At 37.9% G+C, this 72,089-nt stretch overlaps 3 protein-coding genes across 5 annotated transcripts; 1 reads left to right on the forward strand and 2 right to left on the reverse strand.

Moving 5' to 3' along the window:
• Positions 1 to 2,465: 2,465 nt before the first annotated feature.
• On the forward strand, positions 2,466 to 8,890 carry Hbs1 (translation elongation factor EF-1alpha (GTPase) HBS1). 2 transcript variants are annotated; one of them, XM_076789381.1, is made up of 9 exons: positions 2,466 to 2,737; positions 2,818 to 2,883; positions 3,067 to 3,363; positions 3,434 to 3,475; positions 5,549 to 6,104; positions 6,183 to 6,412; positions 7,186 to 7,381; positions 7,452 to 7,657; positions 8,181 to 8,890. In XM_076789381.1, exons 1-9 carry the CDS (start codon positions 2,695 to 2,697, stop codon positions 8,633 to 8,635), a joined length of 2,091 nt encoding a protein of 696 aa, XP_076645496.1. In that variant the 5' UTR covers positions 2,466 to 2,694; the 3' UTR covers positions 8,636 to 8,890. The 2 variants fall into 2 exon arrangements, with proteins under 2 accessions (XP_076645496.1, XP_076645497.1); XM_076789382.1 differs by having other exon boundaries at positions 5,564 to 6,104.
• Positions 8,877 to 9,996, reverse strand: LOC143354989 (selenoprotein K). Its single transcript, XM_076789423.1, has 4 exons — positions 9,742 to 9,996; positions 9,570 to 9,651; positions 9,406 to 9,480; positions 8,877 to 9,124 (listed from the first exon to the last, which is right to left on the reverse strand). Exons 1-4 carry the CDS (start codon positions 9,758 to 9,760, stop codon positions 9,031 to 9,033), a joined length of 270 nt encoding a protein of 89 aa, XP_076645538.1. The 5' UTR covers positions 9,761 to 9,996; the 3' UTR covers positions 8,877 to 9,030.
• Positions 9,997 to 23,316: 13,320 nt separating this feature from the next.
• Cyp4aa1 (Probable cytochrome P450 4aa1) lies at positions 23,317 to 45,118 on the reverse strand. Of its 2 annotated transcripts, none has more exons than XM_076789338.1 (7): positions 44,638 to 45,118; positions 41,437 to 41,605; positions 40,196 to 40,573; positions 36,758 to 36,830; positions 30,018 to 30,553; positions 28,411 to 28,590; positions 23,317 to 23,718 (listed from the first exon to the last, which is right to left on the reverse strand). In XM_076789338.1, exons 1-7 carry the CDS (start codon positions 44,650 to 44,652, stop codon positions 23,537 to 23,539), a joined length of 1,533 nt encoding a protein of 510 aa, XP_076645453.1. In that variant the 5' UTR covers positions 44,653 to 45,118; the 3' UTR covers positions 23,317 to 23,536. The 2 variants fall into 2 exon arrangements, with proteins under 2 accessions (XP_076645453.1, XP_076645452.1); XM_076789337.1 differs by lacking the exon at positions 44,638 to 45,118 and adding an exon at positions 43,879 to 44,188.
• Positions 45,119 to 72,089: the final 26,971 nt, after the last annotated feature.

Consider the following 72,089-nt stretch of genomic DNA (forward strand, 5'->3'; position numbering starts at 1 on the left):
AATGCACGATTCTCCGTCTGCTTACATTGTAGGCTGTTGGTCGGTCGCTGGTCTTTGAAGTTCCGAGCTCGCGGAGTCCCGAGATATCGGTGTGAAACAACTGCCAATCCAATTGCAAAACTTCATTGTTTTTCATGATATTTTTATGGGACTTGCGCCAACTAATTCGTGGCATTCTTCTGATTAAAATGACACTAAACACGGTACAAATTGGACTGTATTTAGCATTTTTATCCGTAGATTTATTCGAAGGCTTCGATAATTTTTGCTATAACTTTTGCCAGCTCGACGAATAAACGGCGACGACGGCCGACGAGGACCGACGAGCGCCGAATGTCGAAGACCCAGCGATTGCCAAACGGCACACAATGTAAGCGGATGGAGAATCGTGCATTATTGGCAATTTATGCTTGTATGTTTTTAATCAGAACAATATTGTTAAGACGAACGAGTTGTAGAGCTTGTTCCGATCGAAATGAGTCCAAACACGACATCATTTGGACTGTCTTTAATGAGACTGTAATTTTTATCGTAAAATTAGGTATCAGTGAAACTTGTTCGATTACACTCGAATTTGACCTCATTTTCATCAGGAAAATCCCCTCCATTCGCTCGTCACAATTTTATGAGGATATGTTGAAAAATCTAAAAGCTTAAACTTTCATTCGTGCGCGATTCTCCATCCGCTTACATTGTATGTCTTCTGTCGTCGCTGAGTCTTTGATGCTCGGCGCTCGGCAAAAGTTATTCGAAGATTTATTCAAAGCCTTCGAATAAAAGATCCAGATAAAAGAGGAAAAAATTATACAAAGTTCGAATAAATCCGCTTCGAATAAAAAAAATTATCTTTATTCGTCGGATAAATTCTCGTCGAAGAAAATTATTTATCTGATACTCGTCAAATAAAGATACTTTTTTTATTCGAACCTTGGAATAACGAATAGAGATAAAGTATCTTTTATTCGAATCGTTATTTAAATAATTTTCTATCTAAATAATGCCCAACTCTGGCCACAGGTGCCTTTTGGAAGGACAGCCCACCTGTTATCTAAACATTCTTTTAAAGTCCTTTTTTTACAGTCGCAGAGGAAGAAACGCTCTGTATTTTGGATTTCAAGTAATTGTAGAAACTTGTATGATTCTGTTATATATACTACTTTGACAAAATTAGAAAATAAAAATTATGTGGCGTGTGTAATGTCGTACAAAGCAGTTTCAGATGAATGATAATGTGTTCAGGAACTGTTACAGAAATATGTAAGATCACCCTGTCGATGAAGTATCGAATGCGGTTTATGACACGAGCGACTGGAATCCACCTCTTTTGAGGAGTTTAGTACACACTGCATGTCTAGCCTTCCTTTAATTAGTTTTGGAGGCAGGTCTCTGGATGTTGTGGATGCATTCGTTTGTATGGTCTGGCTTGCGACTCAAGCGTACCATAAAACTCCAGATGTGACACAGAACACAGGTAGGTGTGCTGGGCGCTACGTCACCAACGCACTAAAGGACTGAAACGAAGGAAACACTTTTATTTTTTCAATGATCGTCGCAAAAAATTGTTCTTCCTTGAATATGGATGGTACCATGGTATTGGGTTGTAAAGGGGTGTTAAACAGAGCTGCAATGGAGCCCATAAAAAATTAGTAGAACGGTGAAATAAAGAGTAAACTAGAATGTTTTCGAGTACAATTATTTAAAAATAGTTATAATGTGTTTTTAAAGTCATCTAGTAAAAATCTTATGGTGCTGAGGTGGAAAAAATATTTATTCATGAAAGAAAATTTTTTTTAATTAATAATAACAGTAGCTAAATATATGAAAAAATTTAAGATAGTGTTGATGACAATAGCTCATTATTAGATTAATATTCAAGTTGGTCGCTTTTAAACTTCGATATGAGATCTGTATTTGTTCGAATTTTTCCGTATTTTCCATTTTTTACAACTAAAGTTTGCAACTACAAACTTGGAAAAAAAATAAAATACGTATCATTACAATTAATATTATTCTTAATTTATATTAATTAGAGATTTTGTACACAAGATTTACATGTTAGTTACATATTTCATATACAACAATTAAGCTGTACGTTCTAATCCTGGTTAAAAAAATAATGTGCGTTCAGTTTTATGCTAAAAGACTGACCGGTTCTGTGCCATGCTAAAAGACTGACCGGTTCTGTTCCAGGAAAGACTGACCGGTTCTGTGCCATGCTAAGGCTGAGCAGATGTCAGCACTATATCGGGAACGCCGAAAACCCGGGCGTGAGCACTCTCATTCCTCTCTGTTTATACAATCCCCGACATGAGATTTAAAATTCTATTTCCACAGTATTAGCAGATCCTATCCTCTCTGCTATGGTCGCGTGGTCTCTCAACAATAGTTTATAAAATTTCGTCCGCAGCGCCATCGACGATTGAGTGCGCTGCGCTGCAATCTATAATATGCGTCTATGCTTGTTTGTGACATAGAGAATAGTATATTCTTCTCGCTCTTGTGAAGAGGTAAGACCAGACTATTTATTTGGGTGATTAAAAAATAGTTGATAATTTTGACAATTAGTGATTGCTAACGTATTTGTCGGAGTTTATCCTTGCTGTAACATGAGAGGTTATACGTAATAAATTGTAAAAAGAAACTAAACTGGAAGTACATATACCTTTCTTGCTGGATTTTACACAAGTTTGAACTATGTCCCGTCATCGAGATGTACGGTGTATGAATTATTCGGAAGGTACATATAACGTAAATCTTTATTTCATTTGACTTTATATTTTTTTTTTATTTTCTAAGATTACGTATTTCTTTTCACAGAATATGAAGGTTACGATGATGTTTATGGACATTCTGTCGAAGATGACTACTGTGTCTCTCCCAGTGGTGGGTTTTGTTTAATACATAGGTTATTTCAATTTTTGTAACAGTAATTTTTGGCATGCAGTCTCTTCAATGCATATGCTTATGTACTGTTTTGATTAGTTATGTTTGAGATCGTTATTTTGAAATATTATATCTAATTGTCATGCATGAATGTTTCCAAACATCTTACAATATCAATTACAGCGGAACAATTTTTATTTGATCGGAGCAAACAACAGAATATTGCATCTTTTATTATGGAACCAGACATAGTGGAAGATAACGAAGATGACGAAGAAACAGCGCATTCCAATGAAAAAGATATAGTTCTTACAGAATTAGACAAAGTTAAGCTTGTTTCTTGTATGGAATCTATTAAGAATATTATAGGTGATACGGTACCTGATTCCAAGATAAAGAAAACAATCATTCAAACAAATTTTGATGTGGAAACAGCATTGGATTCCATTTTAAAAGAATCTTCTCCAAAAACTGTTAAACGTATGTAAATTATACATATAACTGTCTTATTTAAATAACTCAATATTATATTGCATTATTAAATTTTTAGAACAATCTGCAATTGCTAAGGATACTGCAGAACATTACCCAGGTATGTTATATATTCATATTATTTAATAGTTCAAAATATGAAATCAAAATTTAATATAATGCCTAAAGTTATTGTACAATGATAAACAACATAATATTTTTGTTTCTTGACCTGTATTTTTTTCTGTTTTATGTGCTGCTTTTAAATCAATCGGTAAGGTAAGATGCTACATTTGTTAATCTGCCATCTAGTTCATTCAATATACCTAAATTTTCATTCCAAAAGCAAAACAATATTGAAAATACTACCGCAAATGCAACTATTACACATAGTTTACAAAGTTTGAAGAATTTGAATCTTAATGATTCTCCATTAACATTTTCTTCTTTATCTGATTTAATAACAAATCATACTAAATTATCGTCGCATACTACAAAGGAGTGTCAATCCAATTCGAATACAGTATCATTTAATTCTTTAGCAGATTTAACAGCACACCATTTACAAAAGTCGAATAACATTTGTGACAACACAAATTCTAATGAAAAAGTATTGTCTAGTACAAATTTTGTGATACCTAAATTATCAATTAAAAAGGACAAAAGTAACGATTTAAATAGTATAAAATTAGATTTACCTGCTGTTCAAGTAAATGCAAATATAGAATCAGATTTAATGAATGATAAAAAGCAAGAACATTCTATGGATTTGCTTGAAAGGAGCATATCTGACGTACTTGCTTTTTCAAAAGACTACAGCAATAATTACAATAAATTATATAATTTAGAGACAGAAGAAGATTTATTGATAAATGTAAGTGATACTCGAACGCCGTCACCAGATATTTGGTTGGTAGATTTGAGTTCGGCTTTGAAAGAAGCAACATCTTCAGTTTCAAAAGAATGTAACCTCATAAAACCAAAAATTTCGGAAAATGTTGACACTGTCCTCCCTCATTTGAAATTACATACTTACAGTAAAAATAATGAAATTCCATATGTACTTCTTCCTACAACTTTAAATTTAAGTTGTTTAGATAATACTAGGCTTACGTACACAAAAAGAAGTGTTTCATTATTTGGTAGAACATTATGCAGAACGTGGAAATCAAGAAAACCTATTCTTAAATCGCACGAACAGCATCATACCGTAAAACGATTCGATTTTTCAGTTCCATACAGTCGTAATTAACGAATTTATTAATACCGAGCTTAGCTACAGATGGGAAAAACTTTGAAAATTATGTAATGGAAATTGATGATTGTAGAATTGTAGAATGAAAATTTGAATACGTTATTTGATTGAAATAAAATAATTCTACATAGTAATGTCCTTTGATCAATATAAATTTTGTCACCCACAACTTCGTAAAGTCCAAAATATGTGATATCATTTAAAAATGTCGAGCTAACTGTGACGTTTCATGGAAAAAATAATTTTTTATTATCACATTGAATTTTTAATTATTAAAATATGTCCCATCTGTTGTTATACTTCATGTATATAACCACTATTTTGACACAGAATATCAAAATCTTCATTTAATTGCTCATTTTTTGACGATTAAGTGAAATGAATAGCTGTTGTATTATTATTGAGTATTGTATAATTAGTATACAAGAAGAAGATCAATGGGTCTACAAGAAAGAAGTACCTTGAAAAGTATGTTTAAAGAGATCGACAAAATCAAAATAAAGAGATTGGTTCAAGCATTGTCAATTGTATAGTTATGAAAAAGGTTTACTGTAGGAGGATTAAATTAGGTAGAAAATGATCATGATATAAAATGCGACAGTTGAATATAGTTTTTGGGAATGTAGGTTTTACAAATGCAATTGTAAATTATATACATCAAATGGGCTTATAGAAACACATACGTTGTAACTCTACGAAAGCATCGGAACAGGCTTAAATAATTAATTAATAAATGACTTCTGTAATTATATTTACTATTAAACATTAATTTTACGTAAATATAGTTTTGAAAGTTTTAAAATGGAATCTTTACAAATGATTACTTTAAATATATATTTTACATATATTTTAACATATAATTTCATACGAATCCTTATACATATTTTTCTTACATTTAATCCTATGACAATGAGTCAATTACAATAAATTTTATGAAAGGTAAAAAATTACCAGCCAAATCTACACCGCGAGCTACAACTCCTTCCAATGTGAAAATTATCCCCGCTGGAAAACGACCTGTGGTAAAGGGCTTCGATTTAAGCGGAGCAGAAAATACAGATCATTTAAATACTCGGATTGACAGTCCTCGTTCTCAAAGCCCGTTTGCCGATAACAGTCCGGAAATTAGGAGGAAAGAGTATATACCAAAGGAGAAGAAAGTCATTTCTTCAAGTTCAGATAGTCCACGTAGTCATTCTCCCATATTAGGACATCCCATATTAGCATCTGATTTGGATTCTAAAGCAAAAACCAGCGAAGAAAAGGTTGACGCTTTAAAAGTATATCAAAGTAAAAGAGGTGACAGCAAAGAACAACTACATCTAGTAGTTGTCGGACACGTAGATGCAGGTAAAAGTACATTACTAGGACGACTTTTATGCGACTTAGGACAAGTCCCGTCAAGGTTAATTCACAAGTATCAGCAAGAAAGCAAGAAGATAGGAAAGCAGTCATTTGCTTATGCATGGGTATTAGATGAAACGGGAGAAGAACGGTGATTATAATTTCTATAACAACGAGATTATCCTTTAAATTACGTCGTATACTGATTTATTATGTACGTATTTTTTAGAGAACGTGGAATAACAATGGATATTGGTCATTCTAAATTTGAGACAGAAACAAAGTCTGTTACTTTGTTAGATGCACCTGGGCATAAAGATTTTATACCAAATATGATTATTGGTGCTACTCAAGCAGATGTAGCTTTATTGGTAGTAGATGCTACAAGAGGAGAATTCGAAACTGGTTTCGATAGTGGAGGTCAAACTAGGGAGCATGCATTATTATTACGTTCACTAGGTATCATAATTTATTTCCATATTTATATTCTCTACACTTAGGTTCTATCGTAGTTGAACATTATTCTAATAAATTCTTATTCGAATAAAAAATGAAATTTTATTCGTTATTCGACTACAGTTCTTCAATCGTTATTTGTGTATATTATATTATATTATAATAGAAAGATAACAAATACAGTGAATTCTCGATATATGTCAGCAACACGGGTCTTGATTTCGTTTATCCTCCAGGAGTACTATTCATGTCACTATTCTTTGATCCGCGCCAAACGTAGAAAAGGACAGCGATGCTCGCCGTCGAGGAGTGTAAACATATTTGTCCTATATTTGATATGTCAAAGTCACAACTACAAATGCTGTCCACGAGATCCTACTATTCTTTGATGCAGTGTCGAACAAAGAAAAAGACAACGAAGCTCGAGTGGTCTCGGTCACCACGGACTGTAAACACAACACGGATCGAGTATATCGGTGTGAGATCAGGGAACCACTACTAATCCAATAACAAAATTTCTTTATTTTTCATTATCTTTTTATGGGACTTTTACCAACATATTCGTGACATTTTTCTAATGAAAATGATACCAAATATGATGTAATTCCGATGATATTTACTTGTGTGTGGGATAATTCCACGATATTTATCATCCAGGCTTCGGCGACATATATCGAGAAAACACTGTAAATCAATTTATTCATTATTTGCGAATAACTAATGAACGAACTCCCAATTCTGGGTTCTATATATCTATAAACAACTGATCTGTTTAGGTGTATCACAGTTGGCGGTAGTGGTAAACAAATTAGACACAGTAAATTGGTCGCAAGAAAGATTTAATGAAATAGTTGATAAAATGAGCATATTCTTGAAGCAAGCTGGATTTAAAGATAATGTAGTCTTTGTTCCATGCAGTGGTTTGTCTGGTGAAAATATTATAACAAAACCTAAGGAAGCTTTATCTAATTGGTATGTTTATTTCTGACAAAGTTTAAGCTATTAAAAAGAATAGATAAATTAATATCTTTTACTTATACAGGTATCAGGGACCTACATTAATCAGTGTTATTGACAATTTCAAATGTCCTGAACGTCCGATAAGTAAGCCATTTCGGTTATCGGTTAATGATATATTTAAAGGTACTGGATCTGGATTCTGTGTTTCTGGGCATGTAGAAACAGGTATGGTGTCTGTAGGTGACAAAATTTTAGTGCTACCAGGAAACGAAATGGCAGTGGTCAAAGGTATGTTAACACTGCCTATCAAATTTTAACTTCTTCTATATTCTGTGTTCTAACATTCAACTGGTAATTTTTATAAATGAAAGTGTTATAACAAGCAAGTGTTACATAAAAAAGAAAAAAGATACCTGACGGCTGTTTTGTATGCCATCAATTTTTGTGTAGATGTGTTTAAATGCTTATAATGTTATAAGAATATATTTCATTTCATGTACATAGAAGCGCTTATAGAATTGTGTTTTGCAAGAAACAATTTTGTTTATCTTTTCCAATAAAGTACCTACAACAAACTGTTGAAATTGAAAATTACATTTCTCAGAAAGGTTGATAAAGAAAAATCGTTTACAGATTCATACGCAGCATGCAAAAATTTATATAATAGTAATTAAGAATCACCAATTAAATGTTAGAACATATAATGAAAACAGCGAATTTATGGGTGTCTTATTGAATAATGTAATTATTTTTTTTTCTATACTTGTCATCTATATCAAAATTATCGCAAAATTATTAACTTAAATTCCAGGTTTACAAGTTGATGAGGAATCCACATCAAACGTGTTCGCTGGAGATCATGTTGTTTTAACGTTATCGGGTCTTGAACAACAAAATGTTGGAATTGGAGATATTCTTTGTAATCCACAGAATCATGTCCCCGTAACAACGTGTTTCCAGGCGCATGTTGTGGTATTTGCAGTTAAGATCCCAATCGTAAAAGGTCTTCCAGTGGTGATGCATCAACAATCGTTAGTGCAACCAGCTGTGATTTCAAAGTTAGTGGCTCAACTGCATAGAACTACTGGTGAAATCACAAAAAAGAAACCTCGTTGTTTACCAAAAAATTCAAGTGCTATTATCGAAATTACAACGCAAAATCCGGTCTGCGTGGAATTATATAAAGATATCAAGCAGCTGGGTAGAGTAATGTTACGCGTAGAAGGAACAACTATTGCCACTGGACTTATTACAAAACTTAAGTAGCCATAATAAAATAATTGCTTTGTATATTGAAACATCTAGAGCCGTGCATGCATGGCAGCTGTTATAATTACATATTGTTGCTGTTATATGAAATTTAATATAATAATCATGTTTTTGTTAATTCATGTAAACATGTATGTACATACGTGTTCATTTGCTACAATATACTTACTTTTTTTTCTAGCCTGTGTGTAATTTGTAACATTTTTAATGTAAAAATCAATTAATCTGTTCAATAAAATTGGTCTTCAAAAATGTATGATTTATTTATTTATTACATAGACTTGTCTAGAAAATGATATTTTTAACATGTAATTAGAACAGTAATTATAATGCTTATACAAATGTTTAAATAAATCAATGCTTGCATTGTAAGTAGTTCTTTAGCACATATTTTATCCTGCGCAACTCCTACATCCACCAAATGGAATGGGCATGCTACCTCCTGTGTTAGGTCTTCCCAATCTACGTGATGATGGTGGCTGCGGCCTATATACAATATACATACTCTTAATATTAATTTGATCAAAAGTGCATCATAAAAATATGGAAGGAAATGATTAATGTTATTTAAACTATAATCTGTTTTTCGAAAAAAGTAAATAGTTATCTACTGTACTCGCCTTAACGACATGTCATGCAACTGGAGCAAGGCGGATTTTATCATGACAATTAGATGTCATTAACTTTATTTCAGGTTTTTTCTTTCAAAAAACAGAATATATAGTGTACTATTGTAAGTTCTAGAGACAAATTATAGAAAATCTTACCCAGATCCAGGTCTGTAATTTCGTGAATAATCACTTCCATATTTATTCAAATCAGGGTTAACCATTGTTTTGAAACTGTAATAAATATACTTATTTAGTATTATTTGTACCTTTAAAATTATAATACATATAATAAACGTATAAGAATAAAAATAATTACTCACAATAGAATAACCATATAAATTATTCCAGTGAAGAAACTCAATACTTTCTTCAGCATTGGTGTACTTTGTAAAACTTCTCCATCTAAAAATTATTTAAGGATAAATGTACGTAAACAAACATTATGCGAAATATTCGTTACGTGTATATGAACATTGAGGTTAAAAGTTTTACCTTTTGATACATAAACCATGATTCAAGATTTTCGATAGAAAAACGTTTTCAATAGAGAGTTGTAATCAGATACAACTAAAATTTTAGCTTAATTACGTAAACAATATTTCGGTATGTTTCACAGGTGATCTTACGCTTTTTGACAGAATCAATAGCACATCATATATCATGCGCAGTTTACTTATGTACATATACACACTTATGTATACCACGTATGTAGGTATGTATTTTAGTGTGGTATATAAGTATACAACAGAATCTATTATAGATGCATAACTATAGCATATAAAAACTCGCATAGAGTCGAAACTCCAATATAAATTTATAACAAATACAATCACTATTTGCCCCGATAATTATAAAAGTGACCTATGTCACAATTCTAAAAAAATTCAACTTTTCACTTATTTTGTATTAAATCGATTGATTTCACTATGTTATGGAAAATATTGTTTAAAATTTTCATAAATTGTATTGTAATTGAAGCATTGATATATACAGGGTGTCCCACATAAATGGGAACACCTAAATATCTTTCGTATTTACAGTCCTATCAGAAAACTTCAGAGGACAAAGTGACACTATTGCAGGGGGCAATATAATGGTGAAGAAAAAAATTGTTTATGTCGTGTTTTTTAATGAAATTTCAAGGTCACCGATGTTTTTTTAAATGGAATAGTATATTTTTTTACGATAGCATGATAGACAATAAAAACCACCTTTTTGACTTTGAAATGACGTTGAGCCAGAATAATCATGTTGAAGCGGATGAAATGTGAAAGTTTAAAACTTACGTTTTTGAGCAAAGATTGCGCGTTGTTTACGTCGGGTTGACCTTTACATATCATAATAAATGTTCGAAATGTTGACCATCCTCATTTATGCAATGTTGCACAATGAAGCACATGCTGCAGTAATCCTTTGCCGCATATCCTCTGGCGTTGTGGGTTTATCTTTGTACACAATACATTTTATCTTGCCCCATAGATAAATGTCCAATGGTGTCAGATCCGGAGAACGGGTTGGCCATGGAATTGGTCCTCGTTGCCCAATCCAGCGTCCAGGATATTTCGTATTTAGCACCGTTCTAGCAACTTTAGAATAATGCGCTGGACAATCATCATGTTCAAACCACATGCGCTCCCGATTGAATAACGTAATTTCTTCTAAAAGGCCCGACAAATCCTGGCGTAAAAATGCAGCATACTTTATACCAGTAAGAGTTCCTTGTATAAAGTACGGGCCTATTATTTTACTGCATAAAATGCACAACGCACATACGCTGTTTACTATGAAAACTATTTCGAACATTTATTATGATATGTAAAGGTCAACCCGACGTAAACAACGCGCAATCTGTGCTGAAACACGTAAGTTTTAAACTTCCACATTTCATCCGCTTCAACATGATTATTCTTGCTCAAGGTCAAAAAGGTGGTATCCACTAAATTCAGTTTTTTATTGTCTATCATGCTATCGTAAAAAAATATACTATTCCATTTAAAAAAACATCGGTGACCTTGAAATTTCATTAAAAAACACGACATAAACAATTTTTTTCTTCACCATTATATTGCCCCCTGCAATAGTGTCACTATCACTGCAATAGTGACTGTAAATACGAAAGATATTTAGGTGTTCCCATTTATGTGGGACACCCTGTATACAGAGAGGAATGAGAGTGCTCACGCCCGGGGTTTCGGCGTTCCCACTTTCGTGACATCGCCGCTTTAGCATGGCACAAAACCGGGAACAGAACCTTTCCTGGAACAGAACCGGGCCACCGACGAGATATTTAGAAAGACTGCCAGCCTTACGGGAGAATGTGTCGTTCGAAAAATACTGTAGGGATATTGACGCTGCCGCGCCATTCCCCTAGGCACGCGCCTAGAGAATATGCTCCGACGAGGTTGGCACTGCCAACCTCGGGCAAAGCAGGCGAGAGAACCGCCTATGTACTCTCTCGCTGCCTGACTCTCGATCGAGACAGACGTCTCGATCCTACGCGCTCGAAGCGGAGTCGAATAAAGTTGTTTCGTTTGTTGCGTCGCAGTGTGGTGGAATAGGGATTTTGGTTGTGGGTTCGAGTGCCCGTGGAGCGCTGAAGCGCTCTGCTCGTGGAAGTTAAGAAATAAACTTTGTACACAGAGTTTAAAGGCGAAAAACTGTTGTAGATTTTATTAGAAGTACTTGGAGATGTAACTCCCTCAGTTCTACAATGAGTTCTGTCTCATCCTGGAGCTTCGAATCCTTTTTCTAGCTTCTTCCTTCTCGTCTCGCTTCCTTAGCCAATAGGAAAATTGGGATCTTCTGGCTAGGCTTTGATTCGTCGGATCACTCGTCTTCCGGTTGCTGCTTGATGGTGATTGGTAGTGGATGGATCTTAATAGCGCACGCACGGGAGTGGGGTACGCATGAGGGTGAAGCCCCGCCAAAACAAGGGACGTGGGGCCATGTGGGACCGAATAAGAGAGAGGTCCGAGGGAGTTCCAAGAGGTCCTTGACTGAGAATTTATGACCTCTTGTCCTTAACTGATTCCGGACTTCGACTATCCCTAATTTATGTAGAATTGGAGAAGCTACTCTAAGAGGCTGCGTGACTTTCTCTAAATTCCGCAATTAGTCTCGCCGACTCGAATTTCGTCAAGGATCTCTATGGGACTCTCCCGGTCTTTCTTTGCCTACTCTAAACTATCGCGCCCAAATAAAATACGTATGTATGAAATACGCGATTACATCTTATATTTAAATTTGCCTCTCCGCGCCATTAATCGATACTATATATATCTAGCTATGTTCGCGTGGTCAACTGGCCACGCTACACGTTACATACACGTGTTAAACCTACAATACTGTAGGGATATTGGTGCTGCCGCGCCATTCCCCTAGGCACGCGCCTAGAGAATATGCTCCGACGAGGTTGGCACTCTCAACCTCGGGCAATGCAGGCGAGAGAACCGCCTAATGTACTCTCTCGCTGCCGGACTCTCGATCGAGACAGACGTCTCGATCCTACGCTCTCGAAGTGAAGTCGAATAAAGTTGTTCTGTTACATACACGAGTTTATCACTATCGATAAAAAGTCTCCCAGCGGTTCTGTGCAGAGTAGGCTGCATCTTGGTTCCGCATTTATCCGCGGGACCCTTAAACCTACAACTGGTGACCCCGACGTGATCTGGAAATCAAAAACCACGCTGCACGTGCCCGGAAACAGGTGCACGTTTTCACGGAGACCACCAGGAAGAGATTGCCGGTTCCAGGCGGCGAGCTATCCGCTCGCTGCACGAGGTCGAACACTGCACATCGGATGCCATCCTGGACGTCTACAGAGGACGAGCTTGCTGGAGTTCCGCTGATTGCGTGAAGCCACCGACCACCGGCGCCTTGACGAGCATCACATTGCAGCCAGTCTATCGACGAGCCCAACCATGCGTGCGCCGACAGGTATCGTTCCGATTATGCGAAATTTCGCCTCATTATTGTAAACGATCGTGATCGCCGCGCGGTACCTCGTGGCGAGAATAATCTACGAAGCCATTTTCGTATGCCTGTTGATTCGACCGTTTCGCGACCTTCGCGTTGTTGTGTTTATGCCGTGTCGATTCCCCCGTCGACTCGCGTGACCGCTACGACACCGGGTAGTTCATGTTTACCGCGTCGCGCCGTGCCCTTGCGAAACTGCGTACGTCTGCGCAGAGCGCGCGTTACGAATAATTTGCTGCCGGTCCAAACACACGCGTGTTCGCGAAATCGCGCAAAATGACTACCCCCGCGCAGCTCACTCAGGATGAACTCCTTCATGCGCTGTTACAGGGTCGCGTCGATTCATACCGGCAACCAAAAGTGCCCGATTTCTTCAAAGAAGATCCGGCACTTTGGTTCGCCCAAGTCGAGTCATCCTTCCGCGGCAAGGATTCATAATCAAGCAACAATGGTCGTACACACGCGCACACACATGCGCCGCGTCACACACACGCGTTCGCCACGAACACGCGCACACATACGCGCCGCGCCCACGCACACGCGTCACACACACGCGTCTGCCGCGACACGAGCACGCGCCGCGCACACACATGCGCTGCGTCACACACACGCGTCCGCACGCGCCGCGCACACACATGCGCCGCGTCACACACACGCGTCCGCACGCGCCGCGCACACACATGCGCCGCGTCACACACACGCGTTCGCCGCGAACACGCGCACACATACGCGCCGCGCCCACGAACACGCGTCACACACACGCGTCTGCCGCGACACGCGCACGCGCCGCGCACATGTCAAAATGGCAAAAGAATGGTTTAGATCAACCCCGATCGAAATTCTTGCGCCACCACCCCGTGCAAACCGCGCGTTATCTCCGCGAGGTCCTGGAAACATTTTCCCAGCGCACCCCCGTCGCGAGCCAGCGCACCGCGCTGCGTACCTTATCGCGTACTTAGTCATAACTTGTACATAGTCCTCGCGTATCTTAGCTGTAAGAAACGTTAAGAAATTGTAAGCGTGCGCAACTACGTCGCATTCGCTGCAGGCACTCTCAAGAAATCGCTTGAACGTCCATACACGGGACCGCATAAAGTCTTAAAACGCGTCAACGACAGAGTCATCGAAATCGAGGTCAATTGTAAACCGCGTTCGGTATCTGTTGAAAATGTAAAACCCGCGTACGCAGTTCGCGAATCGAACTTAGAAGCTGCCGGCGACCCTGCAGCCGTTTCGGGAAGCAGCACGATCCGCACGTATGCAAATAAAAAGCGTGTTACGTTCGCTGCCGAAGCGAGTAAAATTACAAAAAGAAAATTGTAAGTGCATGCAGTATGTATTACACTTCTCCTTGTTAAAACAGCGGTTAATTTAAATGTCGTATACACTCGGGGGGGAGTGTGTAGGGATATTGGCGCTGCCGCGCCATTCCCCTAGGCACGCGCCTAGAGAATATGCTCCGACGAGGTTGGCACTCTCAACCTCGGGCAATGCAGGCGAGAGAACCGCCTATGTACTCTCTCGCTGCCGGACTCTCGATCGAGACAGACGTCTCGATCCTACGCTCTCGAAGTGAAGTCGAATAAAGTTGTTCTGTTACATACACGAGTTTATCACTATCGATAAAAAGTCTCCCAGCGGTTCTGTGCAGAGTAGGCTGCATCTTGGTTCCGCATTTATCCGCGGGACCCTTAAACCTACATGGAAAGTGCACCCAGCTCCCCATACTGGACGAAAATGTTACTATTTAGCTTCTTCTAGTGGCCGTTATAGCGGTACTATCGATTGTTCAAGGCCACCTGGGAAAACTGTCCCTTACGTTGCTTCTACTACGCACGCGCTACACACAAGCGTACCTCTATTCTGTCCGTGTGAGATGCCAGCTCGACTGTTCGACGCGTTCCGCCGAATTCACGTTACCGAAGTTTCGAGCGCCTGAGCCGCAATCGATTCCCGGTTCGGCGAGGAGCACATTTTGCTACAACTTTTAAACTAAAAAAGATATCAATGCGAAATTTGGACTAGAAATTTTTTTTAAAGATCGGGTTTAATGGCGTATACTAAAATATGTTCTATATTTTTTACATAATTTTTTTTTTGTTGATTTTTAAGACTAATCCAGATAAGATGGTCAAAAGCAGAGTTGGGCATTATTTCGATAAAAAATTATTTAAATAACGATTCGAATAAAAGATACTCTATCTTTATTCGTTATTCGAAGGTTCGAATAAGAAAAGTATATTTATTCGACGAGTATCGGATAAATAATTTTATTCGACGAGAATTTATCCGACGAATAAAGATAATTTTTTTTATTCGAAGCGGATTTATTCGAACTTCGAATAATTTTTTCATCTTTTATCTGTATCTTTTATTCGAAGGCTTCGAATAAATCTTCGAATAACTTTTGCCGAGCGCCGAGCTTCAAAGACCCAGCGACGACAGACGACATACATTGTAAGCGGATGGAGAATCACGCACGTATAAAAGTTTAAACTTTTAGATTTTTCAACATATCCTCAAAAAATTGTGACGAGCGAATGGAGGGGATTTTCCTGATGAAAATGAGATCAAATTCGAGTGTAATCGAACAAGTTTCACTGATACGTAATGGTACGATAAAAATTACAATCTCATTAAAGACAGTCCAAATGATGTCGTGTTTGGACTCATTTTGATCGGGACAAGCTCTACAACTCATTCGTCTTAACAATATTGTTCTGATTAAAAACATAAAAGCATAAATTGCCAATAATGCACGATTCTCCATCCGCTTACATTGTATGCCGTTTGGCAGCCGCTGGGTCTTCGACGTTCGGCGCTCGTCGGTCCTCGTCGGCCTTCGTCGCCGTTTATTCGTCGAGCTGGCAAAAGTTATCCGAAGATTTATTCGAAGCCTTCGAATAAATCTACGGATAAAAATGCTAAATACAGTCCAATTTGTACCGTGTTTAGTGTCATTTTAATCAGAAGAATGCCACGAATTAGTTGGCGCAAGTCCCATAAAAAAATCATGAAAAACAATGAAGTTTTGCAATTGGATTGGTAGTTGTTTCACACCGATATCTCGCGACTCTTCGAGCTCGGAACTTCAAAGACCATCGACCGACCAACAGCCTACAATGTAAGCAGATGGAGAATCGAGCATTATTGGCAATTTATGCTTGTATGTTTTTAATCAGAATAATATTGTTAATACGAATGAGCTGCGGAGCTTGTCCCGATCAAAATGAGTCCAAACACGACATCATTTGGACTATCTTCAATAAGATTGTAATTTTTATCGTAACATTACGTATCAATAAAATTGTTCGATTACACTCGAATTTGGACTCATTTTCATCAGGAAAAGCCCCTCAATTCACTCGTCGCAATTTTATGGTGGTATATTGAAAAATCTAAAAGTTAAACTTGCATTCGTACGCGATTCTCCATCTGCTTACATTGTATGCCGTTTGTCAGTCGCTGGGTCTTTGAAGTTCGGCTCTCGTCGGACCTCGTTGCTGTTTATTCGAAGCCTTCGAATAAACGATACAGATAAAAGATGAAAACATTGTTCCAAGTTCGAATAAATCCGCTTCGAATAAAAAAAATTATCTTTATTCATCGGATAAATTCTCGTCGAATAAAATTATTTATTCGACAAAGATACTTTTTTTATTCGAACCTTCGAATAACGAATAAAGTTAAAGTATCTTTTATTCGAATCGTTATTTAAATAATTTGTTATCTAAATAGTGCCCAACTATGTCTGGAAGTAGCGCATTCGATTCCCGGTTCGGCGAGGCGCATATTTTGCTATAACTTTTGAACTAAAAAAGATATCAAAGTGAAATTTAAACTGAAAAAATTAAAAAGAATCGGGTTTAATGGTATGCACTGAAATATATTTTGTATTTTTAAATAATTCTTTTTGTTTTTTAAATTTAATTACCCTTAAAAAATGTTCAAAACTAGTTATTATAAATATTGTTGTTCAATCTTTTATCAATCCCAAATAATTAAATTTATTAGAATATATATGCTGCAAATGAAAAGCAATAATCACGAGACGCTCATGCTCCTACAGGCCTCTCTGGCGGACAACATGCTGCCGAATATTGCTAATCATTTCTCGATGATGGAAAAGTAGGACTGCTGAGGAACTTTCCCGCCTAGATTGAACTTTTATCTAGCTCTTTTCACTATGGAAAAGTCCCGTCTCTGCATTATTGGGAAATATTTCCAGGCATCCCGGACCCTTGCGATCCGCGTAGGCACACGTACGCGCCGACCAGGCGGTGTGTGAGTGTGCCGCGGCACGGCTATTCGAATGAAGCTACGACAGCGCCATCCACGCTGTCGCGCCGCGCATGCTCCTATAGGCCTCTGTTTTACCGATACAGTAACTGCTGACGATGAGAGAGATCGGGAACAGAGTACAGCGCTCGTAACGAAAAATGCCGGAACTATATTTTGATAAAATGTCCAATTTTCCTCAATGATGCAATGTTTGTGGGTTCCCGCAATCATTTGATTAATACGTAAGCATACAACGTGATTGGCGTTGCATTGAGATCCTATATGTTCCCGCTAGGCGGGAAAGGTCCTACGAACTCCATACGAGCTCTAAATCTCTCGATATTTACGATAATGTCACTCGACAACACACGAAATCAGCATGCTGCAGATATTGCAAATTACGGCAAAAAACGCAAAAGTAGGACTTCTGAGGACCTTTGCCACCTAGATTGAACCTTTATCTAACGCTTTTGACTACAAAACAGTATTATCTTTGCATTATTAAGAAATGAGAGCGGGACTCCCGTACCCTTGCAAATTCGTGTACTGTGTGCGGAACTAGGGAGGGGATGCGCGCCGGGGCCACCGCCTTAAGCTGTACGTTCTAATCCTGGTTAAAAAGTAATGTGCGTTCGGTTTTATGCTAAAAGACGGCTCGGTTCTGTTCCAGGAAAGACGGCCCGGTTCTGTGCCATGCTAAAGCTGAGCAGATGTCAGCACTATATCGGGAATGTGAGGATTTTATGAGTGCGCTGGATGGCAAATACGGAGTGGCGATGAAATCACCAGGCCAACATTGGTATACCGACGGTCCTCCACGGAACGTGGGGACTGGGGATATGGAATCTCGTAACTAACGAGTAACCAGGGTCACCAGTGGACAGAAGCCACACGTTCTCTAACGAGAACGTTAGAAATATGAATGTCCAAGATAGACACGCCATGTGGACGCGGCAAGGATAGATGAGGTTATATACGCGCGGCCCACACCGCGCGAATATCTCGAACGACGGAGAACAATCGTAACAAAAGTATTTATTGAGAAGGACGAGCGGAGTAATCGCGAGCTCGAATACGAGTCGCGATAATGAACACAAAGATACCGCCACAGTTGAACAGGACTATACGCAGTACCGTCACAATAATTCGACACGTGTTAACGCCGTGAGAACTGTTCGTAGAGAGAGCGATTCCAAGCAATTCGACGGCAAACGCGACTCTTGCCGCGAACGCGAAATCGGCGCAGGCGCACAAGCGCACAACACACGCACCACTGTGCCGCCGCCCCACAGGAATGTGGGGCCAGCGGCACTAATGCGCATGTGCCATGTAGCATGCCCTAGTGCGCCTGCGTTAACCGCACGTTCGCGGCGAGAAGCGCCTCGCCGTCGATTCTTTCTTCTTGGAGAAAATCGTCGCATCGTGTTTCTGTAAACTTTGACTCTGCGGTGTAGTACCGCTCAACCGTGCCGGCTCCGTTTGTAATCGTCGCGACTCGTCCTCGAGTATCGCGAGCTCTCCTTCCGAGCTTGTTTAATAAATCTTGTTATTTCGGTCGCTACCCGATGTGTGTATTATTCGTGAGGAGTGGGCCTCACGCGTTTAACCTAATTCATCTTTGTCGCGGCCACGTGGCGCGTCCATCTTGAACGCAGTTATTTCGAGCGTTCTCGCCAGAGAACGTGTGGCTTCTGGCCACTGGTGACCCCAATCTCTCGTTCGTTACGAGATCTACGTTCCTAGTCCCTACATCCGTGGAGGACCGTCGGAATACGCCAATACGTACATCGTACGAAATCCCCACAGGAATGCCGAAAACTCGTGCACTCTCCTATCCTCTCTGGCTAAACCTTGGCTTAGTTATAGAGGGCAGATCAGTCGCACTAAAACCTTGCTCTACGAGCACATATCGGGAAAAATCAGAGTAAACCTTATTGTAGGAGGAAGAATAGAATTTTATTTAAACTTCTAAATTATATAATTTTAAGTTGCATGTATTTTCAATCATTTAACTCCGTTTTCTCTTCTACAGTAAGATTTACTCTTGGAACAAGGTTAGGTTCACTCTAGTGCAACCAAGCTGCCCTCTATAAAGAAGCCAACAAGCCTCTCGATTTGACATGGAATTCTGCCTGTAAACTTTGCACTCAAATACCAAGTCCAACCAGATGGATCAGAATTTGTAGACAAATTTTTGTGGCAAATTCATAGCAAATTGCGTACTGGGTATGTACGTTGGGGTGAAACTATAGCATCAAGGGAATCTGAAGAAGTTGCGTCATATTGTATAAAGCATATTGTAAAAAATTTTGCTACTCATGAGCAAGTAATTGCGTATAGTGCTTCTTTTTCTGGACAAAATCGAAATATTAAAATGGCATGTGGATGAGAATTATTCAGTTCCCGAATAACAATATTCAGACCATTGTTCATCAATTCTTCTTTACCGAATGATTGTGATTTTGGTTTAACTGAAATGGAAATAAGAAACAATAATTATCTTTACACCCCGGAGGATTTTTATAAATTAACAGAACAATGCCGTAGAAGCAAGAAATTTACTGTAGAAAGAATGATGCAGGATGATTTTTTTGACACAAGGATTGTAATATTCGACAAGAAGAAGAAAGAAGAATGCTGTGGGAGAATCTATTTCTTGGCTAAAAATACGATGAATAAGATTTTTAAAAAACATGGAATATAACACAGATGTTCTATGAGACATCTTTCGGTGATAACGCGACATTCCACATTTTGGATTTTTCATCTAAGAAGGAAAGGCTATAAATATATGGAAACGAAACAGATACGAAGGAAAAATACAAAAATATGATGGATTTACTGCCATAGATCCCACCGATTTATCAACATCATTTTAATACACTCAAAACAAACGGAACTGAATGTCAATCAGAAGTTGAATCTTTCATTATCGAAGAAGAAAAATAATATTTCGAAATTAATTAAAATTAATTATATTTGTAATTCGTTTCCCTAAATAAAATTTACAATTTCCTCTTCGTAATAGGTCACTTCTCAGATAAATCATTTATTCTGAAAAAGGAGGTTCTGAAAAACACATGTATCCATATAAGTTTTTCTTGAAGTTTTACAACTACAGATAAGTTCCATACTACATATAACGACACATGTTTGATTGAATATTTTGCCTTCTAAAGGAAAAATATTTTTTAATCAATCCAAACGTAAAAATCTAAATATCTCGAGACAAAGAAGAGACTTATTGTTAGACCGCTTTTATAATTACTGGAACATTTATCAACTTGTTAACTTAATTAAATAGGACTACCGTGTAACTTTCAAAGAAAGTTTAAGATAAGTTAAATTATTACAGGTTGCATTATTAAGACTTTAATAGTTTCATATGAAAACCGTTTTATGTAATGAAAAAAATTTAATGAGGTATGTAAATTAGTAGTTTAATAACAATTTTCTAAAATATTTATAAAAGTTTTTCATCAGTTACTGTCGAAATACATATTTTGTGTACAGGATGAGGCATCTAACTTGATTACCTCGAATAACGTCTAAATTATGCGTTGTACAAAAAAATTATTTCTAACATGATGTGGTGTACATGACTTCTTTATAAGTGAAGGCGTTTAGGAAATTTGTTGAACTGTATATTTTGTATACACTAGTCGATGCAGTCTTTTATTCTCTATAAAAACGTATTAACCCATATGTATCGAGAAATAATCAGTTTAGCAGGTAGTTTAATATTTCAGAAGTTATTCGAGGTATGTGTCCTACTCTGTGTATTGTTAAACATGTCTTGAAACTCATGATTATATTGAGACTTTACCAGTTTACATTTTGTGAAAAAATGTCTACTATTATGTGGTTGCTGCGCATAATTCTACGTGAAATTACGTTTCCTATTAGTGTAATAAGTTATGTCCGTTCAAGGACGTTTTGTACGTAATAATTACGTTAGATATGGAAGTCATTTGCAGAATAATTTTTCCATGATTAGAGAGCACAATGACGACGCTCAATGCTATTGAATGTATTATGTCATTGCTTATGACTTATGATTTATAACTCACGATTGAAACTTTATTCTTATTTGGGAGTAATTATGAAAAAACTAATATTTTTCTAGGAAAATATTCATTTAAAACGAATATGTTTATATGAATATTAAAAAAAATGTTAATCAACAATTTGTAAGACTCACAACTTACATGAATGTTAATGAACATTTTGTGTTAATGCATGATAAGTGAATAATGTTACTAGGAGACAAAAGATCTTTATTCAAAATAGATATTTTCTGTATCCGTTCCAAGAAAATTAAGCTAAATACAAGCTTCTGTCTACTTTAATCATTTTGGTTGATTGGAAGTAGCATATTCATACTTTTAAATCTTTTAATCTGTTTACCGATTTTACCGATGCATTTTTGGCATAAATGCATGAAACCTGCAGTCTATAGAACTTCTCCTGTAACTGAACGTTCCTTTCTTTTTTAATTATGTTTTATTTATAGTTGGTTAATAGTCAACATTTTTTAATGAAATTGAGGTGTAGTTTTCTATAGTACATTTCAAAGAATACCTAAAATAATTGTTGAGCAATAAAAAACCAAGTAATTGTTTTCAATCGAATGCTATTTAATTAAATGTAAATGGTGTGGTCAAGAGAAAAGAAGTTTATATAATTATGATAAAACATTAACGCGTTGTGTGTATATGCTCGTATTATCTAAAAATGTTAACCACAAACATTCCGAAAAAAACTTTTGGGTCAATCAATGTATCAAAAAGTTTATTTTTTTATTTTTTTCTCTCTACTTGATTTTTACAAGGTGTAGCTTAAAAGCAGCCTTTGTTTCTGAAAGTGACACAAAAATTTATTCAGTGAATTTATTGAAATTTTGCAAAAAATCTGAAACCAGTCATTTTGATTGTTCATTAATTTTAACGTTAAATACATACAATATACTTCCAATCTAATAATATAACGGAAAAATGTTTGATAAATATAAATATTTTATTTATATCTTCTTACATTTCATGTTTTCTGTAACGTGTTTAGTATAGTAGATTTATTTAATACGAAATGGGTCAGACATGACCCAAAATAGCGTTAACTCGTGTTGAAGAAAACCTTAAACTTCAGTGCAGATGCCACAACGACAGAAATTCTGTCTATGTCATTCATACTACTTCATGATGAACAAAGTATGTAGTTAAAGCGACAGGTTGTCAGCATGATTGCGTAAGCAGACTACTTGACACGGTAAGATCAAACACGTTCGATCACTATTCGATAATTTACGCAAGCCTTAAGTGCATCCCTTCATGGCCAATGCGGTTAAGTAAATATGTAACATGATGGACAAGCATATTTAATCATCTATAGACCACATGAAAGAATTTCCGAAATTAGACGTAACCATGAATCACCGTGGGCACACCTTTTACTCTTGACCTTGGTTCATTCTGAACGATGCCAGTAACATTAATTATTTATGAAGTGACCCTCATTAATTCATAATAGTTCCAGCTTTCGATTTCATGTGAAAAACATTCTAATTAACATTCTAACATTTTCTAATCGATCTTTTTAATGTGACACTTTTATTTAGTATTTTTATTAACGCCTTAATTAAAACACATATGACATTACATTTATCTGAGTCCATAACTAACGAATAATTATGCATTTCTTATTATATAGTGAAAACACTCAGTTTGTAATTACTATGCAATTTTGTACTTTACTAAAATACATATGCTCCCTCACATTCATAGTTTAAAATTCAGTTCACATAAATAGCATCTCGGTTACAAAATGTTTGTCTGACTTTATTATTAATTGTAAATGAAGAACTGTCAAAGGACATATTGTATCGTATTGTTCAGTAGTCGATACATACTGAAAATTTTAAAATACAGTTTACTTAATAAAAGATTAAATAACTATACAATTCACTGGTCGGTCTTATACAAATAAAACTACAAAGGAAATATTACAAGCTAGAAGTCAGGAAGCGTTGGATTAATTAACTAGACGTCTTTAATTTCTGATCGCGTGCCACAACTTTTACCCAGAGTCCGCCTTGCGCTCTGATCGTCATTCGAAATTTCGGCTTCACTTCCTCTTTGCCAGGGACGGATTGTAACCGGCACTTTCGAAGGACTGCGCTGATCATGGACTTCATTTCCAGCATTGCAAATTTGTAGCCTGAAAAATATATATTACAAATTACAATACAATTCTAATAATTAGACTACAAAGTATGTATTATGTGCTGGTACTACAGTCAGCCACATAATTCATGACACACACTTTACGTCAGAATAATTTTTTTATAAATCGTCCAAACGACTTCAGTTTTTTTCCCAAGCTAGAAGGATTAGTAAATAACAAGAAGGATTAATAAATTTGGAAAAATTGCATTTAAACTTATGGAAAAAGTAGTAAAAGTTGCTTTCCGCTTGTAACGAAAATTTAAAAAAAGTGTTTTTTATTGGTTTACGAGTTATAGACGATTAAAAAAAATTTCGCCGAATTATTCTATTACTCGGCGATTTCGATTATTTTTAATCATTTATAATTCATAAACCAATTGTCCAATTCCGATGAAACTTTCAGCATGCGTATAACTGATATGAATCTACAAAACACATTCATAAAATTTTCGTTACAGACGCAAATAGAAAAATTGTAAAAACCAATTTTTACTATTTTTTTCCGTAATTCTGACTGAATTCAATTTTTTCAAAATTGTCAGTACATATTATCTAGCGAACTACCCAATCCTTCTAGCTTGACAGAAAAACTGAAGTCGTTTGGTTCATATATAAAAATGTTATTCAATTATGTGACTGACGAACAAAATAGTAGGTAATTGTGCGTAAAAGGTTCCTCCTCACCGATTTTGATAAAATTTAAATATGTTGTAAAACCCAACATTCTGAACAATTTTTTCTTATACATGTAATTGCCGCTCAGCCTTAGTTTCTGGGATATTCGCGAAAAACTGCAGTTTCTACTAAATTGAATTTTGCCTATACGTGCACGTCTGTGGAGCTCGTTTGTGTCACCATGGTGCGACCACTCGTCTCCTCTTTCTAAATGTACATATACCGTGTAAACTTTTTATAACAAATGATGAATCAGTCAAATGCCTCTTATTCACAGATTTGGATGAAATTGAAGTATGTTGTCAAGGTCATCGTTCAAAACAACTGTTCTCTATAAATGTAATCGGCGCGGTGGTCTCTTTTAGTTTTCGAGATATTCGCAAAAAACCGTCAGATTCACTACTGCGAATTCTGCCTATTTTGAATGACTGAATTTGTTCTTTAGGGTGGGGGAGGGGCAGAGCACCTCCCCGAAAAACCCAACACAAACTCACACTGAAATTTAGTTTAATGAAAACAAAGAACAACAAAGAGTTTTGAACATTTTTCGATTCAAATTTAAATGAATTTCAAAGTTAGTTTGTGTTGGTTTTTCGGAGAGGGGGAGCAGGCGGAGGGGCGGAGCCCCTTCCCCGCCCTAAAGATCATCAATTTTTATGATGTCGTTGTTGGATTAAATCTGGTCGAAAACTACTGAAAAGTATAAAAGTCTATAAGTTTTAGTAAAGTTAAAATTCAGCCCGCGTAATGTTTTATATTCAAGAAACCAAGTCTTCATTATCATTTGTTGTTAAAAGTTCACACTGTGTATAGATCGTTTGACAAAAACAGGGAGGAAGAACCTTTTATGCACAATTACCAAATATTGATCTGGCTGTTTGCTTTAGTTTGCCATCTATTGATCTTGCTGTTTGCTATACTAAATACTTTAGTATACTGTTTGTATACTAAAACAAGTTAAATATTTGAAAGTAAATGTAAATATTTGCTGAATCACTTGTACAAGAAAGTAGAAGCTCTGTATGCAATAAAGCTAAGCGTTTTTAGAAATACTTAGTTATTATCCACGATAATGTTGATAATATTATTTCAACGACAATAAATTCGGAAAGTTGCAAATATTTTAATATTGAAATAAGTGAAATACTCGAATGTAAATATTTGAAAGTTTACTCGTTCAAAAATGTAGAATCAATGTATGAAGAATACAACCGGGCGTTTCTAGAAATGTTTAGCTCTGGTTTAGTAATACACACACAGTCTTTACTTTATCTCCACTGTCGCGGGGTATAGCCTGTGAAGGACCCCAAAGCTCGAATAGCCTCGGTCGCAGAGGAGTGTAAACATAATACGAGTCAAGTGTATCGAGGCCATTCGAGGATCGCTGTCCTTTTCTACGTTCGGCAGTACAGGTAACCCTCCTATAACACGGTAGATAGGTTCCTAAGAAAATGCTGTGTTGTATGAGACCCAGAGCCAGTACAAAAAGGGGGGTTACGTACAGGTAGCGAAACCGTGTTATAAGATGCCGTGTTATAGGAGGGTTACCTGTATATCAAAGAATAGTATCTTCCAGCCGACAATTGTCCCTGGCCAGACCCGTGTTTCGGACATACTGGGTGAGTCTCGTAACGTGACGATCTCAAATAACTCATAAGTTATTTGTTGTACGAAAATGTTTCGCACAGTAGTTGCATGGTTTTCTGGGGGACATACAGTACTCTAATCTGTTTTTTATTACTTTGCTTATTTGTCGATATATGAGGGTCACCTTCAGTTTTTTAAATGGAATATCTAATATTTTTTTCAAATTCGGATAAATTATGAAATTCTGCGTAAAAAAGTATTATCCAAAGTGGGTCTTAAAATGAATAATTACTGAGATACTTTTAACACAAAAATTTCAAGCGGTGTTCAAAGTGCTGTCCATTACAGTCAGTGCACTTGCCTAATCGAATTATCAGTGAGTGAAGAACTTCTTCCAGTGTTTCTGTAGTTATTTCAGCACATGCACTAATAATACGTCCCAGCATATCTTTGGCCGTTGTTGGTGGCTCGCGATAAACTTCATGTTTTAATGTTCCTCGAAGGAAATAATCGAGCGACATTAAATCTGGCGAGCGAGGTGGCCAATCGATGTTACTCCTACGTCCGATCCTACGATTAGGAAATATTCTACTTAATACTTGCCGCGATTGCCGAGCATAATGTGCTGGGCAACCGTCATGTTGGTACAACATTATTTGACGTATTAAACACGGTACATTTTCTAATAGACCCGGCAGTGTTTCCGACAAGAATGTGGTGTATGTTATCCTATTAGTGATCTTTCAATGAAGTACGGTCCAATGATCTGGTGACCAATTATGCCGCACCAAACATTCATATTCCACCGGCGTTGGTGGTTAACTTCACGAATCCAATGTGAATTCTCCGTTGCCCAATAAAGCATATTTCTTGTATTAACATCTCCACAATTTGTGAATATGGCTTCGTCAGTCCATAAAATAGTCTGTACAAATGTACCATTTGAATCTTGCATTTTTGGTGCAAAAACCACTCACAGAACTGTACGCGTTTTTCAAAGTCTTGTCCATGTAGCTTTTGATGTACTGACAGGTGATACGGATGAAAGTTCTCCGGATGAAGAATACGCACAACATCCCTTTGACTAATGCCCATACCACCCAAAATCTGCCGTGTACTGATTTGCGGATTATGGGTAATAGCTGCTAAGAGTGCGTGTCCATTTGAGAATGAAACTGTCGCGAGTTACTTCCGAGAGTCAAATTCGTCAGTGTTTTATTTTGCACGAAAGGAATAGCACTCTCCGATAGCCTTTGAGAGTGTTATCGAAGCGTACAATTCGTTTCGTGTAAAATAAAACACTGACGAATTTGACTCTCGAAAGTAACTCGCGACAGTTTTACTCTCAAATGGACACGCACACTAAGGTAGAAATACGACATCCATCATTATTTACAATTTTACGATAAATTTTACGTTTCTGTACGTTAAAATTTCCATGTTCTTTGAGTTTTTTACTAAGCCTTAAAAAGGTAGAATGCGATGGCTGGTTTCGATCAGGATACTCGAAGGGCAACAAACGCTAAGCTCGTTTTCGACGTGACTGTAAAAGAACAAATTGTTTCGATAGTTCGGTGCAACAAACGGTCATATCATGAGACTTTGGAGACTGTTTGTTGCCCAGAAGATCAAAAACTCCAAGTGGGTAGTCATGTCTAAATCGAGCTGATCGTTTGTTGCTCTGAGCTCTTCACTTAGTGTAATACAACATTTTAGCTCTTATAGCATTTTCTTCACATGCACCATAAACAACTATCATATCGTATTTTTCACTGTTATTGAACATCGTAATAATAAATGTAGCACCTTCCTCAATACGACTTTAACGTTTACTAAGACACTAAATAGGCATTTCATATCGCTGATTTCTACTATCTAACCGGGAACATGTTTACAAACATGGCTTGCCGTTGAAAAGAAAGTTGTGTTACGAATCACGTTGACTCGGCGTGTTTCCTAATAGAAAATTAGTAATTTGAAAATATCTCAGTAATTATTCATTTTAAGTCCCACTTTGTATAATACTTTTTTTATGCAGAATTTCATAATTTATCCGAATTTAAGAAAAAATATTAGACGTTCCATTTAAAAAATTGAAGGTGACCTTTGTATCTCGATAAAAAGTAAAGTAATAAAAAACAGATTACAGCACTGTATGTCCCCCAGAAAACCACGCAACTTTTGTTGGAAACATTTTTTCGTACAACAAATAACTCACAAGTTATTTGAGATCGTCACGTTACGAGACACTCTGTATAGCGGGTAGACACTGTATTATATATATTTCTACTTTAATGTGCAGATACATTTCATTCCATATGAGCTGAATATTTTCGATCACTATCAGTGAAATTAAATGTACGACAAAAATCTGCAAATTTAATATTAATATATAAAAAAGATTTGTGAAAAGTAACTTTACCGATGCAATTTCTGGGTCCAGCGCTGAAAGGCAAGTAAGCGTACGGGTGCCTTTTTTCTAAATTCTCTAAGCTAAACCGTTCAGGTTTAAACGCTTCAGGATCCGAAAAATGGTGTGGCAATCGATGTGTACTATACGGCGACATAATCACACTGCAGCCTGCTGGTATCACGTATTTTCCTAAATATTACCAATAATTATTATTCTATTGGTTTACATATGTTATTCAGGATTACAAGAAATCAACTATTTTTACGAAATCAGTATTTAGTGATTATTCAAATTAATTTCTTTATTATTTAAATTATAGAATAGAATTAATAGAATTGTGACTACGAACATTGTAGGGTCTACGATGCTAGATCCTATGAAAAAAATGTATTAATCATCAGTATTTTATTAAACTACACTAGTAATTAAGAAGTGTAGGTATGACTTGGGAAGTTGAAAACTAAATTAACTACAAATTTATACGTTATTATTAACGTTAAACATTTATAACGATGCATAAAACATGGTATTTTGTCAGTCGTTTAAAGATGCTGTTAACAATTGAAAGATTAATACATTCGAAACGAAACGTTGCTACGTTGGTGTATAAATCAGATGAATTTTATCGAATGTTGTTAACAATTAATTTTTCAGAATCCTTTCACCAGCTCGAAGATCGTCGTTTATGTGATAATACCACAAAGAAATGACTGGATTACGTTACTGGGGGTGATTACCCTAGTAGCATTTATGGTTGCTCCCAACGATATCCAACAGTTGGGAGTTAGTTAATTATTACATTCTAAAATTATTTGTTTTCTTATTTATGAATTTACTCGCAATTTGTTCGCGCAATGGTTGGCCCACTAAAGTTTTATTGTGTGCAGCTTATCTAGTAGCGCAGATCATAGCATCTACACCTAACCTCTACGCTTCTCTATATATACGATGCTACACAACAGGCTACGCTACTTCTTTGCGTATCAACTTACTACACAGGCGGTCCCCGGGTTCAAGTCCGACATGGGTGTGAAGTTATTTTAATTTTTTTTCAATTTTTACCGTGGAAATATATTGTTTATATGTTATTTACGATATGCTGTACGAACAACCGTAAGAGAGAAGATCAAAATAATATGTTAGCGAACCCAGTTAGCCGTTCGTATCATAGTGACATAGATCAGATCTGGACAAGCTGCGGCTCTCTCTGTAGCAGTGTCGCCAGATGAGGAGAGAAAACACGAATTGAAGGGGAAAAGTTACCCTCTCTCTCTGCCAGTACCGGAGTATGCACGACAGAGACGACACGAATAGAGTGAGGGAAGAAGTCTTGATCAGGCGATACTGAGCGGGAGTCGTGAAGCAACAGCGGGGAAGAAGTTGCCCGGGGCTAACGTAGACCAAAGAAGGGTGATAATTCTAATTGTTGACCAACCAATACTGCAACAAAGGCTTATGAAAGTGTCAGTAATAACTACTACTAGGGTAGTTGGTTTACGAGTGAATTCGGTATAGTCGTTGAAGGATCTACTAAAAAGTCCTTAATTATAAAACTTCAAAAAATTATGAAACAATGCTGGTAGATAATGCGATGAAATAAAATATTCGGAACGCACCTATTTTCACGTCTTCGCCAAGTATCCGTGCTATAATTGGCACACTTGGATACAGTCTAAGGGATTCCTTGATACACATTTCCAGGCACTTCATTTCCTTAAGATCCTTCATCGTTGGCATCCTCAGGTCGCAGCCAAAAATGTCGTCTTGCTCCTCGATGCATTTCTCCTGCCATTCTGGATGATTTGCTAAAAGGAACATCGTCATTGCCGTTGCGGTGCCGACAGAGTCCTGTCCAGCCAACATGAACGTGCAACATTCTTCGACGATGTCCTCGTCATTGAAACAAGGATTCCTCTCGTTCATCTCCACCATATATTCTAGCAAAGAAATCCTCTTAGTTTTCTTCGATTCGTCGTTAAATTCGGCCTCCTTGCTTCGCATTCGTCCGCGCATGTTCTTCATCATTCTGTAGCATGTGTCGAAGAGATCTTTCCGTTGCTGCTCTTCCTGCCTGCCGTATTTCGTTAATCGGTAAATGCACTCGATCAACAACCATGGCCTCACCAGACGATACAGGAACATGATTTGTCCCCTGAGAAAGAAACACACCCGCTTACAATACTACAAGGCGTTCGACTACAAGTGGGAGAAAATTTAAGTGGTGGGTCTCTAAGGCAATATAAGACGAAAATGAAGAATAAAAAAATTGCGATTTCGACTTCATTTTTTACTTATTATTAATTAAAAATCCGCCTAAAATGCGGCAACCGGACAAACAGAGCAATACGTTGCTTACAACATAAAAGCGCGCAACAGTCACGTATCAAAGGGGGTCATCGCACGTACCCAATGGTTAGCCTTCGACGTCACACATTTTAACCAATAATTCGGTTAGAACCGAAAATGCGTGTGGAATGATCCAATCGAACGGTTTACACCCGCATTCCTGCCAAATTCCACGCGGAGTACCTGTCACCTGATACGTGACTGTAGTGGGTTGCCGCATTTCAGGCGGGTTTTTAATTGTTAATAACTAAAAAATGAAACCGAAATCACAATTTTTTGCTCTTCATCTTCGTCTTATATTGTTATGGAGGACCACCCTTTAAATTTTCTCCCACTTGTAGTCGAATACCCTGTATAAGACCAATGTACTACAGTTTTCTTTCGCTATAAATCAACGGCGAATGAGGGTACCTACACGGCTTCACTTTGTTGCCGAGGGAGTCGGGAGTGGAGAATGTACCAGAAGTAAAGACAAATAACAAAAGGATAGAATATGACGTACTCTCTCGTTATGGCACTATGCGGTGTCGAGCAGACAACTTCAAAAGAAGGAGAGGGGATAAAGATTTTTTTGTTGCGAAAAAACATCGGAAGAAAACTGTATGTACGTGTAAAACCATTCAAATCCATGTTATGGAAAAGAATTTTTGGTAACTATTTAGAAAAGGATCCCCTTCACTGATTTCGATGACTTTGAAATAGGTTTTAACAAGAAGTGCAGTTGTATGTTTTGCATTTAATCTAACCCAGACCTAACTCCAACTTAAAATGAAAACAACACACGTAAAAAAGATTTTTGCCAATATCTAAAAAATTAAAGCCGAGCGGCGGTGACATTGTATAGGGTGAAGTTGTTCAGAATGATGAACTTGACAACATATTTGAAGGTCATCAAAATCGGTGAGAAGAACCCTTTTTTAGATAATTACCGAATTTTGTATTTCTTTGTAAACAGTGTTATTATTTTCATCAAAAGACGTTCTTTATCGCTAGACTGTAATTTGCAAATTGTTTTTGAAAATTATAACAATAAAATTAATAAAAGTGGAAACACCTGTTAGCCACGACAAAACTAGAAAACAGTTAACGTTCTTTGTAAAATTTGAATACATATGAACCGTTTAATGCACAAATGGCGCAAGTCAAAATAGTTGATCATTGAATAATGAGGAATTAAGTAAAAGTTCTATTAAACACAAACTAATATCGAAGGATGTTACGGTATTGTTGTGCAAGCCACGCTAAGGTTATATTGCCATTATCTTATTTACAGATGATTAAACCTTGAAGATGTGCTGTTGAATCAAACAGATAAATAATGACTTGCACCACTTTTGCATTTTGTATTTTAATTTTAGTGCTCGTTGGTAGCATTTACTGTTACTGAAAATGGTTTCTGCTCTTTTTCTTAAAATTCTGTATGTGAATAATACTATTGTAAAAAGATTCTCTGAAAGGGTGTAGTCGGATAAGGAGGTCAAATGTGCCTCCAAATTAAATTGAATTTGCAATAGGCCGTTCGATAGCTTATTCAAATAAAATACTTTGTACCAATTTTCATCCCTATATGTCAACACGAGGGGGAGTAATGGGGTGATAAAGAAAATCAGATTTTTCCGTAATTTCTCTTATCCTCTTCAATTGAAAATTCTAAAAAATAGGCATATTTTAGCTATTAGAATACACATCTATGAATCTTTTCAGAATTGAAACCGAAACTGAAATTGAACCGAAATTGAAACCGCTTTGAAACCGAATTTAAAAAATAAAAAACTTTTGAAATGCCTATTTCTTGTAGCAGGTATGAGATACTAAGTTTGTATTTTTACAGTTTTAGCATATCGGTATGGTTGTTAACATATAATTTTTTCAGATTGTTCAAAGTGGGGGCACATAGTTAAAAAAATCGAAAGCCGCTATTTTTTACCTTTCCCATGTCCGCACAGGATAATACGTACAGACAATACAATTTCTTTTTAAGTTGACAACAATTACTGTCTTTTATGATAGCGAGTCCGTTATTTTGGAAAACCTTATCGCACTCGTTTGTAGCATTTAAAAACATATTACAATTTTTTAAAAATGATTTGAAGCTTTTACTATCGGCTAGAATGTTAATAAAATAATGCATGTTCAATATTTAACAACAACTGATATCAGCTTGTCTTATCTAGTTTTGTAATTGTTAGAAATATGAGTTGCAATGCAATGTTGAAAAACGTCTTCTGATTAGAAGTAAACGAATATTATCCGAGTACCCGGGTATCTCACGAATAGACTGCGGATCTTTATGCAAAATAAAAATTGTTTGGATCAATTGCAAGAAGCAGAAGACATATTACGATTATTTATTTTCATTAAAGATCTTATTTAAAATAATATATCGAAATTCTTAGACTCTTTTAATTTCTTTATTGTTTTAAATTGCACCCACTCATTTTTGCCATAAATGCATAAAATCCCTAGTCTACTCATGAGATACCCGAGTATATGAAATAGTTTTTATAATTATTACTTGAAATAATTGATAGTAGATTTTCTTAATGTTTACACAGCAATTTGTGTTTCATTTGTATTTTTCTACAAAAATAACCATATTTCATTTTTAAATAATTAATCATTTCATATTTATTATTGCATACAAAAATATGAATTAACCATCAATCAAATGAATGAATTAACTCGAATAAAGCATACGGGACGGCGCACAGTAGTGCCAAGGCGGCAAAAAATCCATTTTATAAATTTTCGATTTTTATAAAAAAAATTATTTTTGTATAGCCTAATAGTTCGTGCATAATGTGCCAAAGTCCGATTTTAAAAAAAATTTTTTTTACGGAGAGATACGCATGGTAAATAACCATTTCTTCGCTCCTGGGAATTCATCAGTTTTCAGTGCGATAGTTATGTAATTACTCCGCCCATAATTGAATTCTTAAGGGTCTATAAGTCATATGGGTTATTGCAAATGGCTTCAACTATTAACTGGCAAAAAAATTTGTCAAAAAAAGTTGTTTAACATTAAGTAATATGGACTAACCTGAAACCTCTTAGCGTTACGCTCATTTTTTATTTATGGAGGAATACAAAAAATCCTTTGAAAAGTTTCGATTTGGAACTAATCGTCTTGGCAAGTTGTAATATTGATCTAGCTTTGTGCAAAAAATCATGAGATACTTCGAGATGCTTTCGCCGCAATTTAAGTTTAAATATCAACTTTCGGAATTTCCAAGAATGAATCTCACGGAACTCACGATTATTTGATGTTTCAGGTGAAATTTTTAAGAAATACATATCAGATAATAAAAAAAATGTGACATTCATACATATAAAAAAATATTTAATAACAATTTTTTATGTTAAATAAACAAAGTTTTCGTTTACTGGACCACTGTCGCAAAAATGCAACAGGTATTTTTTGGTAGTGCTCCAATGAACGCTATAAAAATAATTGATGTAAGATAAAAAAAAATTGTTATTAAATATTTTTTTAGACATAAAAAATTAATAAATCATATGCACTTCACATTTTTCTTTATTAATTAGAAATATTCCTAAAAAATTTCGCCTGGAACATCAAATAATCCTAACTTCCTCACGATTCACTCTTGGAAATTCTGAAAGTTGATATTTAAACTTAAATTGTGACGAAAGGGTCTCATGATTTTTTGCACAAAGTTAGATCAATATTACACCTTGCCAAAACGATTAGTTCCAGACCAAAATCTATTAAAGGATTTGTTGTATGGTTCCATAAATAAAAAATGGGCGGAAAACAGAGGTTTTCGATTAGCCCATATTACTTAATGTTAACAACTTTTTAAAAAAAATTTTTTTGCCAAATAAGCGTTGTACCTGTAGCAATGTCTCTACAAATTTTCAAACAAATTCGTTGGATATTTTCGTTTTTACATATTTTTTTCCGTTTTTTGACCATTTGGCACCACTGTGCGGCGGCTCAGTAAATAATAGCTCTTGTAACTATTTAGATGTGATACCCGGGTATCCGGGTACCCGAGTTCTCTACCCGGGTATCTCATGGATACTCGGGTAGTCGGGTATCTCACATACCCGGGTAAAGGTACTAGCTCTACTTCTGATATAAACACTAAGTAACAGATTAGTACACAGGTCGAAGAAATTCTTCCGTATAATATAGGTTTGTATAGTTTTGTATAGTATCTACCTTGGCAAAAAGTGTTCGATCAAACAAATCGAGAATTTATCATTATAGTTATTTATATATTTCACGTAGAAAATACTTTCCTTAACGATGGAAGCAGACGATATAATAAAACTCGACATATACAGGGTGTCCCAAAACTGTTGTACTTCCTTGGGAGGGGTGTTTCCTGAGGTCATTTCAAGTAATTTTTTCCTTCACGAAAAAAAGCCGTGGATATTTTCCGCGGCTTTGATAAGGAGTTATTAACGAAAAACACGGACCAATCAGAACGCGGATACAGCGACGGATCCCAAGTCGGCCAATAGCAACGCTACGTTCAGCGGGACCTGTCGCCGAGTCGGAGTCCATTCGTTATAGCTGCGCTTTAATTAGTCTGTGTTTTTCGTTAATAACTCCTCAACCAAGCCGCGGAAAACATTTTCGTAACGGAGAAAGTTACTTCAAATGGCGCCAGGAATTGCTCCTTCCAAGGAAATACAACATTTTTGGGACACCTTGTATAATGATTACCTTAGTACTACCCCGTGAACGAATTCCTTATTATCTGTAACATTTAGTCATAAATATTGTAGAATAGGAGCCTGTTATTTCTATTAAACAATTGTATTTTCATATCAGTATATTGTTTTGTGCAGCCTAAATTAAACTTAAAGAATTTGGTAGGACTGATTTAATTATTATATAATAAGCAATATTCTAAAAAATATCTTTATTATATTTTCATGTATATTACTCGTTCAAAAGATACCTCCACTATACTTCTTTGTATATTACTTATGTATTTCTTGAATAATATATTATAATATTTACATCGGAGCTAAATTAAGCATAGCGCCGAAAAGTTTGTCACATGTTACTACTGCACGATTTCCTAAACCGTCCCATTGGTCTAATCAAATTTTAAGAAACTGAAAGTCTCTTTTTCCCGATGCGTGATGTAACGAGTTCATAGTTAATGAATGAATGGAATGTGCAAAAGGCAGTGAAAGCTTATCGTAATGTAGTATTGGGTCGTAACATAAATTCGTTCGGTTATCTTCTATGGCTTTTCGTCATTTGTTAACCAAGCAGAGAATTACAATCAATGAATTTTTCCCTACTATTTTTCCTGCGTAATATACGCTCAAATGCTAAGTTAGTGTCAGGAGCATCAAGACTTGGGGTCCATCTAAATTTTAATTATTTAGTTACTAATTATTTATGTAAAGTTCTTAAAGAAGTAGGTTCAAAACTATATAAAAGAAAATTGATACACAAGAATTTGAATGGATCTTGTATTGGATGATTTCAATAAAAAGTTTGTTAAACGTTACATCGGTACCTTAAAACCGCAAGAGAACAGGAGAACATTTCAAAATAAAAATTGTCTGTATCAATTGCGAGAAATAACAACCATATAATAAGTTTGTTCTTTCTCTAATAATTTTAATAGATTAAAAACAATGTATTGACATTCTCAAATTTTTTAAATATCATTATTAAAAAAATAATTAAATTATTAAAAAAAATTGGTATTTTATAATTAACAAATGAAATGAATAATGAATTGTTATTTAAAAAAATAATTAATTCAAATTAATTTTAGAATAATAATACTATTAATATTATTATTAAAATAATAATACTATTAATATTTTTATTAATAATTCTATATAATTCCTATTATTTTAATTTTCGAGTTTATTAATGTAATTCTTCCAACAGAATCCAATCCACATTCGATCGAATATTCTTTGCCAGGATAGTAGCATTGTCGCGGAGCGTATGCTGCAGCGACAAATACTTAGCGATGATCATGATCTACAAACACATTTGGATTCTCACTTTCTGAAGGGAAGATCATCCGTGGCTGCATCACACGAATCTCGGCTCGCTCGTTTTATTCCCAGAACTGTCTCTGCAAAGAATTATTGACATTCTCAATCCCTGGTGCGCGATGTCATTAGTATCATTATGCCTAAATGTTTTTCGCTGTTCTTGAGCAAACGTACTTACGGATTTCGATCGAAACACGCGATACTTGTACATATACAGGGCGAGTCTCGTAACATGGCGACTTCGAATAACTCGTAAGTTATTTGTTGTCCGAACAAATTTTTCAAATAAATCTTGCATCAAAATTAAAATTCAATTCTCTTGAAAACAATTAATATTATTATGATTATTATGATTATTATTATTTCTTTTTGTTCCAAAATGTTCTCATACTACATTGTTTATTCTTACACATTATGAAAATAAAATCTGTGCTTTTATTTCCTATTTATTCATACCGTCATTAGTTAGTTAATGGTCATCGTTGGAACTTTCTAAATCAAATTCCACAATTTTGTAATAAATGAGTGCCAGCGGTATGCGGTGCCAGCTATTTTTTCTTGCGATTTTTCGCAGGATATATTTACGAAAATTTTTAGCCAACATTACGGAGGAGTTTTGAGGAGAATTTTAGAAAAGTTTGATCGAAGTATTTAGAAAGAACCAGTTCAAATTATTAATACAATTTTACAAAAATGAAAATTAAGAAAGAGATCGAGCTTTTCCATTGAAAGATGAAGTATTATTGTTTGCATAATATAAAAAGAAGTTGCAATTTTTAAATTGACATCGATCCAATCTTTCTATTATGTTGTAAACACACTGCAGATGTTATGTATTAATGATAAAAAGGAGTAGATCAAATGCAAAACAATAAAAACATTTAAAGAATTTATAAAACTGCTGCGTAAGAGACCCAATTCCTGTTGGGGTGTCAATTACTGTGCCTACATTAATTGTACATATTTTTAAAGCATAATGAATATTAAAAAAGAGATATATAACATATATATTAACTGATTGTAATGAAAAAATTTTAATATCTCTTTTTTAATATTTATTATGCTTTGAAAAATAAGTATAATTAATATAAGCACAGTAATTGGTACCCCCACAGTAATTGAGTTCCTTACCACAGTTGTCGTGATTTGTTTATATTTGTTTCAATTATATCAAGGCTCTCCAAACAAGTTTGCGAGATTTCTGAAAACCGGCAAAAGCAAACAGTTTTCTCATTTTGGTCGTATAGTGAACGCACTATGGTAAATTTTTATTCATATGCTAATTGACATTGAAAACGAGACATCCGTGGAATCTCATGGAACAGTTAGTTCGTATCGGAGGCTGAAAACCTCAGTGGATTATGGAGTCTCCGCGACGAATAAACAAGCTTGGCATGTGCCTATAATAACAAAGTAAGGGACCGTCTGTGTATTATTGAGATGTTAATGAAATCGCATAATCAGGATATTATCGGCGTGTATACAGTATACGTATGTAAAGAAGACGTTTCGACGTTTCAAATTTCGGCTAGTATAATAGGTCTCGTGGTTTACGCAATTTTAAAACGATTAAAATATTGTTACATCCGATGCTAAATTGTATACGCACATGTACTCAAATATATATGCGTTCACGTAAAATGTAAGTTGAATGCAAATTTATTAATGATATTTATTTTTAGATTGGTAAACATATTAAACACCTCTGTGTAAAGTAGTCATAATAATTCACCAATTTCGACGAATTAAGTGACAAAAATGTTGACATTCTTACGCATACACTGAGTGCATTTACATGCAACTCAATAACTCACATGAATAACTCACGGACAACTTTTAAAAATTGCTCGTGTCTACTGCTACTGAATAATTAATTCGCAAATAGCGAATGAACGTAATTTAAATTGTTTTACTTCATTCCTTACGTTCGAGAAACGAAGTACAATGAATAAAACAATTTTTAAAAAATGATTAACAATTCTTCATGGTTAGAAAACCATGTCTATACATTTTGATATTAAAACAATTAATCCGACTTAATTATAGCGCTCATGTTTATACAACGAAAAATAAGCAACCATATTTTTTAGTGTTGTGTTTCTCGTTACTTAAAATTTCATCATTTTATTATTATTAAATCATTTGTTATTATTGGATCATTTCATTATTATTAGACTCCGAATATTGATGCAAAATAAACATTTTTTGCACTACTTTCAAGAATCAGGAGCCAAACAGTTTGTTTCTTCTTTTAACAATTTTAGTAACTTGAAACTGATATATCAACATTTTTTAAATTTGGTAATCCTTCTACTGTTTTATATTTCACCTTCTGATTTTTCTCACAAATGCATAAAGTCCGCAGGCTAATTATTATACACACTTATAGAATGTTTCATTAGATTAGTCGCGTCGAGATAAATTCGGAATACTTTCGGACAGTCTCATAAATGAGATATCGGTAAGGCAAATATAAACAAAAGGAATTGTTCATAAAGTAACTCACTATATAAGCGACCAATCAGTGAGCAAGTGGGAGAATGTCAGCCATCAACCGCAAATAAATCTCCCGCAAAAATCATTGCGTGGTTTGACTACAGACGGATGCAAATTTACGACCTAGCCAAGAAATTTCGAAATTCTGATAAACAGTAGCAGGTAACTTTTTTTTAACGTGGTGGTAATCACTAATTATGGATTTTCCGTCTTCTCTGGGAAGAGAGACGGGGATATGTAGGGCTCCCCCGTAGGTATACAGTGAATTTTCGATATATCAGTAACACGGATCTTGATGACGTTTACCGTCCAGGAGATACTTTTCTTTGATCCGCGCCGAACGTAGAAAAGGACAGCGATGCTCGCCGCCGAAGCCTCGGTCGCCGAGGAGTGTAAACATATTCGTCCTATACTCTACATGTCAAGGTCACAGCGACAAAACCCGTCCAGGAGATCCTACTATTCTTTGATGCAGTGCCGAACGTAGAAAAGGACAGCGAAGCTCGAGCGGTCTCGGTCGCTGAGGAGCGTAAACATAATACGGGTCGGGTGTATTGGTGTGAGACCACTACTAATCCAATAACAAAACTTCTTTTTTTTCATTATTTTTTTATAGCACTTTCATCAACATTTTCGTGGCATTTTTCTAATGAAAATGATACCAAATATGATATAATTCCGATGACATTTACTTGTGTAATGAACGATGATTGTTATTTCCCATTAGAATTATATTAACGGAAAATTAGTGTAAATATGATCCAAATGATATCAAAGTCTTTCCAAGTTTTGTCCAAATTTTGACATTTATGGTAGAGACCTTTGCGACAGTTACGGAGAAAGCACTGTATTGACATTTTCCTACAATTTGAACTGTTTTTCTGTATCCAATGACTTTTCCGGATTTACCTCGACAACCCTGTATATGTATAATGAGGATTTCACTTACCACTTAAAATATCGTAAACGGAGTCATTGATGAACGAAGTGATGTTGATTTCCTGGTTGTCTTTGTCGAGAAACTCGTTCGTCAAATGATCCGCGCACTCTGCAAAGGTGGTAGAGAATTTCTCGAGGATATTCAGGTGAAATGCCGGTTGCAGAAACTTCCGGTGCGTTCGCCAGGTCACAACGTCCCTGGTGATCAACCCTTTCCCAAGGAAATTGTCGAGCAATTTATAGAAAAATACTTTCTGCGTGTGCTTCATGCTGCTGAGGACCACTTGGATGTCTTCTGGCTCCAACAGCATTACATACGGCAGCCCCGTCAGCCATATCCTGACGATGCGCCCGTAAGTTTGATTCTCACATCCCAGTCTGTGAAGCACTGAAACGCAAAATTTTCGTCGCATAGGAAACATCCGATTTTTAATAGTAACGTTTAACGAGCATAACTTTTCATTAAATAACCTTATTGGAGTCCATTCCACGCAAAATCGGAAACTTGTCGGAGTAGTGTTTCAGATTTAGTTCAAATTTTAATATGCTGTAGTCTTTAGTGACATATGAACCAATCTCAAAGGATTTTTCGATATCTTAAAAATTGTTGATTTTATAGACGTGCAAAAAAATGGGTAATTATCTAGAAAAGGGTCTTCCTCTCCGATTTCAATGATCTTGAAATATGTTGTCAAGGTCATCATTTTTAAAATGAGGATATAGCTCCAAGTGTCCCCTTTACGGACATGTTTTTAAGGAAGTGGACATTTTAAAATTAACGAAATTAAAATTATTTTTCAACCGACATCACTTTTATTAGATACTCTTAAGACTCGTACAGACCTGAACATTTCGACGAACATTGCGCCGAACAGCGACCGAAACGCAAAATCGACATTAATTTCGGCGAACCGAACGGCGCGATTTTGCGTATCGGTCGCTGTTCGGCGCAATGTTCGTCGAAATGTTCAAGTCGGTACGAGCCTTTATGTTTTCACTATAAGCTCCTAAAAACTCATTTCATCGGTTTGTTAGTTCAGCTGTTATGATTTAATGAAAAAAGGTTGACCATTTCTTCTCTGTATGCAAAAAATTTGACTACGGATTATGTTGATTAATAGATGCCCATTCGTTTGTTAATACTGTCTTTTTTAATGTTCCTTGAACTTCGACATGTTATGGCACTTTGTGAAGCTATTAAAAATAATATTTTTTCCAAAAAGAGATTTGTGTAGACCGTTTTTTACTTACGATTATCCTTGAGGACAGAATTCGCATTCCCCAGAATTGGCACAGTTTTCGGGCCTTTCAGGCGTGAAACGAAGTAGACGCTCCTAATGTAACTCTTCAGGATGTATAGAACGTAAATGCTTGCTATGATGACGAGGTATACCCACACCCCACCTGCCGTTTGGTCCCACTAATTCGTGAAAATAGTTTGAATTAATACCAGAATAATTTTAATTTCACAGAAACGCTAACCATTTATATTGTATGCCATGATCGCAAAGTTCCGTGAGATTATAAAGTTATATTAAAATATATTTAATATTAGAAGCAGCAACAGTCAAACAGTAAAACAAATTAATTAAAATCAAACTGGTAGTGCTGTACTTTTCAATGTATACTCTGAGTCAAACACAATGATACAAAAATTTTAGCGAATATTAATCTAATTTCTAATGTAGCTTAATTAATTTCTTCACGAAATAAATATTTTTTACGATTCTGAACTTTGTTTAGTAGTTAGTTAAAATAAAATGTGTTTTAATCTTAATAATTGTGGTATTATTACAATATTAATTGGTTTAAAAAATTGGATTTGAAGCAACGTTGGCAGAAGAAAAGAAATAAAAATAATTTATATAAGAGAAAGTAATTTCATGCACCATTTGGTGTATTATATTTGTCAAAACTAACAAAGTGACAATTCATGATTCAGTTAATTAACTGTCGTTAATTAAACTTTATATCGACGCTCTCTTTACGATGCAAGAGAAAATTTACTTGTTTGCACAACTAATTGATATCATAAGCGCACAGACGTTTACTCTGTCATTATTGAACCATTATCTCCGCCAGAAAAATACGTTTTACGGTCATTAGTATGTCTGGATACCGCGTATGTTCTCAAAATAAACATGTGAAGTGATGCTAATACATATCAAATAAACACGACTCGAGTCTACACATTTTGTAAACATTTCTTTCTATTTTATTAAACTTGTTCAAAAAATGTAAAATCGAACGTGTTTCATTAGCCTAATAAATTCCTCGGGGCACATACATTAACTATTCCAGCTGGATTCCTCATTAATTGGTTTGTTGATGCGTGCTACCTGAATGCGTACATGCCGATCGAATAGTAATGCCTCATAACAAAGGTTCGTTGGCCAAGAATACCTTCGATACTATTAATAACTAGACTGTGAATTTTTATGCAAAATATGCACAAACATAACGCGTAGACTGCGGATCTTTATGCAAAATAAACATTTTGTACATTAATTATAAGAAATAAGAGCTAAGTAAAAAAATCTTTGTTTCTTTATTAATTTTACTAAGTTGAAAATAATACATTGATGCCTCCGAATTCTCTTAAACTTTTTTTTATTTTAAATTATGCTAATAGTGTGTAATATGTATAAATATAATTTGTAAATATAATAATAATGCAACTATTTTATTAAAATGAAATCGATACAACAAGATTTTTAAATTCTTTAACTGCCTTTATTATTTAACATCCACAGTTTAAAAATAACGAATAAAATAATAAAACCGAGGACAGACATCAATAAAATATATTTCTGTTAGTGACACATTATATCAACGTGTACACTAAGAAAAAAAATCAATTTCGCTGTGCTTGAATTTGTACGACTATGATAGTAAATTTTCTCGATAACGAATACGTCATAATTATAAGATTTACGGTAAGCATGTTCTACATTTAATGCTTTAAGCGAAGGATATATCGACCCAAGCAACACTTTATTGATTTGAGCTGTTTAATGTAAAAGTAGTGTAAAGTCAACTTTTTGTTCGTTTGGTATAACACTAGGTCTGTAGAATTTAACTGTCATTAAATAAAATAATTCTACTACAATGTTATCAGTGGACTACTCTCAGATGAGTGAGAAAGAAATCTGTGAAAACATTAGATGAATTTAAGAAAGTCATTATCGACGTGCAAAAATTATTTAAAGAAGAAATACATTGTTATCTAGGTTCCATTTCTTATAATCGAATTATAATTATTTCATAAAAATCCGTAGTCTAATTAGTAGGCTACGGATCATTATGCAAAATATAAAATTTATTTGCATTAATTACGAGAAATAGGAGCAAAATAGAAATTCCTTTCTTGCTCTATTAATTTCAATAAGCGGTAATAATGTACATTGATGATCTTCAAGTTATCCCCAGAATGGCAAAGTAATAGAACAGAATGGAAAATATGTTATTGAACAAATCTATGAACAAATACCTCAATTTTATCTTTGGATTTTAATGTAAACGCGAAATTCCGTTCCAACTAAATGGTATTGTGGCTTACAGAAAACGAACATAAACATTCTTCGTTATGATTGTGTTTTATAGAACTCATACTGAATTCGAAAATAACTAAAAAATTAACTGTTTCTTCTTGCACCACTTCTGCATTGAACAATTCGTTTAAATGTCACTTACTATTTGCTGTACCGTCAGAACCATTGTCAGCGAATCTTCGATCGAAAATTCGTTCGCACTATACACCGAAAACAGTTTTCCAGAGAATTGTTAAGCGGCCGCGACACAGAACTCAGTCGTGTCCATAGAGATTTACCATATTTAAGCGTTTGCTCCCACCAGATGCTTGTGTGGGCCACTCAAGATTTGTTCGAAGTCCATAATGAGTACTTAGAATACGTCACACCTGGCCGTCGAGGAGCGCGCAAGCTTTTTCATCCCGAGGGACGCGGATCTTCCGGTTTTATTTTGAGGACGTCTGTTTTATCACTTATCGGAGAAACAACGTCAACGATTATTAAGATTCGTATCGAGCTGTCGATGCAGCTCCGAGGTCCGAGAAATCGTCTTAAAAACGCTTTAGCGCAGTCGAGAAACTCACATCGCGGAGTTCCTGAATTTGCATTCGCTTCTCCAGATGCCGAGAAGACAAATTTGTTTAACAATAATGTTACAAAGCAGCGTGTTACCGACTTCGTACCTTTCTGGGCACTGTGTTTCTTATTTTCGGAACAATACGATCAAGTCGTTAACTGATTTATTTCAATGTAGCTGGTTGTTGCCGATTCGCATGTGTAGCAAAAGTGTTTTACTTTATATTGCGAATCGTCCCCCTACCCCCAAGGAATAAATTTTATTCAAAATCTTGAATCTTCGCATTTTTTCGAACCGATTCCTTACCATACAAAGAATGCAGGTGTAGTAAAGTTTTTGGCTTACCTTTAGGAACACCATAGGAATATCATAGCCCCTCGCGACACTGGAGAACTATAACGAAACACCTCCGACACGCGGGACTAGAGAGATCGGTTAGCTAAACCTTCCTCGGCGAATTGTTGTAGTTTATATAGGTGTAACGACGGGGTACGAGGCGTCTCACGAAACTCGTTAACGTGCAGTTCACAATCGAATCACGTATCGCCGATATGTGCAGGCGTGCTTTATAAAATATCTTCGCCGCTCAGCTTCTGGGAGGTGATCACCAAAGATATGATGCTTTGCGCGCATCCTTCCTGCCAGGGTCAGCATCGGAGGAAAGGACCTCGACAAATTTTGCTTGGTGAATAACTTATCGGACACCCTAATTACTGATTAGACACGCTGATCGATACGTTTGTTTCGAAATTTTCTCTCTCTCTCTCTCTCTCTCTCTCTCCCTATCTCTCTATCTATCTATCTATCTTTCTCTTTCCCGCTGAAACACTGCAGTACCATTGACAGTCTTCGACAATATGCTTCTTATTATATTGCACCATACAGTCGCGATACAATATTTCTTAACGACATACACGTAATTGTATAAATATCTCGATCACGTATTAGGCGATTCCAGACATAAACATGTATCTTAGTAGGTATCTTTCGTACGTCGATTACGGAGTTTAGTTATGAATCACGTCTGCTTACGCGTTCCTCGGTACTTTATCAGCAGGTTGCTGTTAACGGTGATTACTAAACTGCAAATTTTATGCATTCATTATAGTCCTGAACCAATGACTGAATATACGGAAGAGTTTAATTAACGGTTTGACGAGGTTTCTATTTTTTCCCCAGGTGTCGATAGAGATCTTTACCGGAAAAAGCGAAATATTAATCGATTTCCATTTTCATTTAACTGAAAGACTATTATAGACTAGGAAAATAGTATATCTTATTACCAGGAGTTCCTTATTGCTAGACTGCGGATCTTTATGCAAAACGAAAGTAAATAAATAAAAATGTTCTGTATCCATTGCGGGAAGCAGGAGTTAAATACAAATTTTGATGCATTCAAAACAATATACCAATATTCTTAGATTTTTCTGATCTTTTACTGTTATATATTTCACCCAACCAATTGCTCTATAACTGCATAAAAATCCGCAATCTACCAAACGAAGCGCGATACTCGTTTTCGTTTGCGGATGCGAGCCTAACCTGTCGATTTCCCACAGCTAACCCACAGCTAATCTTGGAATTTTGTGGCATTTTCGACTCTAACTTTGCGATTTTTGTAATTTTAGACCCTAACTTTTCGACCCTAATTCTTACAGGGTAACATCGAAATTTCTTGCATAATAAACAGCTTAATTTGCACATCCTCGTTCTCTGTTTAATGTCAGCTATGTTTAGACTAAATTTTACATTTTTCCATATGCATGTATGAAGGAGAAATTAGAGTTTTTGCTAGTGAAAAGCTTGAACGCAAAAATGCGAACGCTAACAGGTTTGTTTATGCGACTTTTAATTCTTTGTCTTATGCAAAATCACCGTGGATTAGAATCGAGTGCAGCGCGCAGAATGCTCCTGTGAAGTTCTATCTTGGAAACGTGCCAACTACTTTGCAATTTTTATGTACTTTGTACGGATTCGTTTGCATACGACACGCCAGGCTCTTGTTAAAGTGAAATTGATACGACACCGAAGATCGGTAAAATGTGTTTTGTATAACTTTTATGCGTCTCTCTGGAACGTTTACGAATTCCTCCGCAGAACAGTGTAAAGAAATTAAACAACACGTGAGGCTACTAAAAACAATTTTTCCTGACGCTCGAAAATTATTTTTACAATGTAAATGTGTCTCCAAATTTCGATTGTTATGGACCGTTTCATGAAAAGTTATTAATTTAGAAATAAAATAAAAAGATATTTCAATGGTGGAGAGTTGGGCAAGCTGTTCTACTTGCAAGACATATTTGAAAATTATTAAATGCCAACATAAAATAAGCGATTCGTATAGATTTGCACGTGGTAGATACGTACACTACCGTCCATAAGTATTGGGACATCTTTTCAAGCGGAATAACTTTTTTAAAATTGGTCCAAATGATTTGAATCTTTTTTAGATGTTAGACCAACTAGTTTGCTAGAGAATGACTAAACAAACATTTTTTTAGATTGCAATTGGTTGGAATGATAAAAAAATGAAAAAATTATGATTTTCCAACTTTTTTATGTGAGCCTATAACAATAATTTAAAAAATGCGTTTTGTTGATTTCGGTAACTTACATGCATACTGAAAATTTCATCGAAATCGGTCAACGTTGCAATGAGCTACAAACGTTTTAAGATGAGAGCGAGGGTGAAAGTCGCAGATTTTCGATCTTGCCAGGGAATTTCGCCCTTATGTGATCATCTTGAAACATTTGTAGCTCATTGCAACAGTGACCGATTTTTATGAAATTTTGATTATGCATATAAGTTATCGAAATCTACAAAACGCATTTTTTAAATTACACTGTCCAACAAAATAAAACTTTTTTCGAGTTTTGCAATTCCTGTTGGGTGATTCTTATACACTTTGTCATTCTAAACCCAAATCCGAAAGCAGAATTGCTCTATCACGCAACGTTTTCGAAAAATATTGGTTTTTGTAAAACTGCATGATTTTGATGAAAAATGACGTGTCACGCAAAAACTAAACACGCAAGAAAGTTCAAATTTGAGTCAAGAGATAGAGGGGACTCTCCTCTACATATCCATATAGCCAATTATATTTTTATGTACTTCCTAATAGATAAACATATATCCTAATAAATAAATATATATACAGGGCGTCCCACATAAATGGGAACACCTAAATATCTTTCGTATTTACAGTCCTATCAAAAAACTTCAGAGGACAAAGTGACACTATTGCAGGGAGCCATTTTAATGGTGAAGAAAAAAATTTTTTATGTCGTGTTTTGTAATGAAATTTCAAGGTCACCGATGTTTTTTTTAATGGAATAGTATATTTTTTACGATAGCATGATAGACAATAAAAAACCGAATTTAGTGAATACCACCTTTTTGACCTTGAAATGACCTTGAGCAAGAATAATCATGTTGGAGCGGATGAAATGTGGAAGTTTAGAACTTACGTGTTTCAGCAAAGATTGCGCGTTGTTTACGTCGGGTTGACCTTTACATATCATAATAAATGTTCGAAATGTTGACCATCCTCATTTATGCAATGTTGCACAATGAAGCACATGCTGCAGTAATCCTTTGCCGCATATCCTCTGGCGTTGTGGGTTTATCGTACTTTTCTATTTGCAGTATTCGTGAAATACTACTTCTGCTAATACCGGACTCTTGTTCGAGGTGTCGCAAACTTACATGTGGATCATTAGATACTGCAGCTAGGATATTAATTCTATTTTCTTCGTGAATTACAATTCTTTGTTTATTACGATTTTTAGAACTTACACTACCGGTATTTTTAAATTGTTTTACCACGACGGAAAATGCGTGTAACGAAGGACAAATACGATTCACAAATTTTTCACGATACAAACGTACTGCTTGCCTAAAAAATTGGTGGCTTTCGCCATAAGTGAAAACCATATCGATTCGTTCCTGTACAGTTTAACGTTAACGATCTCAATGATGCATACTCTAACATAAACATACGCTGTTTACTATGAAATCTATTTCGAACATTTATTATGATATGTAGAGGTCAACCCAACGTAAACAACGCGCAATCTTTGCTGAAACACGTAAGTTCTAAACTTCCACATTTCATCCGCTCCAACATGATTATTCTTGCTCAAGGTCATTTCAAGGTCAAAAAGGTGGTATTCACTAAATTCGGTTTTTTATTGTCTATCATGCTATCGTAAAAAAATATACTATTCCATTTAAAAAAACATCGGTGACCTTGAAATTTCATTAAAAAACACGACATAAACAATTTTTTTCTTCACCATTAAAATGGCCCCCTGCAATAGTGTCACTTTGTCCTCTGAAGTTTTCTGATAGGACTGTAAATACGAAAGATATTTAGGTGTTCCCATTTATGTGGGACACCATGTATATAATATTGGGTTGGAACGAAAGGTCGTAGCGTTTTTAAATTAGAATTCAAAGATAAAATTGAGATATTTATTCATAGGTTTATTCAATAACAAATTTTCCATTCTCCTCTATTATTTTTTGCCATTTTCGAGACAACCTATCATGTTATTACATAAACCTATGAATAAATGTCTTAATTTTATCTTTGAATTTTAATTTAAAACGCTACGACCTTTCGTTCCAACCGAATATATACAGGGTGTTCATTTGAAAACTTTCCAGGCGAATATCTTGATGAACACGATCATAAAATTAATGTCCGTTATTTAATAGAAAATAATAATATTGTAAAATTCGAAGTAAAATCGCGACATATCAACCGCAAAACGTACAAATGCTACATAGATTATATACCAAACTCAACTGGTCATTCCGGTATAAAACGGTATTGTTGTGAACGTGCCAATGGTAATCGCACTATTGGATGTTGCTCACATGTAGCTGCTATCATTTATTATTTATCTTATGCTCGATACGACACAGACATAGTTCGGGTAGCAGAGTTGCTCACCAGAATTTTCAATAACGACCAAATAACACCGACAATTGACGAAGATAACGATGAAGACAGAAAACGCCATACATGATTCCACTGCACACCAATCCACCTATAATTATTACAGATAAGTATTCCTAATAATACTTCATGTATATATTTTCTGTCACAAAAATAATCAATCCCTTATTCCATGTAAAAAAATGTTAAGTAGATAAGTAATAATACAGCCCGTAGATGACTAAAGGCCGAAAGTACTCCAAAAATATTTTTCCGGAAAATTATTAAAAAATAGTTTAAACATAGTTAAAAAATGTTTCTACAACAGCGTAACAACAATCATACGGTTAGAAATCGAAGAAACATCTGATTAAAGAAAAAAAAACAATTGGACCGGGGCAGGATTCGAACCTGGTCCAAAAAGTCTTCAGCGGTTCCGCAGTCGGAGACCATAGCTACTGCACCAACCGGCACCATTGAAAATACCTTCGTAATATTGGGATATATCCTGCGCAGTATAATTGTCGTTTTTTGTATTACGCAATTTTTAAAGTCTGGACGATGTTTCTCTGAACTTATGGATGTTTAATATTACATAATATATTTTTACGATAATTATAACTTAGTTTTTCACGGAAAAAACGCCGAAAAAAGTGGTTTTTATTTTTTCCTACTATGACGCACCAATCGCAGGAATTTGAAAAAAATTGAGCATAATACTTAGGACAATATCTCATTGCTAAATTAATTCTGTTCTAGTGTATCTTCGATTTCCATATGAAATCTGCATTTTTTCGATTTTTTTCGTGTTTTTCGATTTTTACAGCCAGAGTTTGCAACGGAAAAATCTGAAAACGATTCAAAGTATGCGGTTTGCTATCAGAAATGTGTCAGATTTTTTTCAGAATTTTAAATTGTCATTAAATGGGGAAAATGGGCCAAAAACTGGATTTTCGTTTTTCCTCTATAACTACCCTCACAGATGAGCTATAGGGCTAATACTTGGTTGAAAGGTATCTTGTTTGGTAAGCTATCGAATGGCGCAAATTGGAATAAAATCCCTTCCAGGGCAGATTTGACCCCCAAAACCGGCTATAGCCTTTGTTTACATCAGAAATAGGTAATTTTTTGTATTCAATTTTTTTTATTAAGCATTTCCACGATGAAATGTGAATATAACGCGTATTTTTATAATTTTTTGTAATCATTGGCACCCAAAAAGACGTAAAAAATGTATGTAATTAAGCATAGTAAGCAGAGACATGTTAGAAACTATGAGTTTCTGGTCCCAAGTTCTGGGGCAAGTGCCGTGGGGTTCATCACAGTCCTCTTACCAAAAGGCATAGCCTTCCCCACTCCGTGGCCAGATCCTTCAGGACAAAGAGTCCCTTGTCTTTGGCAATACGACGTCGGGTCGCTTGCCTTTTCTAAACATTCTCACCGTCAATAAACAGTCAATGCTTAGACAATCGATAGCTGTAAGACCCAAATCGGTCATCAGCTATCGCGTCGCCTGCTGCCAGGACTGTTTAGCCTCACGGGCAACAGACATTATAAAGCCCTGCCATAAATCTGTCAAGGAATACACATCCCTTCGCCATCCCACCAAAATCTCTCGTTAAAAATGCGTTGACGCTAACACATATTTTTAACTTTTGCCACCTTTTTTGCTTTGAACGTAAAAACCATGGAAATAGTTTTCACGTAGAACGATTTTATAGACTCTGTAAAATACGCGGTATATCTTCTTACAAGATTGTAAACATTTGAACAACGTTTGAAGAAAACAAGGTAAGGAACCCATTTACTGTGGGGTGCCAATTACTGTGCCTATATTAATTATACCACAGACGAGGTATAGGCAGAGAGATGAGAGTGCTCACGCCCGGGTTTTCGGCGTTCCCACTTTCGTAACATCGCCGCTTTAGCATGGCACAGAACCGGTCAGTCTTTCCTGGAACAGAACCGGTCAGTCTTTTAGCATGGCACAGAACCGGTCAGTCTTTTAGCATAAAACTGAACGCACATTATTTTTTTAACCAGGATTAGAACGTACAGCTTAATTGTTTTATATGAAATATGTAACTAACATGTAAATCTTGGGTACAAAATCTCTAATTAATATAAATTAAGAATAATATTAATTGTAATGATACATATTTTATTTTTTTCCAAGTTTGTAGTTGCAAACTTTAGTTGTAAAAAATGGAAAACCCAGAAAAATTCGAACAAATACAGATCTCATATCGAAGTTTAAAAGCGACCAACCTGAATATTAATCTAATAATGAGCTATTGTCATCAACACTATCTTAAATTTTTTCATATATTTAGCTACTGTTATTATTAATTAAAAAAATTTTTCTTTCATGAATAAATATTTATTCCACCTCAGCACCATAAGATTTTTACTAGATGATTTTAAAAACACATTAGAACTATTTTTAAATAATTTTACTCGAAAACATTCTAGTTTACTCTTTATTTCACCGTTCTACTAATTTTTTATGGGCTGCATTGCAGCTCTGTTTAACACTCTTTTACAACTCAATACCATGGTACCATCCATATTCAAGGAAGAACAATTTTTTGCGACGATCATTGAAAAAACAAAAGTGTTTCCTTCATTTCAGTCCTTTAGTGCGTTGGTGACATAGCGCCCAGCTCACCTACCTGTGTTCTGTGTCACATCTGGAGTTTTATGGTACGCTAACAATTGCTATTGACTCGCAAGCCAGACCGTACAAGCGAATGCATCCACAACTTCCAGAGACCTGCCTCCAAAACTAATTAAAGGAAGGCTAGACATGCAGTGTGTACTAAACTCCTCAAAAGAGGCGGATTCCAGTCGATCGTGTCATAAACCGCATTCGATACTTCATCGACAGGGTGATCTTACATATTTCTGTAACAGTTCCAAGTGCATGCACTTTGTTCATGATACACTTTTTGTAATTATTAAATTCAATTAAATATTAAGTAAATCTTTCATGGTGCTAACGGCCCTCGCAGAGATGGGCATTATTTGGGATAAAAAATGATTTAAATAAAAATTTGAATAAAAGATACTTTATCTTTATTTGTTATTTGAAGGTTCGAATAAAAAAAAGCATCTTTATTGGACGAGTGTCGAATAAATAATTTTATTAGATGAGAATTTATCCGACGAATAAAAATACTTTTTTATATTCGAAGCTTCAAATTAAATTTTAATTTTTTATCTGTACTGTTATTCGGAGGCTACGAATAATTCTTCCGAATTTCGAATAATTTTCGTCAGCTCGAATAAGCGGCTTCGAGCAGAGTTGGGCGAAATATTTATCTAAATAAAAATTTCGAATAACGAATAAAAGATAAAAAAATTTTTATTCGTTATTAGAAGGTTCGAATAAAGAAAGTATCTTTATTCGACGAGTATCGGATAAATAATTTTATTCGTCGAGAATTTATCCGACGAATAAAGATAATTTTTTTTTATTCGAAGCGAATTTATTCGAACTTCGAATAATTTTTTCATCTTTTATCTGTATCTTTTATTCGAAGGCTTCGAATAAATCTTCGAATAACTTTTGCCGAGCGCCGAGCTTCAAAGACCCAGCGACGACAGACGACATACAATGTAAGCGAATGGAGAATTGCGCACGTATGAAAGTTTAAACTTTTAGATTTTTCAATATATCCTCATGAAATTGTGACGAGCGAATGGAGGTGATTTTCCTGATGAAAATGAGGTCAAATTCGAGTGTAATCGAACAAGTTTCACTGATACGTAGTGGTACGATAAAAATTACAATCTCATTAAAGACAGTCCAAATGATGTCGCGTTTGGACTCATTTTGATCGGAACAAGCTCTACAACTCATTCGTCTTAACAATATTGTTCTGATTAAAAACATACAAGCATAAATTGCCAATAATGCTCGATTCTCCATCTGCTTACATTGTAGGCTGTTGGTCGGTCGCTGGTCTTTGAAGTTCCGAGCTCGCAGAGTCGCGAGATATCGGTGTGAAACAACTACCAATCCAATTGCAAAACTTCATTATTTTTCATGATTTTTTTATGGGACTTGCGCCAACTAATTCGTGGCATTCTTCTGATTAAAATGACACTAAACACGGTACAAATTGGACTGTATTTAGCATTTTTATCCGTAGATTTATTCGAAGGCTTCGAATAAATCTTCGGATAACTTTTGCCAGCTCGACGAATAAACGGCGACGACGGCCGACGAGGACCGACGAGCGCCGAACGTCGAAGACCCAGCGACTGCCAAACGGTATACAATGTAACCGAATGGAGAATCGCGCATTATTGGCAATTTATGGTTGTATGTTTTTAATCAGAACAATATTGTTAAGACGAATGAGTTGTAGAGCTTGTTCCGATCGAAATGAGTCCAAACACGACATCATTTGGACTGTCTTTAATGAGATTTTAATTCTTATCGTAACATTACATATCAGTGAACCTTGTTCGATTACACTCGAATTTGACCTCATTTTCATCAGGAAAATCCCCCCCATTCGCTCGTCACAATTTTATGAGGATATGTTGAAAAATCTAAAAGTTTAAACTTTCATTCGTGCGCGATTCTCCATCCGCTGACATTGTATGTCGTCTGTCGTCGCTGGGTCTTTGATGCTCGGCGCTCGGCAAAAGTTATTCGAAGATTTTGTGGTGGCAATATCACCACGTACGCCAATGCATATATTTCTTCTAAGAATTTCTCTTTCCTTTCCAACTCTGTCACGCTATTATTCTCTATTTCCTGTCTGCTAGTCGCACGTTTGGTAACCGGCCCTTCACGAATTTCCAATGCATCCTTGAGAACGTCGCCAGGGTTCTGGTTTTCGTTAGTCTCGGTCCTTCGCCTACCTCTTAGCTTTCTCTGTTTATGACTCCTTTCCGCTGTCCCTATCGCTGTCACTGTCTTCTCAAGTTTTCCTTTTCTATTCTCTTTTCTTTTTCTCCCCTATCTTTTTGCCTTCTCTAACTCCGTCTAAGATTGCAACGAGAGTCGCGAGTCGATAGTAAGCCTCCGAGACAACGACACCAGCAGTGCACTGACCTTCGCGCTTACCGATATCAGAATAAACGAAGTGAGGACAGTCTCTGTTATTTTATATCCCCTTACCCACTTCATTGGTGACCCCGACGTGATCGGTTTGTGCGGTTTATGTATTTCAGTGTCAGTGTGCTTAATAATAATAATAACTTTAGACTTTGGTGGTGTAAGTGTACATAGTAACATTTAAGTGACTTAACATTTTTTTTTTGTTGTTTTGTTTTCCATAGACCTATTTGTGTGTGTAACGCCTCGTGTTATAATAGACATAGTTTAGTGACTTTATATCGAAATAAACCTCAATTATGGAAACGACCGCGCCAGCGATAGCGAAAGTGGGCGTGAGGATACCCGAGTTTTGTCCAGGCGATCCGGAAATGTGGTTCTCGATGGTCGAGAGAAGTTTTGAGGCGTCCGGAATAACCACCGAAGCTACGAAATTCGGTTACGTTTTAGGGGCACTGACCCCCCAGTACGCTACAGAAGTGAGGGATATCATCATCAACCCTCCCCCAACGACCCTTTCTCAAAATTAAAGGAGGAATTGATTCGTCGGATCGGCGCGTCACAAGACCAAAAGACGAGACGGCTCCTTGAACGCGAAGAGATCGGGGATCGCAAGCCGTCGCAATTCTTGCGACACCTGCGGGGGTTGGCAGGTACGACCGTGCCGGATTCCGTACTGCGCACACTTTGGGTGAGTCGGTTGCCTACCAATATGCAGGTAATATTGGCTACACAAAAGGACACCGAACTAAACAAGGTCGCCGATTTAGCGGACGCCATAACGGACACGACGACACCGCGAGCGCATATTTGCGATACTGGCCATCCGGGTCCCTCGCCTCACGGTGCGGTAACACCGGTTAATCCGGATACGGAGTTATTATTGAATGCAAGGATGGCACAGATGACGTTGTCCTTACGCCAAGAGATTTCGGAACTGAAGGAGCTGATTTATCAGGATAGAGGACGACAAAGCAGACCCTTTTACCACCGCCGGTCGAATTCCCGGAACCGTTCGCCATCGGGTTCACGCGATCGAGGGAGTCGTAGGCACAACGAGTATCAGGCACCTCCTGATTACAACGGAAAGTGTTGGTACCATTGGCGTTATGGAGTGAATTCACATAAATGCGTGTCGCCATGCAACTTCAGCGGTTCTGCCGCGGGAAACGACCAGGGAGGACGTTGATGGCGGCCAGCGACCCTTTTCCCCCATCCCGCCGTCTATTTGTTACCGATTACCATACCAAGGTACAATTTTTAATAGACACGGGCGCCGATCTTTGCGTGTACCCGCGCAAACTATTGCACGGCCCGCGAGAAAGGTCGAGCTACGAACTGACGGCGGCAAACGGAAGCATCATTTACACCTACGGCACCGTAACATTTTTACGTTTGGGTCTCCGGCGCGATTTTATTTGGCGGTTCGTAGTGGCAGACGTGTCGAAACCAATAATCGGAGTCGACTTTCTTAATTATTTCGATTTGCTGGTCGACACACGTAACCGCTGCCTGGTCGACAGAACAACGTCGGTTAAGGTTCGGGGAAAATATTCCGATGAGGAGATATCCCCAATAAAGACAGTCTTCGGAAATACGGAATATCATGAGCTTCTGGCTACAATGCCAGAGCTCACCCGGCCTTGCGGAGTGCCGTGCGAAACGACGCATCATACCGTTCACCACATACAAACCACCCCTGGACCACCCGTATCCTGCAAGCCACGGCGGCTTGCCCCGGACCGGCTCAGGGCAGCTAAGGAAGAATTTAAATTAATGATGCATATGGGCATTGCGCGACCGTCGAAGAGCCCATGGTCATCGCCGCTCCACATGGTGCTGAAGAAAGATGGCGAGGCTTGGAGACCCTGTGGCGATTACCGAGCATTAAATGCACGCTCAATACCGGACAGTTACCCCGTACGTCACATAGAAGATTTCGCACAGCAGTTATCTGGTAAACAAATATTTTCCACCATAGACCTGGTCCGCGCTTATAATCAGATTCCCGTCGCTCCTGAAGATGTCAAGAAAACCGCAATAGCTACCCCGTTTGGACTCTTCGAATTCCCCTTTATGTCATTTGGCTTACGTAACGCAGCACAAACTTTTCAAAGATTTATAGATGAAGTTTTACGCGAATTCGATTTTTGTTATGCTTATATAGACGATATTTTAGTAGCGTCAGAATCTCCGGCCGAGCACCTCCATCATTTGAAACTTCTGTTTGGCAAATTAAAGGAATACGGCATAATCATTAACCCCAATAAATGTACGTTCGGAAAAGGAGAGGTAAAATTTTTAGGTTACCGTGTAAATAGCCGAGGCACACAACCTTTGCCTGATAAGGTAGAGGCAATTACAAATTACCCGTTACCGAAAACTGCAAAAGACCTACGACAGTTTCTAGGTATGTTAAATTTCTATCGTCGTTTTATTTCTAACGCCGCTATCAGCCAAGCACCCCTAAACAACCTGTTTGTTAGCGCCAATATGTTTCGGGCCCAATCAGGGACGGCTGCCGATGCTTTGAGCGGCGACCTCTGAGAGTCGGCCGATGCTTTGTCCGGCGACCTCTGAGAGTCGGCCGATGCTTTGACCGGCGACCTCTGAGAGTCGGCTGATGCCTTGAGCGGCGACCTCTGAGAGTCGGCCGATGCTTTGACCGGCGACCTCTGAGAGTCGGCTGATGCCTTGAGCGGCGACCTCTGAGAGTCGGCCGACGCTTTGAAATAGGTGACAGAGACACCGATCCCTAATTGCCGATTGCCGACGCTACCGTTGACGCGACGTCATCGGTGACGTGTCGGATGAAGAAACAATCGAGATGATTTCGGGGCGGATCTGGCCACGGAGTGGGGAAGGCAAGCATGCCTTCCGGTAAGAGGACTGTGGGAGACCGCTCAGCACTTACCCCAGAACCGCTGGACGATACGGGTTTCGATAGACCTCTCTGACATCAGAAGTGGGATAGTGAATCCTTAAACCCACGTGGTAAAGTCTTTACGTATCGGTAGTCCTGACCATATAGTATCGGTAGTTCGTAGTGTTACGGCATATCAAATACCTACAATGAAATCCGCGAATAGTGAGTCACCCATTGGCGTACTTGTTCGTCAGGTGTTAGAAAAGATAGGCGCGAGTGTTGCTGCGTGTACTACGGCCGGTGGCTCTGGTACACAGACATAGACGCCAACGGTAGCAGACTGCAATGGATCAACAGCCCTCCTCTGGATCAGGAGAGGACTGTCCAAATGCTGTAATATCGTTGAAGCCTGCGACGAGGAGGTTCGTGAGCCACTAGAGAGACTGCTGCAGAATTATTAGCATCTGGTTTCGTCAGAAGATATCTCCCGGTGTGTAACGACAATCGAGCTGACGATTCGCACAAAAGGGGAGCAGATAGTAAGTTACCACCCGTACCGGTTGTCCTATACCGAAAGGGAGAAGGTACGTACCATTGTCGACGATTTATTGCGGAGTAAGAATTTGCATCGCGAACATCTTGCATAACAAGATTGGTTAAACAAGGAGAACCGTGGAATTGGGGGCCAGAACAAGACCGAGCGCGTCGTTACGTCATCGAAAAACTTAGTTCGCAACCTCCGTTAACCATTTTTGACTCTACACGAGAAACCGAACTACACACGGATGCTAGCTCTCTGGGTTACAGCGCGATATTATTTCAGAGCGTCCAAGGTAATCTTAGAGTAGTTGCATCTTTTAGCCGTCGGACAACGCCAGAAGAATCGCGGTACCATTCATATGAGTTGGAAACTCTAGCCATTGTAAACGCATTAAAGTATTTTAGGGTGTATCTACTAGGTATTAAATTTAAGTTGGTTACGGATTGTAATGCAGTGAAAGCCTCCAGCACAAAAAAAAAGGATTTACTACCACGTATTGCTCGGTGGTGGATATATCTTCAGGATTTCACGTTTGATCTCGAGTATAGGAAAGGGAAACAGATCGAGCACGTAGATTTCTTGAGTCGGAATCCGCCGAAAGATTATCGAGCCCTGGTCATTTGCGAAGGCTCTTGGTTAGAAATTGCACAGAATAATGACGAGGAGACACAAACTTTAATGAAACGTGTTCGAGCCGAAGAATCCGTATGTAGTGACTATGATATAAGACAGAATTTATTGTGCCGAAAAATCCAAAGAGATACCGGGCGTGTTATCCACCGAAACTATGTACCGAAAGGCAGTAGGATTGGACTACTTAGGCTATACCATGACGAGAATTGCCACGTAGGTTGCGAGAAAACACTTGACCGAATCACGCAAAAGAATTGGTTCCCACGAATGAGACACTTCGTGCGAAAATATATTGACCATTGTATTACATGTACTGTAGCAAAACGACATTCTGGTCCCAGACAGGGGTTTCTGCACTCTATCGAAAAACTACCAATTCCATTCGACACCATACACTTCGACTGTGTAGGCCCTTTTAACGAGTCGAAAGATGGCTATAAACACATTATGATTATTGTAGATGCTTTCACAAAATATTTACAACTCGTGCCATTAAAGTCCTTGAGTGGGCCTGAAACCCGTCAGGTATTCCGAGAACGTCTCACTTTCCTCACAATCGTTGAAACAGTTTTTCGAGAGCCATGGCGTACATTTACATCTTATAGCCACAGGCGCGCCTAGAGCAAACGGACAAGCCGAACGTTACGTATCTACCATTGTTAATTTACTGACTGCAGAACTGTCTAGGGGTACAGAATGGCCGAGCAAGCTTTCGAAGATTCAGTTGTCTCTAAATACGACTATACAGAAGTCAACTGGGTTTTCACCTACCCGGTTATTGTTCGGAGTGGAGCGCAGCGCAGGTAATGCGGTAGTAGCTGAGAGGCAATTGCCGGATATGGAAGAACGAATAGATTTGAATCAGGATAGAACTCTTGCGGCGAGTAGATTAAAAAAAGAAAAATGCGGAATTGCAAAATGTTAATTTTAACAAAAAACGTAGAAACAATAGTATTTATAAGGTTGGAGATACGGTTTTTGTGCGCCCAGCAGACACTCGACGAGCGAAACTAGAAAATACATTTGTCGGTCCGTTTACAATTTTGAAAACATTGGAAAATGATAGATTCGAGACAATAGGAAAGAGTGGAAAATCACAAATAGCCCCAAAAGATCGCCTACGACCCTAGAAAGGCGAATGGTCTGGTGATTGCAAATCGGAGAGTGAGCCTGAACCGTGTTAGCGTATGTTAACTAAAATAGATATAAAATCGTACACCAACGAAATGATACTAGACTAGTGTACCTTAACAATGTTATTAATATTATTCTTACTAGTATTGTCGGTACTCCTACTATTCCTATTATTACCATTACTTTCACTATTTATTATTAGCTTCTCCTTTAAATTCTGTTCACCATTCACATTTTTTTTTACTTACTATTTTCGTTCACAAATTTGTCACTAAATATTTTACCTTCCTATCAAAATTATGTCGTACGTTTATTTCTTTTCAACCTCTAAACCTGAAAGGGAAACGTCTTTGTTATCCTGTGTTGAGACTGGGTCCGGGTACAGGATGCGTCCGCTGAGACTGGGTCCGTGTACAGGGTGCGTCTCTGTTATCTTGTGTTGAGACCGGGTCCTGGTACAGGATGCGTCCGCTGAGACTGGGTCCGTGTACAGGGTGCGTCTCTGTTATCTTGTGTTGAGACTGGGTCCGGGTACAGGATGCGTCCGCTGAGACTGGGTCCGTGTACAGGGTGCGTCTCTGTTATCTTGTGTTGAGACCGGGTCCTGGTACAGGATGCGTCCGCTGAGACTGGGTCCGTGTACAGGGTGCGTCTCTGTTATCTTGTGTTGAGACTGGGTCCGGGTACAGGATGCGTCCGCTGAGACTGGGTCCGTGTACAGGGTGCGTCTCTGTTACCTTGTGTTGAGACCGGGTCCTGGTACAGGATGCGTCCGCTGAGACTGGGTCCGTGTACAGGGTGCGTCTCTGTTATCTTGTGTTGAGACTGGGTCCGGGTACAGGATGCGTCCGCTGAGACTGGATTCGTGTACAGGATGCGTCTCTGTTATTGTGTGTTGAGACTGGGTCCGGGCACGGGATGCGTCCGCTGAGACTGGGTCCTTGTGCAGGATGCGCCTTTGTTATTCGTGATGAGACTGGGTCTGTGTAGGGGATTCGTCCCTGTTGCCTTGTGGAAAGACTGTGATGGGAAGGAATCTGAGCGATGCATGTTTACTGATAATGATTCTGGTGTTGAAAATGTGGCCATTAATTCGGCGTAATGATTGCGGGAAACGTATGAAAGTATTCTGTGTGGCTTCGAAACGCCTGTATTTCGACGCTTCTCGAGAGCGTGAAGCAGGTCAGTCTGGCCGTGTTAGCGCCAATATGTTTCGGGCCCAATCAGGGACGGCTGCTGATGCTTTGAGCGGCGACCTCTGAGAGTCGGCCGATGCTTTGTCCGGCGACCTCTGAGAGTCGGCCGATGCTTTGACCGGCGACCTCTGAGAGTCGGCTGATGCCTTGAGCGGCGACCTCTGAGAGTCGGCCGATGCTTTGACCGGCGACCTCTGAGAGTCGGCTGATGCCTTGAGCGGCGACCTCTGAGAGTCGGCCGACGCTTTGAAATAGGTGACAGAGACACCGATCCCTAATTGCCGATTGCCGACGCTACCGTTGACGCGACGTCATCGGTGACGTGTCGGATGAAGAAACAATCGAGATGATTTCGGGGCGGATCTGGCCACGGAGTGGGGAAGGCAAGCATGCCTTCCGGTAAGAGGACTGTGGGAGACCGCTCAGCACTTACCCCAGAACCGCTGGACGATACGGGTTTCGATAGACCTCTCTGACATGTTAGTGGGCAACGTAAAAGGCAAGGCCCCACTGACCTGGACACCTGAGGCGCAACAGGCCTTCGTTGCCTGCAAGGATGCTCTGGCAGGTGCGACCCTTCTTGCACACCCTGAGGTCAATGCCACTCTGGCCATTACCTGCGATGCCTCTGATTTTACCGTGGGAGCTGTGTTACAACAGCATGTCAACAATACGTGGCAACCACTTGCATTCTTCTCCAAGAAATTAGGAACTGCCGAGCAAAAATATTCTGCATACGACCGTGAATTATTATCAATCTATTTGGCAATCAAGCATTTCAGACATATGGTAGAAGGCAGACATTTCAGTATTTTCACAGATCACAAACCTATAACTTTTGCATTCCGACAAAAACCAGACAAATGTTCCCCGCGTCAATTCCGTTACTTAGACTACATTGCACAATTTACAACCGATATTATTCATATTTCCGGAAAAGAAAACGTGGTGGCTGACGCGTTGTCTAGAATTAACGCAGTGTCTTCGTTTATTAATTTTGAGGCAGTAGCAGAATCGCAAGCCCACGACCAAGAATTACAGCAATTAATAAATAGTACGTCAGGGCTGCACTTGCGTAAAATATCATTGACCGGTTCACCTGCCGAATTGTACTGCGATACATCTTTAGAAAATATAAGGCCATATATTACTCTCCCTTTCCGACGTGCAGTCTTTGACCAAATACATGGTTTGTCACACCCGGGCATTAATGCGACGGTCAAGCTCATAACACAGCGTTATGTTTGGCCGTCGATTAAAAGCGATATTCGTGCCTGGGCGCGTTGTTGTATACCGTGCCAGAAATCTAAGATAACAAAACACGTAAATTCACCCATTTCTGCTTTTGCTAAACCCTCCGCCCGCTTTGAACATATTCACTTGGATATAGTAATATTACCTGTGTCCGAAGGGTATCGATACTGCCTGACCTGCGTCGACAGGTACACTCGATGGCCGGAGGCGTTTCCGATGACCGATCAGGAGGCCCAGACGGTAGCCCGAACCTTTTATGACGGTTGGGTATCGCGTTTTGGGACTCCTTTGCGTATTACGACCGATCAGGGCCGACAATTCGAGTCCAAATTATTTTATGCCCTTAATAACCTGATTGGCTCTAAGCATCTGCGTACTACGGCGTACCACCCGGCAGCGAATGGGATGGTAGAGCGTTTTCATCGACAGCTCAAAGCTGCAATTAAATGTCACCAATCCGAAAAGTGGACCGAAATATTACCGACCGTTTTATTGGGTATTCGTTCGGCATGGAAGGACGACCTCAGTACAACGTCGGCCGAGTTAGTTTATGGCGAACCTTTGAAATTACCTGGAGAGTTTTTATCTACAGGTTCAGCCGAAAATACAGAGGATGTTTTTAATTTCGTTTCTAGATTACGTAATCATTTTGCAAAATTAAACCCAGTTAACGGATCACGACATTCACTAAAAAAATCGTTCATTTTCAAAGATTTACATACAACATCCCACGTTTTTATTCGTACAGATTCAGCTAAAACCATTTTACAACCTCCATATACAGGTCCGTACGCCGTAGTTCGTCGAGATGACAAAAATTGCGTTGTAAATATTAAAGGAAAAGATGTAACCATATCTATCGACAGATTAAAGCCCGCGTACATTTTAGCGGAAGACAATGTGAACCCTACATCGGTGTATGATGTACCCAGTACTATTATAAATACGCCAACGCATACGCCAGATTTACAAGCGCGTGTCACACGCTCTGGTAGACGTGTACGTTTTCCCGACCGGTTTCAAGCCACTCGGTAGAGTATATGCGTGGGTACGAATTTTTTTTTTCTTTTTCTCTCTATCAGTTTTATTCGCAATGTTTTCGCGTTTATCATGATTATGTGTAAAGTTTAGACATAGTATTACATCTAGAGTCTCATATTATGTATCGTGTATGTATTTGTGTGCAATATGTTTTATGAATTTAAGCGGTTATGCGTATGTATATTGTATTTATTCATAGTTATGCTACATTTTGCGTTACATATTTTATGTTATTTTGCATTGTATTCGACAATTATGGTATTCAGTGTAGTTTGCGTTATTAACTTTTTCGTAATTGTTTCAATTACTGGCAGGGGGTACTGTGGTGGCAATATCACCACGTACGCCAATGCATATATTTCTTCTAAGAATTTCTCTTTCCTTTCCAACTCTGTCGCGCTATTATTCTCTATTTCCTGTCTGCTAGTCGCACGTTTGGTAACCGGCCCTTCACGAATTTCCAATGCATCCTTGAGAACGTCGCCAGGGTTCTGGTTTTCGTTAGTCTCGGTCCTTCGCCTACCTCTTAGCTTTCTCTGTTTATGACTCCTTTCCGCTGTCCCTATCGCTGTCACTGTCTTCTCAAGTTTTCCTTTTCTATTCTCTTTTCTTTTTCTCCCCTATCTTTTTGCCTTCTCTAACTCCGTCTAAGATTGCAACGAGAGTCGCGAGTCGATAGTAAGCCTCCGAGACAACGACACCAGCAGTGCACTGACCTTCGCGCTTACCGATATCAGAATAAACGAAGTGAGGACAGTCTCTGTTATTTTATATCCCCTTACCCACTTCAATTTATTCGAAGCCATCGAATAAAAGATACAGATAAAAGATGAAAAAATTATTCGAAGTTCGAATAAATCCGCTTCGAATAAAAAAAATTATCTTTACTCGTCGGATAAATTCTCGTCGAATAAAATTATTTATCTGATACTCGTCGAATAAAAATACTTTTTTTATTCGAACCTTCGAATAGCGAATAAAGATAAAGTATCTTTTATTCGAATCGTTATTTAAATAATTTTTTATCTAAATAATGCCCAACTCTGGCCACAGGTGCCTTTTGGAAGGACAGCCCACCTGTTATCTAAACATTCTTTTAAAGTCCTTTTTTACAGTCGCAGAGGAAGAAACGCTCTGTATTTTGGATTTCAAGTAATTGTAGACACTTGTATGATTCTGTTATATATACTACTTTGACAAAATTAGAAAATAAAAATTATGTGGCGTGTGTAATGTCGTACAAAGTAGTTTCAGATGAATGATAATGTGTTCAGGAACTGTTACAGAAATATGTAAGATCACCCTGTCGATGAAGTATCGAATGCGGTTTATGACACGATCGACTGGAATCCACCGCTTTTGAGGAGTTTAGTACACACTGCATGTCTAGCCTTCCTTTAATTAGTTTTGGAGGCAGGTCTCTGGAAGTTGTGGATGCATTCGCTTGTACGGTCTGGCTTGCGAGTCAATAGCAATTGTTAGCGTACCATAAAACTCCAGATGTGACACAGAAAACAGATAGGTGTGCTGGGCGCTACGTCACCAACGCACTAAAGGACTGAAATGAAGGAAACACTTATGTTTTTTCAATGATCGTCGCAAAAAATTGTTCTTCCTTGAATATGGATGGTACCATGGTATTGAGTTGTAAAAGAGTGTTAAACAGAGCTGCAATGCAGCCCATAAAAAATTAGTAGAACGGTGAAATAAAGAGTAAACTAGAATGTTTTCGAGTAAAATTATTTAAAAATAGTTCTAATGTGTTTTTAAAGTCATCTAGTAAAAATCTTATGGTGCTGAGGTGGAAAAAATATTTATTCATGAAAGAAAATTTTTTTAAATTGATAATAACAGTAGCTAAATATATGAAAAAATTTAAGATAGTGTTGATGACAATAGCTCATTATTAAATTAATATTCAGGTTGGTCGCTTTTAAACTTCGATATGAGATCTGTATTTGTTCGAATTTTTCTGGGTTTTCCATTTTTTACAACTAAAGTTTGCAACTACAAACTTGGAAAAAAATAAAATACGTATCATTACAATTAATATTATTCCTAATTTATATTAATTAGAGATTTTGTACACAAGATTTACATGTTAGTTACATATTTCATATAAAACAATTAAGCTGTATGTTCTAATCCTGGTTAAAAAAATAATGTGCGTTCAGTTTTATACTAAAAGACTGACCGGTTCTGTTCCAGGAAAGACTGACCGGTTCTGTGCCATGCTAAAAGACTGACCGGTTCTGTTCTAGGAAAGACTGACCGGTTCTGTGCCATGCTAAGGCTGAGCAGATGTCAGCACTATATCGGGAACGCCGAAAACCCGGGCGTGAGCACTCTCATTCCTCTGTGGTATAGGCAGAAAGGAAATAAGAGTGCTCACGCCCGGGATTCTAGCACAGACGAGGTATAGGAGTAGACCAATCACCCAATGTATTTTTCTGTCTCACGCTCGGGGGGCTCTAGAGCCCCCGTACCATTCCGTGTCACATGCTACCGTATCATCCAGAACTAATATTGTGGAACCAATATTCTACAATGGCGCTGTTGCTGATAGAATTTTAAATCTCATGTCGAGTATTCTAGGACTATATGATGAATGAAACAAAATAATGTTGTTTCCTTTTAATTCCATTACGCCTATTACGCGAGTGCATCGAAGGAGACGTAATGTAATAATAATAATAACGAAACGTCTCCGGCTGAGAATATTTTGGTCCCAGATCGAATCCCGCATGGAATGATTTTTTTCGTTAAACACTTTTTTCTTGTTCTTTTTACTACATCAGTCTTCTTCCCTGTGCAATTACAATTACAACAGTGTAATAACATAATAATAAGAAATTAAATTAGTTCAATATTAGCCAAAAGTAAGAACGTAGTTTAAATTTAATTTAAAAAAATACGACATTTATATCACCAATTTCATTTGACTATTTAATTGCTACCTATTCAATCTACTTCTAATATTGCTTTTCATTTGCAGCATATGTATTCTAATAAATTTAATTATTTGAGATTGAAGAAAGATTGAACAACAATATTTATAATAAGTAGTTTTGAACATTATGTAAGCATAATTAAATTTAAAAAACAAAAAGAATTATTTAAAAATACAAAATTAAGCCCGATTCTTTTTAATTTTTTCAGTTTAAATTTCACTTTGGTATCTTTTTTAGTTCAAAAGTTATAGCAAAATGTGCAACCGGAAATCGAATGCATAGCGCATTCCAGACAGAGTTGGGCACTATTTAGATAACGATTCGAATAAAACATTTTATATTTTATCTTCACTCGTTATTCGAAGGTTCGAATAAAAAAAGTATTTTTGTCGAATAAATAATTTTATTCGACGAAAATTTATCGGACGAATAAAGACAACTTTTTTATTCGAAGCGGATTTATTTGAACTTGGAATAAATTTTCATTTTTTAACTGTATCTTTTATTCAAAGACTTCGAATAAATCTTCGAATAACTTTTGCCAGCTCGAATAAACGGCGACGAGGTCTGACGAGCGCAGATCTTCAAAGACCCAACGACTGACAAACGGCATACAATGTAAGCAGATGGAGAATCGCGCACGAATGGAAGTTTAAACTTTTAGATTTTTCAATATACCTCCATAAAATTTGCGACGAGTGAATTGAGGGGCTTTTCCTGATGAAAATGTCTCCAAAGTCGAGTGTAATCGAACAATTTTATTGATACGTAATGTTACGATAAAAATTACAATCTTGTTGAAGATAGTCCACATGATGTCGTGTTTGGACTCATTTTCATCGGGATAAGCTCTATAACTTATTCGTATTAAAAATACTATTCGCGTTAAAAATATAAAAGCTTAAATTGCCAATAATACTCGATTCTCTATCAACATTAAGTATCAATAAAAATTGTTCGATTACACTCCAGTTTGGACTCATTTTCACCAGGAAAAGTAATTCACTCAATTCACTCGTCACAACTTTATGCAGGTATACTGAAAAATCTAAAAGTTTAAACTTTCATTCGATGCGGGATTCGATCCCGGACCAAAAGATCTTAGCCGGAGACGTTAGGACCTGCGCCAACCGAAACTGTTGAGAATAACAGGCATATATTGAAATGTAACGCAAATAAAATATTTTATATTGCAGTTTTAAGTTTCTACACTGTTTTCCTCAATATAAAAATGGTCAATACTACATAATACACCTACAAAACGGTCAGAAGGCATCGAAACAATTGATTTTGTTTCTTTTTAACGACGATGCAATTTATAAAAAATTCTGGAAAAATTAAGAAAAATTATTTCAATAATATCTAATTACTGAATTTTTATAAAACTGGTATCTCTGAAACTTCAATTCGAAATGTACACTTTCTTCAAATGATTAGACATCCAATTATCCAACTTTCTTAAACATGTTTGCATAATCTGGAAAATCTGGAAAAAATACACATTAATAATCACGATGAGACACAAATAACATAATAACATCAACGTGGTCAACTGAAAACTTCGATATATAATCGGCAATTTTATGCTTTCGAATTTGTTTAAAAATCGATTTTGCAGCCAAAAATTCTGAAAAAATCTCAGTCGTGTATGATATTAGGTAGAATATTCATGAATTCTTTCGTAATTTTTTGTTGAGCATGGTACGACTAAAAATTAATTTGGTTTGGAGGCACTTGTAACCATCTTATCCGGCTGTCTTAAAAATCAACAAAAAAAATATGTAAAAAATATAGAACATATTTCAGTATACGCCATTAAACCCGATCTTTAAAAAAGATTTCTAGTCCACATTTCGCATTGATATCTTTTTTAGTTTAAAAGTTGTAGCAAAATGTGCGCCTCGCCGAACCGGGAATCGATTGCGGCTCAGGCGCTCGAAACTTTGGTAACGTGAACTCGGCGGAACGCGTCGAACACTCGAGCTAGCAGCTTACACGGACAGAATAGAGGTACGCTTGAGTGTAACGCTTGTGTAGTAGAAGCAACGTAAGGTGACGACGGTACGTGCGAGCGCCCGGGGGGGGGGGGGGGGCACAGTGGTGCCAAGGCGGCAAAAAATCCATTTTATAATGGGCCTAGCCGATTAAGATGGTCAAAACTGCCCTTAGAGGTTTTTCAATGATTAATGAACCATTCGAAAGCTGACCCAGAAAAACCCCTCCGAGCAAAATTTCAACCCCCTATCTTGCTCGTGCGGGTAGTTACAGGGTAAATTAGATTTCGCGCTTTTCCACGCATTTTCCACACTCTGATCCTTCCTAAAATTTTGAAAAAATGTGGCATATTTTGGATCCTAAGACAGATTTTTGAGAATTTTATCAGATTTTTTTCTTGCAAACTGTGGTCGCAAAAAATGAAAAACCTCAAAAAAATCGGAAAAATGTACATTTCTCAAAAATATGAAAACATGCTATTTTGCTGTTTAGTGCCCCGATAAAGTACCATAACAGGCAGTGTCGTCAATTTTTTTTAGATTTTTTGTTGTGGGAAGTCCTTGTCAAAAACAAGAAAAACTGAATTTTTTCACCGTTTCTGCTATTAGGAGGAAAGTTACACTTGTTGGTTTTACCGCAGGTATTGTATCACACGCGTGAAAATTAGGTCGGTACTTTTTCGCAGCGAAGGTTTCAGCGGTCCGTTCACGACAAGCGCGAACTTACAACTGAGCCCAGGAACGAATCCAACCACGGGGCATCGTTAAGCGGCCCAATTCTTGACCGTACCCTTTCCCGAAATCGCGACACGCTATGCCTATTCAAAAGGTTCCCGTGTGTTGTGATTGCGGTGCCAACTCTGCCGGTTTTTGCCGTTAACCTGGTGGCCCCGGGATAGACCATTGTCTTCCCGTGCACGCTTTGACCATCATAAACTCAGGAATCTGTTCCTGCGGGGGTCTGGCGGCGTCAAGTCGACCCTTTGTCGACTCTAGCACGCAGGCGATTTAAGGGGGCCGGCAGGGTTTGAAAGCCATATGCTTATGCATGGGTCAAAACCTTTTCAAACTATAGCTTCAATATTGCAATGAGCAGTTTAAAAGTGGTCACTTGTGTTTCCTAAAAGTCTTCTACCTCATCGGGGAGTAATTAACAATATTCGGCAGAAAATTCGAATTCTAAAGCAAGTATGACGTCACAAGATGGCTGCCGCTGAGAGATTCTCTTAATTTCGCGAGATTTAGTGTTCGTATCGAAAAAAGGGCTCTATACAGTGTAACGTGGACCTCCACTCGCCGCGTGGGAAGGCGGGGGCGGGGTCCACTCCGGGAATTTATGGGCTCAGAGGCCGGGCCGCGTACGGCCGTGAATACGCGGTCCTCCCGGTACTAACTGATTCCCGAAGGTTCTCGGAAATCGGGAAGAGCCTGCTGCTCGGGCGCCAGGCACCGGAAGGGTGCCACGCGAAACGAGGACGAAGTCCGCCCCTAGCCGAAGCTGAGGGCGGGAGGTGAACCTTCGGGAACCGCGAGAAGGTCGAGAGGCGCGAGAAGGGTCGGGGGTTCGGACACGGAAGGGAACGAGGACAGCCCTCACGGCAGGGCGGATCGCGCAGGTGAAAATATCGGTAGTCAGACTGGGCTCTACAATTTTATTGGCGTCGGTTTTTACAAAGCCGCGGCCACGTGGCCGCACCCGAGAGCCCGCGCTCTTCGTACAAAGTTTGCGGTAAGGTGGAGGGTTCGCAACGCGCTGTTGTCGATCGGTAAAATACGCCGCGGGGGTGCGGTAGATCGGCACGAGAATAGCCCCTCGCCGAAGCGAGGGTTTCGCGGCACGCAGGTGGTCGGCGCGATCACGGTATGACTGTCGCGGCGCGGTTTCGGTTCCGACGGACGGCGAACGCTCGGCGAAAACTTCGCGATAGACTACGCGACGGCTCGATAGGAATGACGCGAAATGTAACGTAACAAACAGATGGTTGCAAACGATAACGGCGGCAGCTCCTCCGAGGAAGACTTCCGCACGATATTTTTCCGGGAACTCGCTGCCGAGACTCAAGGTACCGGTGAATTCGGTACTAGCGGAATGCCCGAGGCGAGAAGCGCCTCGGCGCGCGAATACTCGGGGAACGAGACGCGATATTACGCGTCCGACGGGCGATCCGCGAGCTCGCGTTGCCGCGAGGGCACGGAATCGTCGTCGGCCGACCTCGTCTGTTCCCCGACAGAGCCTGGCGAACCAACTCGCGAAAAATACACGAAAAGGGTCACTTAAGGGACTCACCGTTCCTGCCGGTACTATTTCCGCCTTCTGTCGCGGTTCGGCCCGCCTCGCTCGGGATGGTCTACCGGTTGTTCGGCTCTGGCTTCCTGTCGGTATCGAAATCGTGGTCCCGCGGTAGTTCGATATTGGAACTGCACGCACTTCGCGTGTACGGTAATCGGAACGAGTTTCGGTAGAGCCGGCTACACGGCGGTCCGGGCTAGTTCGGTAATTTTTGAGGCACGATTCAGTACGGAAGTCACCGCGACAGTAATTCGGCCTAGTCCGTTCGCGTTACGGCAGGGTCCTCGCATCCCCACTCCTGGCCGTAGTCCGGCTTTTCTTCTAATAGGGCGCGCGTCTGGCGCGAAATTCGGAACTCGCAGGATCGTGCCTACGTCGGGTCCTTGGGCCCCAGACCTTACGCGAAAATCATTCCGAAATTGAAACGCGGGGCAGATCGTTGACCTACCCCGGTATGGAGAGGGAGGGGGGCGCCTACACCACCCTCGCCGAGGCCCCTTGCAATTGGCTAGGTGAGGCGACGGCAGGACCGCGAAATAGGTTGTCAGATGGTCGACAGGGGCCTTCGTCCCGCTTCGTCACCTCCAGGTTGTCTGGCCCGTGTGTGGCGTCGCCCATTCCTCGTTATTACCGGTGCACCGGATTTGCGTAATGGCCATGGTTTGGCGTAGGTGGTCCCGCGAAGCGCTGTGCCCTTTCTTCAGGTCGGCTGGATGCCGGGGTGCCGTTCGCGTACCTGAAACTTGCCGGGCTCGGCGTGCGCGAAAGGGTGAAAGTACGAGTTTCCTGTCGATTCGGGAGTTCCTCGGGGAGCGCTTCCTAACCTATCGAGCCGTGGTTCTATTCGCGACAACTTGTTTTACGGCAGTCCGGTCCCTTCGTTCGGTTGTTAGGGACGCTTAAGGGCGGCGGGGTTTGTGCAACGTCACAACAGACATAGCGAAGACATGTACAAACACGGTGGTATGCATTTTTAATTGATTACTTACTTATTTAAGACGTAAAATGACTAGAAAAAAAGGCACAATTTTGCGGTTCTGGTTACTAGCGCCACGGTCTCTCCGCGGCAAACACTGTACGTTGCGATAGAATACAGTCGATAATGCAGATCGATAGTACAGGTTTACGTATGTACGATATGTATGCTGCCGAATATTGTAAATTACTCCACGATGAGGTAGAAATTCGAAATTTGGGCTTTATACAGACATAAATTGGACTTTTAGGAAACACAAGTGACCACCTCTAAACTACTCATTGCAATATTGAAGCGGAAATTTGAAAAGGTTTCCGACCCTTGCACTTGTCGCCACGCGGCTCGTAACGTCAGGCTTGTTTCGAACGCCTCGCGACCGGCGGCATGCTGCCGAATATTGTTAATTACTCCCCGATGAGGTGGAAATTCGAAATTTGGGCTCTGTACAGACATGTATTGAACCTTTGGGAAAGACAATTGACTATTTATAAACTGCTCGTTGCAATATTGAAGCGGCAATTTGAAAAGGTTTCTGACCCTTGCACGTGTCGATACGCGTCTCGTAACGTCAGGTTGCTTCGAAATATCCGTTATATTCCAGTAACTAACTAGAATGAAATATGTTGTAGTCCATGTGACAGTAGAAGAGGTTTAGCAATAATTTCTTTTTTGCAGCTTGAGAACTATTTTTAGAAATTACAGGCGAAGTTTGCAATTTCTGCCTACATTGTCGATGAACGGGCTTCGCTTGCGAATGATTATCACCGGAACTGTTTCTCCACTTCAGCTACACTTCTTTTTGTTTAATTTAGAAAGGATACGGCTGTTGTAAAATAATTTTTTCGACCATGACAAGTAACTTTACAATGTAGGAAAGTGTAAACAAATTCTTTTTTTGCGTTTTTTT

The sequence above is a fragment of the Halictus rubicundus genome, chromosome 6, assembly GCF_050948215.1.
Source record: "Halictus rubicundus isolate RS-2024b chromosome 6, iyHalRubi1_principal, whole genome shotgun sequence".
Lineage (NCBI taxonomy): Eukaryota > Metazoa > Arthropoda > Insecta > Hymenoptera > Halictidae > Halictus > Halictus rubicundus.

Bases quoted from the DNA above. Each gene is read 5' to 3' on its own strand.
- Hbs1 (XM_076789381.1), top strand. From the start codon at position 2,695: ATGTCCCGTCATCGAGATGTACGGTGTATGAATTATTCGGAAG. The intron at 3,364-3,433 runs GTATGTAAATTA...TTAAATTTTTAG, and splicing joins TTCTCCAAAAACTGTTAAAC to AACAATCTGCAATTGCTAAG. The intron at 7,382-7,451 runs GTATGTTTATTT...TTACTTATACAG, and splicing joins AAGGAAGCTTTATCTAATTG to GTATCAGGGACCTACATTAA.
- LOC143354989 (XM_076789423.1), bottom strand. The intron at 9,481-9,569 runs GTGAGTAATTAT...TATTTATTACAG, and splicing joins ATTTATATGGTTATTCTATT to TTTCAAAACAATGGTTAACC. The intron at 9,125-9,405 runs GTAAGATTTTCT...TATTGTATATAG, and splicing joins AATTACAGACCTGGATCTGG to GCCGCAGCCACCATCATCAC.
- Cyp4aa1 (XM_076789337.1), bottom strand. From the start codon at position 43,902: ATGGTTCTGACGGTACAGCAAATA. The intron at 36,831-40,195 runs GTAAGTGAAATC...AATTCTTTGCAG, and splicing joins CGTTTACGATATTTTAAGTG to AGACAGTTCTGGGAATAAAA. The intron at 30,554-36,757 runs GTGAGAATCCAA...TTTCTTTCTCAG, and splicing joins GATGATCTTCCCTTCAGAAA to GGGACAAATCATGTTCCTGT.